The following is a 72,089-nucleotide window of genomic DNA, read 5'->3' on the forward strand; positions in this document are numbered from 1 at the left end:
AGAGCTAAAGAAAGTGTTGTCGACAGCCCCGTTACTCGGATATGCGGATTTAACCTTACCTTTTGTGGTGGAAACGGATGCAAGCGCACACGGACTTGGAGCCGTATTGTCGCAAAATCAAAACAAACAGGTGGTTGTGATCGCATACGCTAGCCGAAGTCTTCGACCAAATGAGCGGACGGCAAAGAATATGAGCAGTTTGAAGTTAGAGTTATTGGCCCTGAAATGGAGTGTCACGGAATAGTTTAGAGATTATCTTCTTGGAAATAAATTCACTGTGATGACAGATAATAATCCGTTCAACAGCGAAGCTCGGTGCGTCTGAGCAGAAGTGGGCATCACAACTTGCGGAGTTCGACTTCGGAATCAAATACAGACCTGGAAAGCAGAATGTGAACGCTGATGTGTTATCTCGTCTATCTAGTGATATTCTTTGTGAGTGCATTCAGGGATCCATAATTCCTCCGGAAATTAAATCAGCACAAAACTCGATTATATTCATTGAATTTTCTGATGTTTCTTTTGTGAATACCTTTCCAACTTATTCTATGGAAGAATTAGCCAAGATGCAGTCAAAAGATAAATTGATTAGCGTGTGTAAAGTGTTTATAGAAACAAATACAGTACCGAAAGCTAGTTTCGCGAGGAGGCAAAGTAAAAGTGTTCAGATTCTTATAAGACAGTTAAGACATATTACAGTGAAAGATGGAGTATTGTACAGGGAGATTAAGGATCCAAAACTTGGAGAACTTACACAGATTCTATTACCAGAGTGTTTAAAGGAATTCGTTTTACAGAGTCTTCATGATGAACTAGGCCACCAATGTATTGAAAGAAGGTTAAACTCCATTCGACTGAGGTGTTACTGGCCCGAAATGTTTGCGGAAATAAAAAAAACTATTGTAAAAAGTGTAATCGTTGCGCAGTTTCGAAGATTCCTCCTCCAGAAGTGCATACCAACATGGAACAATTAACAGCATCTGAACCATTAGAATGTGTAGCAATAGACATTTCTATGTTGGAGAAAGCACAAGGATTGGAGAATGTGTTAGTGATAACGAATATATTCAGTAAATGGACGATCGCTGTACCAACAAGAGATCAGACGGCTCAGACGGTGGCTAAAGTTTTAGTGAATGAACGAACTGTTCTTCAAATTCGGAGTATGTAAGCGTATTCATTCGGACTAGGGGAAATGTTTTGAAGCGGAAATAATAAAACAACTATGCAATCTCTACAAGGTGAAGAAGACGAGAACAACGCCATACCACCCTCAAGGTAACGGCCAGTGCGAGCGTTTCAATAGGACCCTGCATGACTTACTACAGTCGTTACCACCTGCTAGGAAAAGAAGGTGGCCGGAATATATCAGAGAACTTGTGTTTTCTTACAATGTAATACCCCATGCATCTACGGGATACTCACCTTATTTCCTCATGTTTGGAAGACATCCCAACTTACATGTACCTATTTATTTCATGCTCGGAAGAAATACTATTCAGTTCAACGATGTCAATATCGACCGGTGGATAGTACTGCATTCCGAAAAGTTGACGTTTGCGTATAACAAGGCAAAAGAAGAAATCAACAGAAATGCAGACGAACGTAAGAGAAGACACGACACCGGTAGAAGCGAAGAAGATATGGAAATCGGTGATCGAGTGTATGTCAGAAACAGGGGAGTCAAAGGTCGTGATAAGATCCAAGATAAGTGGAAACCGGACGTTTACGTCATAACTGACAAATCGTTCCATTCAGTGTACACGGTTAAAGCGGAAAATGGTGATTCTGGGAAAAGAACTGTAAACAGAGCTGAAATAAAACCGGTTATGTAGTGAAACGTGTGTTTGTGAATACAACAGTGTTCAATTGATGTCGAGTTCTTAATTATTCGATTGTATATTTCTATGTGTATTCATTTTGATACTAGTATTAAATTGTGTAATCTGAGGCCAGATTAATAAAGTTCCGGGGGAGTATGTGATAGTAGAGTAATATGTCTATGTGTATTTATTCGTTTTGTATTTTCTATTTTTCGGTTTGTTCAATAGAATCTGAAAATTATATCAGTCCAAGTTTTACTGCGCAAGTAAATTGATTTCTTCCTATCTGTAATTTCATTGGTTCATAATATTAACCAATTATATTGAAGCTAGGTGTATAAATAAGTTACCTATAATTCTAATTAGGTTAGAGCAGTATACGTTTTAAGAAAATACCATCCAGCTGATATCTGTGGCATCTTATGGTATATAAATTTCATATTAACTTATTTTTTACTTATCAGTGTAAATGTTTAGTCTCTAGTTTTACTTTAATTGCATTGTCAATACTAAAGTGTATATTTGTAATTAAAGTTACAATACTTGGAATGTGTCTGTAAAGTTCAAAGGTTAGCTTTCTTTACAGTACGTACTGTAATTGATTTTTTATGAAACGTATAATATATTTGTGGTAACTTATAGCTAATGTATTTTCTTCCATTTTGTCAGTTTTCTCATATTATGTATTATTTTGTAGGTCAATGCCTCTATATTCAAAATAAAAATAAAGTCATCAGATACACAGTACACGATTTTCATTTTCCTTGACTGCTCGGTTACACATATATTAGAATATTGACACATCTATGTGATCTTCATTTCTTTTACTGTAGATTCCTTGTTTCCTTGAAAATACTTAATTCCGCGATTCAACGGTTTCGTACCAATTAGCGAGAATATAAAATCGCAAACGCCGAATTTTTATCATAACTAGACTTTGAACCGTTCATGCAGGGTTGACATTGCATATGATATCGGATATTTACGAAATAGATTCATCGACACACCGTATTGTTGACATTTACATAACCTTCAATAAAGCTATGAAGTTCACTACACTCTTCTTAGTTAGAATAATCTAACTGTGTCTCGAGACAGACCTTTACCACAGTTAAATGCCTTCAATATACCCGTAATATAGCAGAAAATAGCAGAATCGCTCCAAAACGATTTTGGAGAAGATAACTGAAGTTGCATTTGAAATAACAGTCAAATTATTCATAAAACCCATTTTGATGCTATAAATACCTTTCATCTAAAAATGTAATTATTGAAGAATCCAACACTTTTTCACCAACTTTTTTAACTCGTTTCGAATTTACACACCATGGACATTCGGGTTTTTTGTGAATAGATCTATTCACAAAAAATCGTACGTTTAATCGTAGACGTAAGTTTGGCGTAAGATTTTTTCGTAAGATTTTATTTATTCACTAAATATGGTATGTTAGAGGTTACGTCAAAACAGTCCTATGTTTACGTCTACTACTGGGTTGACGTTAGTCTATAATGGATATGTTTATAGTTGAGTAATGGCAGTTCTAGGGATTACCTTCATTTTGTCATAAGCAAAATTAAGAGAAGAAACTTCTATTTAATAACGCGCTATGGTTTACCATGAAAAGACAGTGCCAGGGCTCCTTTTGTATCCCGTGATGCAAAATATATAACTGGTGGGTGGAATTTATTTTTCTTAATCATATTTGAAGCACAATTAATCACTATTACAAACCCTACACATATAGGAAAAGAGAAATATTACGAGCCATCAAATCCGGGTATATTGAATGAGCATTAGGGAAAACTACGAAAATTATTTGATAATGTAGGCGTTTTCTTCTATTCCTAAAAATGCATTAAATCAGTAAAACGATAGTCATATGCATACACACTGATTATATATCAGTATGTAATGTAACAGCTTACTACATATCATGCACGGATCTAGACGGGGGGAGGGGGGTCCGTCCGTCTGCCCCCCCCCCCCCCCCCTACAAACAAATTCTTTAGTAGTTTTTTTTAAAGTTTAAAACATGAAATAGTTTTCATACAGAAATAAAATTTTCTCACATGCGTCTTACGATAAAAATATTCCTTTTTATAACAAAATTATCCCCAGGGATATAACAACACTATTATAAAACAGGAAAATATTGTATTATTATATATAAGAAATATTTTTAACAACAGGCACATTTGGATTTTTTTTTCTGTCGATAATTGTCTACATACATACATTAGTATAGGCGTATAGAAAGAAAAGAAGCCTATATAAATAGAAAAGAAGTAACTTCGTTATATGGGTTCTCAAAGGCGCTAAAAAGTTCTGCGAATGTAAATGAGCGAAAATACAGCGTGACGTCATTTCTCCACAATGCCGACTGCGCATGAGCATTGTCGGTAACTAAGAACGTAGACGCACTTACGACTGTAACAGACGTACGACAACGTTATTATCTTACGACAACTTTTGTGAATAGCACCATAAACGTAAACGTACGTTTGTCGTAAGTTTAAAGTGTAATCGTAGACGTACGATTTTTCGTGAATAGATCCCCAGAAACGGTGACAGAAATAGCAAATATAGCAGAATTTATAGCAAATTTCCAACGTCTTTGTATAATCGTTTCTGAGATTATCCACGAAAATGTGATATTGTGGAAACATAAACTAAAGAGCCTCCCAAGATTTAGCGTGAATGCAATTAACATACGCAAGATTTTTAAATCTAAAAAAACTAGATGATATCCGGAATTTTTTGAGAAATTTTCGTTGATTATTGGTTAGCGAAGCTTGATTGAGAAAAACTAAAAACAAATTGATATTCTTTAAGTAGCAATGATGTTTAAAATATATAAAAAAGACAGTAATCTTCTGATTTATTAGTATTAAAGGCCAAAAATATGAGTCTATCATTTTAATAAAGTTGTACAGATTCCAAATCGTTAACATCTGTCCAAAATATAATAGCAAGATTTCAAAATCCGCGAGATGTGCTTCTCGCGATTTTACGCCGATAATAATTCCTCGAGTTTAGTTAGGAATTTAGAGTATGCTTTTGCTTGCACCCCACCAATACGTCATTTGAGTTTTTTGGAATCTACAAAATCGATTAGTCGTGTTATCACATAAAAATGTAAATATTAAATAATTAAATAAACTTAGATACATGTAAATCGTACATTTCCAATTATTTTTTTGTTTTCTATTAAATTTTATTAATTTCCAATATACACAAAATCCGCCAAACAATATAACAACCAACATGCATATTTTTACCAGAGTGTTATCATGCATTTCTATATTTCTCAAAACACAGTTAAGTATTTGTTCACATGTATTTAATGTTAATTCTTTCTGTTCATTGTTTTAATGCGGTCGGCCTCGGGTTTAAGTTAATTCAAATGTTTAAGAGAAAGAATAAACAAATAATACATGTGAACAAGTTCGTAACTATTTAATTCAGCTCCAATATCACGCACAAAGCATCTTTTTATATTCATTTTTATCGTTGTCAAAGCACATATAGACAAAGATAAGTGTACGTAATTTTTATTTTCGCTGTTTTGTTATAAACACAATATACTGAATATAGTAGAGAAAATTTAACATAATATGTACCGAAAAGAAATATTAAGACATGATATATCTTTTAAAACATATTAGTTGACATGTGTTAGTTCATGTTCGGACAATTTTTCACAATATTTATTAGAGGGTGAAAGTCTGAGTCTATTGTAATTCTAAAGTATACACTATCGTGTCATCTTCATTTACTCTATAATGAAAAAAAAAACCCAAAAGCTATCTAACTTTGGTTTTGTTTCAAGCAGTTAAAGACATGGCTTACAAACCAAAGGTCATATACATACAAGTATAGTACAAACAATGTTTTGTCAGTTTCATAATAACACCATTTAACTTCAAAGCAAAATCCTCAAAATTGCTAATTACAGCTGGTTTGTCATTGTTGCATACACATAAAACTCAAGAATGCATTGTCTACAAAGGGAAGCCATGAGAAAGTATATCTTTCATTCATGGAACGAATACAAACATGTATTTTAAAAAAGTTCTTGTGAAGTGATTGCTGCAGTCAAATTAAGTACACGTATTAACAAATCATTTACAATGTGTGACGGTCAGACAGCTTCGAATATCGGCGACAGATAGCTCAAATGGTAGAGCACCTGACTAGAGATTCAGGGGGCCGGGGTTTGAATCCCGGTCTGGTCCGTCATTATTTCTCCCATCCCGTTACATTCGGTGCCGTGGCCAACCTCTGGAATTGACAGGTGAACTCCTGCCATCACGGAAGAACCTGAATGATCTTCGAGACGAAGATCATTTAAGGTGGAAGGAATGTGACGGTCAACCGGCTTGAATACTAGTACTGGCGACAGATACCTCAGTTGATAGAGCACCTGACTAGAGATTCAAGGAGCCCGGGTTCGAATCCCGGTCTGGTCCGTCAATACTTTACCTATCCCGTTATACGTGTATACATTGTATACAAACGATGTATTAAGATCACCTAGACGAAGAATTTACGAATTTATCAGGATCCGTTTTCAAAAAGGCGTAAATGTGGGCATAAAGCTGACATGAATTCATAAATACGCATTATTTCCCTTTTATCTCCGACAACCGCCATATTAGTTGTTGCGTGGACCCTGAGGTCCACGCAGAAAATATATAAGCGAGGTTAAACCGGAGGCTATGGGGAAAATTTAGCCTGCGCATGAGCTAGTCTGGTTCCTGTGCGTAATGGGTTGCTCAGGGAACCAGGCTATTACATGAATCAGGATCAGGATTCTATGCTATATGCACACATAAGTTCAAAGGCGCTGTAATTGTAAAGTTGTCGGTAAACAGTAAAGAAACAAAGAATTCCTTTTAAAGAAATGATCGGCATATATGAACTGTCAGTATTATGAAATAAGTTAATGTTATGCCGAAACTACAACAGGCATCAAATAGCATAATTTGCAGTGTTTTGTTGTTTTCCGAAAACTTCCCGATTAAAAAGTTTTAAGCATTTAAGTATGATTGAATAATTATGTGATTGTATATAATAGATGACTGAATAATTCTGTCACTGTATAAAAGTTAAAATCTCAAGAAAATTACATCAAAATATGAAATTAATTTACACATAGCTGTCACTGCATAGTTAACAAAGTAGTGCAAAGCGTAATGTTTGCGCAAATAGTAGAATTCGCCGAATGCCTGATACTATACATGCAGTCTTCATTAATAAAGATCATAATTATTTAAGAGGTATGAACCTAAACTCTGAGATAAAAAGTCAGGGCTATACTTATATAATACAACATACATACAAATTTAGTGGTTAAAAGTAGGCGGCTAGAGTCGGAGGAATCTCAGATAATCTTAAGACTTTCACGTTTTCTTTGGAAACACATGCATATGGTCCACGTATTGCAGTCCTTTTTTTAAAGGACAGCAACTTGTTGATTTCTATTGTTCTGCTCATCGCTACACACCCCCTATATAAGGCCGATAGCACGAGCTATGCTTCATCGCATTCAGGTATTTCATTCACCCGAACACGTTACGTGGGACGAAATTTGTAAAAACGCGTATTGAACAAAAATAGTATGACAACCACTGCACTGGTAAGGAATATCCAATGAACGACGAAACATGACAGACTAAAATCCTGGCACACATATTTCATAAATCCCCGATAATTGTAGAACGTTTTCCTGTGTATGTTATAACATCGCACATGCGCAAACCACACTGTGGCAGATGGAGCAATGTCAAAGACCGCATGGAATATAGAAAGGGGTGTTTTTATGGAAACCGATGGAAACGATGTTACGTTTTTACTTTCTTGTATTTACTATCATCTAGGGATGTCAACGAGTACCCGGTTAACCGGGTACTCGATCGAACGTCCGAGTATCGAATACTAAAATCGGTACTCAGTTACTCGGATCTACTATATTTTTTAATATTTCTAAGTTTATCTAATAATATCGGTTTAAAAACTTAAAATGTCCATTGCACTTGTACATACAGTAATTAGGATTTCTTACGCCTCTAAATATGCTAAATGACCGTTATCGCCTGTGGCAGTGTTTATATAGTAATTATCGTGACCAAGCACCTGTTACCTAGCTTTTCTCACCTTTGGCTGTCTTCTACCCTTATTTTTGGCTTACTTTAATGATTTGTTTTCACTGAACATCGTTGATATAGTCTATTATATAAATAAGATAGCACACAGTAGAGAAATTGAACAGACCTAAAATGCCGACACCGACTTCAAAGGTCTTGAAATACGAAGTGCTCATAATTCTTACAACAGACACAGGATGAATGACCATCTTTAAGTCCTCCTTAAAGATTGCTTAAAGGTGTTTAAAGGTAGCTTAAAGACGATCTTTAAGCCACCTTTAAGCTACCTTTAAGCTATAAGTATTGCTTAAAGGTGGCTTAAAGAAAGCGTAAAAATGGCTTAAAGGCAGCTTAAAGACTATCTTTAAGCCACCTTTAAGGACAACTTATAGGTCCTTAATGTCCAAACAATTCTCTAAGCCACCTTTAAGCCACCTTTAAGCTACCTTTAAGCCACCTTTAAGCCATTAAAAAAAAATTAATTCAATATTGTGCTTAATTTCCAACAAAATGTATTAACTTTATGAAAGAAAAGGTATTAAAACGGTTTTTGTTCTAGAAAGAAAAATGAAAAAGAAAAAAAAAAAACCGGCCACAGCGCGAATTGAACCCGGGACCCTTAATATCCTAGCATCACCATACATCTTCTGCGCCACGGCAACTTACATATATATGAGCGTTTTTATATTCTATATATCAATGGATATTGAATCACTGTATTGAATGTGTTTACTTGAAAAGATTTTGACAAACCATTCAGTTTGTAACAATCAATTATATCTAATTTATAAATTACATGCATGCATGTATTTAGAATGAAATACGGAACTTGGTCTTCAGTGAACAAAAATATATTATACCTAAATGGAAACCGTTAGGTTCACTATAGTAGGCTTTCTTAGTTAATAAATTTAAACCGAGTAGATATACGTTCATCTAATTTATAGCTATAAAAATGTAAGAAAGAAAATGAAATCATTTCTTTTATTAAATGCATTGATACTATTAGGGTATTTGTTCAATTTCCCGCAATTTCCTGGTTTTCATGATCGCGGCGCCGTTCCAATATGTTTAAATATTTACATGTAATTGTATGTACATGTACATGATTTTTAAACTATCAATTCTATAACAAACAAAATTACCAATTACCGGTGACGTATTTACTGCATGTGGCAATTGCAAATGACTTGTAAATACAATTGTATGATGTGCCAGGCCGGGTATATTTGACATATTTACCCTTATACATATATTTAAATAATCAACCCCTATTTATGATCACCGGTACATTAATTAATTAGCCTCAAGATTTTACTCTTACATACATGTATCGTTAATTTGTAGACGTAACATCTTTGAAACCCAGAGCTAGGAAATAATACTTTGAAAATGAATTACAAATGTAAATTAACTTTTATTCACTAGACTTATCGTATACTCGTACATACTAAGATTCAACGCCTTTAGAAACCCTGACGTGCACCTGGGCACACGACACACCTGTTGTGTATATCTTGTATATTCTGTGTTAGTTCCAGGGGTTTTCCTAAGTTGGACAAACAATACACTTTAATTAGATGTACACAAACATGCACCTGGGCACACGACACAACTTCTGTGTATATCTTGTATATTCTGTGTTAGTTCCAGGGGTTTTCTTAAGTTGAACAAACAATAGACTCTAATTAGATATACACAAACGAACAAAACTATGTCTAGACAAACAAAGCAGTAATATCCTGCCCGATATAACAAAGGCAGTTGAGAGTCTTTTCATCTTTAACATGTATCTAGCAGATCTAGAGTTAGAAATAATGAAAATTGGAAAAAAATACAAACCTTAAACCGATTAACAAATTAAATCATGCATTTTTGGTTCATTATCTTTATTTTGTTTAATAACCGGATGAACTGAGAGAGAGAGAGAGAGAGAGAGAGAGAGAGAGAGAGAGAGAGAGAGAGAGAGAGAGAGAGAGAGAGAGAGAGAGATTTTTTTCACCGATTAATTTATAATAGGAAACAAACATACTTTAATTAGTTTTATGCACATAGTAAGATACAGAGACTGCGCTCATACCTACAATAATTTTGAAACCCCCAAAAAATTATAAAGTATTTTATTACGGCAATCTGTGTCCATCAGAGCGGTGCTGATGATAGCGATCTGTGTTTAATGGAGCGACGATTAAAACCGCCTGGAACACCCCCCCCCCTTCCTTGGAAATTATATTATCACTCGGATGACCCCCTCCCATCTCTATAAAAGAGCTTTTGCATTTGATATATGTTTTTATTGTTCAGCTTGATCAATATTGACTTAAAGGCCACTTAAAGACAGTGTAAAGGCAGTGTAAAGAGAGCGTAAATGCCACTTAAAGATGCTTAAAGGTGGCTTAAAGGTAGCTTAAAGAAGTTTGGACATTAAGGACCTATAAGCACTTGCTTAAAGGTGACTTAAAGGCGGCTTAAAGATTGTATAACCTTTAAGCTCCTTTAAGTCACCTTTAAGCCACCTTTAAGGACTTGCTTAAAGATGGTTTTTCGCCCTGTGAGAAACACACTTAAGGGGAAACCTCCCATTAGATCATGTGGTTTTATTTCTACAAAAGTGACCAAGGTTTTACAGTTATCAATGTACTTGTTCATATTTATTTACACTTTTACCGAGTACCCGGGTACTCGATCGGAAAAACGTCCGAGTAACCGAGTACTAAAAATTGACCGATTTGACATCCCTACTATCAACATATATCTAATGTGTTGGATGTAGTGCCACTGGGTCATTAGAAAATATGCAGACGTTATGCACTCTGAATGAACGACACACGTGTTCGATGTGCATGCGAAGTAAAGCATTTTTAACGGTACAAAATAACACGTATTCGTTGGAAATTCTTTAGAAGAATAAATATATTTTGTGTTCTATTGAATGTATATCCTTTCATTTTTACAAACATTTTACTACAATGTGTAGTTTATACATTTAGAAGTCCGTGCATCCTGAATGCCTCGATCGAAAAGCAACCAACCGTTACTTTCTCAACCGGTATATATACGACAGTGGCAGTAGATGACCGACCGAAACTAATATAGCGACCAAATGCTTTTATGAATTCATGTCAGCTTAAAGTTAGTCCGACATTTGCAGCGTACCATATATATCCTGTGTACATTTTCGATATAGCAATGTTGACCAACATCGAGTCGACATTGTGTCCACATCGTGCGTCTTGTTTCCTGTTTACATCGTCGACATCGCAATATTGATCGACATCGGCTCGCATCGTGTCTACATCGCACCTCTTATTTCTTGTTTACATCGTCGACATCGTCGATATCGCAATGTTGATCGACATCGAGTCGATATCATGTAAACATCGTGTGCCTTTTTTTCTGTGTACACCGTCGACATTGCAGTGTTGATCAAAATCGTGTAGACTTCGTGTCTACATAGTACCTCCTATAACTTGTTAACACCGTCGACATCGCCGACATTGCAATGTTGATCGACATCGTGTAGACATTGTGTCTACATCGTACCTCTTACATCCTGTTTAAATCGTCGACATTGTCGATATCGCAATGCTGACCAGTATCGAGTCGACATCGTGTCTATATTGTGTTCCTTCTTTCCTGTTTACATCGCCTACATCGCAATGTTGATCGACATCTGGGGCCTGAAATTTTGAGGGCCACCACATTGTGGTATACCATTACACTGGAAAATATGGTGAAGTGGTCATCTCTAGTTTTTGAAATTCGGTTTTTTCGCAGTTGAAAGTGAACTGCGTTCTAGAGCGCAGTTCGTAATTCAAAATTTCTAATTCATATTTGGGGCCTGAAATTTTCAGGGTCATCGATCTTTTAGTGGTACATGTATATCACTACCACTGTGAATATATGGTAAAGTGGTCATCTAAATTTATGAAATTCGGGTTTTTTCGCAATTGAAAAGTAAACTACGTTCAAGAAAGCAGTTCACAATTCAATATTTATAATTTATATTTTGGGCCTGAAATTTTCAGGGTCATCTACTAGTGGTATGCCATTACCACCCAAAGAATATGGTGATGTGGTCATCTGTAGTTTTTGAGATTTGAGCTTATTTGTAATTGAAAAGTAAACTGCATTCTAGAACACAGTTTGGAATTCAAAATTTATAATTCCTATTAGGGGCCTGACATTTTCATGGTCATCTTCAATGTATGAGTGGTATACCACTACCACCGTGAAGATTTGGTGAAGTGGTCCTCTCTAGTTTTTGAGATTCGGGCTCTCACGTGTAGAACTCTTTTCATTATAATGGGATTTTAAGCATCGGGCTCGAAAACATCGAGGACAATACATGTTCTTTCAAAAATGTTTAAGCAGAAAACAATCTGCAAAATTTAGTCAAATTTCCAGATTTTTTTTTTCAGCATAATTCAATAATAGAGTGAAAAGATGTCGAATATTTTCCGTCAAGAATAATTCATTTCATTTATAATTATGTGTTTAGAACACATTTCTTTCATGACACCAAGAGTAAATAACATCCTTAAAAGGAGCAAAATCACTCATATAAAAGAAATATTCTAGAGTTAATAGAGCTGGAAATATTCAATATAAGCGTAGGTGTATTTTCAGTCAGCAAAATTCTAAAGTTCCAGGGTAGGGGTCCTCGATGTTTACAATCCCAAAAATGAATAGTTAATATTTTCAGGCCCCATATCTTAAAAACTACAGATGATCACATCCCCATATTTTTACAGTGATAATGGTACACCACTAAAAGATGGTCCTATAAATTTAAAGCCCCAAATATGAATGATAAATTTTGCATTGCGAACTGCGAACCATTTGAGTTGCGAATAGTGTTGAATGAGTAGGGCCCGAATCTAAAAATCTAATAACGACCACATTACCATATTTTTACAGTGGTAGTTGTATACCACTAGTAGATGATCTTGAAAATTTCAGGCCCTTAATATGAATTTTAAATTTTTAATTGCAAACTGCGTTCAAGAACGCAGTTCACTTTTCAATTGCGAAAAACCTGTATTTTATGAACTAGAGATGACAACTTCACCATATATTCACAATGGTATACCACTAGTAGATGACTATGAAAACTTTAGGCCCAAAATATGAAATATAAATTTTGAATTACGAACTGCGTTCTAAAACGCAGTTCACTTTTGAAATGCGAATATTGTTGGCGCGAATCTAAAATCCTAATGATGACCACATTACCATATTTCACAGTGGCAGTTGTATATTATTAATAGGAGATGACCTTGAAATTTTCAGGCCCCAAATATGAATACTAGTAAAAAATTTTGAAATGCAAACTGTGTTCTAGAACGCAGTTCACTTTTCAATTTCAAATAAGCCCGAATATCAAAAACGGTTATGTGTTTTCTATCCTACATATTTTAATTTTTTTCGAATTTGAATTTTAAACCTATCATATTGCTCTTACAATTTTATAATTAATCTTCAAAGTTTGCTAAAACAGCATTATCTCAGAAAAAATAGTATTTTTCTGCAGGGGTTTTTTTTTTTGGCCAATAAAAATTTTAAATATTTCGATAGATTTTGTTCAAAGGAATGAATTTAAAGTTTCTTAGTTGGGGGGGGGGGGGGGGGCCTGGACCTGGGATCGAACTTTGCAAAAAACCGACATAAACTTTGAAAACTGATTTCTTTCATATCGGTTAATTTTTTTATAAAAAAAGAGTAAGTCCTGGATAGCTCAGTAGGTTAAAGCACCGACTATGTCACACGTTATGTTTTTGTGCCCTGTTTCACTAAAAGGCGTTCGCCCGGCGTAACTTTACGCCTGGCGTAAATCTGGACTTAAGTCAATTATTTTGACTAAGGACGGTCTACGGTCCGTTTCAATAAAAAGGCGTAAATTAGCGCCCGGTGTTATATAGTACCTTTTCCCCCTAGCCATCTTTCCCCCCGGAAAAATGGCTATATAGCAGTTCTTCCCCCCGGAAAAATTGCTATATAGCAGTTTTTCCCCCACGGAAAGCTGACTATATAGTGGGCTTTCCCCCTTTTTATAGCCAGATTACCCCCACGGAAAACCTACAGTATAGTGGATATTCCCCCATTTTTACTTTCCGGCCATGTTTATTGCGGACCACTCGTGACAATAATTTGCAATAACTGATATGATATTAATTTCTCACAAAAAGGATAATTATGGCATTTATTAATACATAGAATAAAATACATGGTTTTTCAACCCCAAATATGAACTAAGGCATGCGCCTTCATAACATGCATGTGTCATCATCGTTTATTTCACCTGTTCTCATCCCTTTTTGGAACACCTTTTACACGGATTTCGGAATACCTCGAATCTTTTTCATCTAATCGATGCTTATCCACAGTTTTGACTTCGACGTTATGAACACGCGAGAACACATTTGAGTGAAAATACGCTGGTTTGGAAATTTAATTTTCCAATGTATTACCATCAATGTATAAGCTTCTCCCAGAGAACTAACTGACCAATCTTGACTTAATTGTGTAGAGGAAGGGAATAAAAAGTGGAAATGTATTACTCCCTTCGTCCAAAAGGTTATCAATTTTAAATTAATACCGTTAGAATTGACGATCTTAAAAACAAATATATAATTATTTTATTTCTTCTGCTAAATATCAAACGGGAGACAGGATGCAATGATATGTCAGATGAGAAACTGAAATGTTTAGTTTTACTTTGATTGATGGGGTTCTAAATCATAGGTAAGGGGTATTTTAATTATGTATTAAAAGCATATGTGAAGTTAGTGTTTACCATTTCGTTTTAAAGTTACGCATATTCATATTTTTAAGCACATTTCTACGAAACGCGAGATATTATGATTTTAACATTTTAAAAAACAATGAAATGTCTTCACAACCAGAACAATGTCGGTATCTTTCCTGGTTACTTTGGAAAATGTGAAATGGATCCTGAACTAACTTTATGTTTATATTGTCACTCACTATTTGCTAATTTTTTCACTTTTAAGTTTGCAACGTGATTTATAAATATACAATTTTGAAAACGATGCCATATAAATCAAGATGTACGATTCCATTACCTAAAAATTTATACTATTTGTTTCATATTTTTGCAATCAAGATTTACTTGTGTACCATATTATTTCTTCGAACAATTAAACAAGGGTAATTAAAAATACAAAACAAAAAAAAAACCCTCAAAAAACAACCAACACATATATTGTGCTGAGCTGACTTTTTTCTTTTTAAAATATAAGCTTGTTTTTCTAATCAACTAACAAGTAAAAAGGTCGTATATGCGCTTAGGTTGGTTATTTATTTTTGATTTTCGGTTTCTCCTTTTATGAATAAAAGTTCATTGATTTATTTATCTAATTATCTATTATATCATTAGTCATCGTATGAATTGATTAAATGTTTTGAAGAATAATGAATTTTACCCGCGTACCTTTTTAAAAAATTTTGTTTGTAAATTAAAAAAAAAAAAGCAGCAAAATTAAAGTAATTTTCAATCATTTTGATAAAGAAATATGTGAGTGGTTGTGTATTTTTAAATGATGGTTTTACTTTTAAATGACCGTAAAAATATGTTCATGTGGTCATCTATAGTTTTTGAGATATGGGGCCCTAAAAATACATATTCTTTATAATTGGATTTCAAACATCGGGCTCGAAAACAACAAAGGCTCCTACCCTGCATGGGGGCTTAAATTTTCGGTGTCATCTACTAGTGGTATACCACTATCACTGTGAACATATGGTTAATTGGTCATCTCTAGAATTTGAGATTCGGGTCACCACTCATAGAACACTATTCAATCATTATAATGGGGTTTTAAACATCAGGCCCTGAAACATTAAGGGTCCCTACCCTGAGGGCTGACATTTTCAAGTGGTAAACCTTTGCAACTTAAAAAATATGGTGATATGGTCATCTCTAGTTTATGAGACATTGGACCCTAAAGAATATGCACTATAAATATTATAATAAGATTTTACAAATCAGGCTCTGAAACATCGGAAACAAAATTTCTCTAAAACAGAGGTTTAGCCTGGATGAAATTTTCACAAACAGACAAACAGTCTGATAGATTTATCAAGAATTTCTTTAAACATTCTCGTTTAATACAATTTCAGAACACAGAATTATGAATATAAGTGTTTAACTTGTAAAACTTTTTTCAATAAATTACCTAAATTAAATTCTATGTGTAATTCCATTACACACATGTTCAACTTTCAGCATCGTCTATAAAGATGATAAATCGGCAAAACGAAACTTAACCTGTACAGTTGAATGCAAATATACATGTATGCAACATGCAACATGGGAGTGTAGAAACATTGATTTTAATCCTTACTGGATTTCCATAAATATTTTTTATATAATCTGAACCAAAAACGTGCGGGAGAAACCCTACTATGGGGGGAAAAGCTACTATATAGTAGTTTTCCCCCCGGGGGAAAGGCTACTATATAGTAGGTTTTCCGAGGGGGAAAAGCTACTATGGGGGAAAAACTGCTATACAACACCGGCCTAAGTTAAGCCCAAAACCTACGCCTACCCAAGGGTGATAGCCAAACGCTCGGCTGACTCCGTTTATCTCCGAAAAGCAAGAGAGACTCTATGTTTTGTCGGATATTATCGGAGACAGCTGAGCGCCTGGTTGAACGAGACTACATTGAACTCTAGTCAGGTTCCTGAGACCTCTCTGTTTTATTATTATTAATAATAAAAACAGAGGGGTCTCGGGAACCTGACTACATTGAACTCTAGCGTAGGAATACATATGACTTCCAAAAAATACCTGCAATGTTTGTACCATTTAAAATCTTGTATTAATAAATAAGTTTTTTTGAAAAACAATGCTCCAGAATACATTGCATCCGATTTATCGATTATTTTGAAGAACTAAGTGTTGTCAGCGGTGTTGATTTGTGCTTAGGTCCAAACACTGTTTCACGTTCGGTTTGCCCGAGTAAGTCAATAGGAGAGTTTATTAAAATCAACTCCCAAAAAATATAATTGACAAGTTTCAATCTTTCTTTATATCAATATCTATAAGGTATATGCATTTAAAATAGGAAACTTTTTTCACAAGTTTATCAGATATATAAATAACATACAAACATGGTTTATAATACAAACGCGCATAGCAACACACCAAGGACAAAGAAACGGCTATTGTGTGATTTAAAATGCTGTCTACATTATAAATAAATGAGTTTTGTGCATGTATCAAAAATCTTAAAATCATTTAAAACGATTTCAAAATAGGTTTTATCAAGATTGTCAACAGCGCACGTTACTATGGTACATATTCAAAGCTTTTGGTATGGAAATCTGGATAAATAAACCAACAAAAACAAACAAACATACTCATGAGAACAGCTATTTTAACTTTGAATTCTTCCTAGAATATTTCGAAAATTCTATGAAATAGCTTGCATATTTTGGCAAGCTAGTGCTTCGATGACTTTTTTTTATTGTATTTAATTTGCTGAATTCGAATTTTTGTTATTGAGTTGAACCACGAACTTAAATATTAATCGAAGTACATTTTGCATTAAAAGGGTCATTATCCACGATATACGTATCCTTTTGAACTGTGCTTTAAATGTAGGCCCTCAAATAACAATGAAACCACAATTCACATGTTTGCTGGAAGAAATGGATAAGTGTTTGTGACTGATGACCACAATTTACATACATCTGCTCACGTCATTAAATAATGGGAGAAAGGTTTAGGGAAGGGTGTAAATAATACAATATTTATTTTATATTAAATATAACAGAATACTGCTATTTTTAGTTATTTCATATAGACTTTGAAGCTAGGAAAGCGAGTTATTTATTTTTTTCTGCAATGTTATTCGATAAAGTAAATAAAACTATAATTGAGAAATTAATTCAGTTATTTGATTAAATTTAAAACACTTACATCATAAATAATGCAGCAGGAATGTTCAATTTCTTGTGGCAGGTCTGTGCTCTTCAACCAAAATGAACCAGTCCTAAATGATTCCTTTTTGGACATGCAACTGAATTTCTTATACAAGTTTTAACTTAATCTTCATGCACAATCTGACATTTAAAAATCAATTCTGAAGTTTTTTATTTAATTTTAACAATGTACATCTGTCGTTCAAAAGGACCATTTTGTTTATTTCAACACCATTCATTTAACCAAAACACATCTTAAAACCTGTATCTGTATCAGCGGATTACAGGGAAATATACTCAGTACTCATATTGAAGAGACTTCCATAAATTCCTTGAGTTAAAATTTCCCCTTTGAAAATTACACTTTTTACAACCAATTTTGCGATGTCAATTGTTCTTGCAATCCAAAAATTCACCTTTTGCATTATTTTTCATTGACTTGTGTTTGTAAATCATCATTTACTATTCAGCTCAAATGGTCTTAAATATTTAGACATTTATGTTTTTATATATAGATCTGTATATGGCATTTATTATAAGAATAATATCTGTAGATTACTTATATTCACATATGAGTGATTTAAAAATACATCAAAGACAAAGAGTTTATTACCATGTTTTACTACTACAAAAAAAATTTGAAGGCTGTGTGTTGGAACTGACATAATGTTTGAATAATGAAAAGCACTGAAACAGTGAAAGCTGTAATAGAACCTAGTAGAACAAATTCTTCATGAAATATCATAGCACTTTTATCTAGGGGAAAATATCAAACTGATTCCGATATTTGTAACTCTTAGAAGACTATGAGTCAACACTGCATTTAAAGCTAATTCAAAAATATCAAATAATCTCTGTATTTCATAGCAATAAAATCTTCAAATTAAAAATCAAATCGGACTGAAATAAAACCCTTTAGAGTCCCATATAATGAGATGCAACTAAATTGAGATTCCAACAGTTTTTGCAAAAATCACTGTAGTGTATCAAGTTTAAAAAAAAAAAAGAAGTTTGAAAGTGTGCCAAGTTTAATGTATTAGAGGTTTTTGGCTGTTCGCCAAAGTTATTTATAGAGGGAAATGAGAACAAGATGTTTGATTTTAGTTTTATTTGGCGAACAGTGGCCGTGGCAAAGTACTTTGTGGGATGCCAATAACAGAGAGTGTGAAACCACATCAAGCAAACATTTTACGTACAAAATGTTTTAACATTTTACTATCTTCACAGATTAAAATACATGTTTGCTTTGTTATGTTTTGTTATTTATTTTGTTTGCTGCTGGCTTTTACTAAGTTTTTGCAGAATATTACGTTGGAAAGACCTATTAATAAAATGTTCTGGCAGGCAGTAACGTGACGCTTGCGCACACCAAAGCAAGTGAGGCCTACATTAATTTTGTCAAATACCAATTTTTGTTGTTGAGTTGAACCACGATTTTTCATGTTAATTGAAGTGCATTTTCTAGAGGCATATTGAATTAATAAAATCTTTAGTCATAGTTTACGTAATATTGAAACAGTTCTTAAAACTAATTACACGAAAATTTATGCCACCGAATAATATCACGATTCACATGTTCGCAAAAGATTTCAACTTCCTATATTGTGTATGACATACATCTTATTGCATTCAGTTTTAAAATGTTTTTAACAAAGTATGTGAAGGGATTTAGTAACAATCTGATATTAGCAGCGATGAATATGTAGAATATTAATGATATTATCGGTTTAACTACAATAGTTGTTTGAATAATATACCAATCATCACATACATTGTATTTTGAAGGCATAGTGCAAAATCTTCCCTACGTTACAGGGTTCTTTGACACTGTTTTCACAATATAGCTGTATACTAAAGTAAATTTAAACTGTTTCACTATCTGTAAGCGTACGGAATTCTTAATTAAACATGCATCAATGAAATATATATGTTGTTATCAAAATCGGGGTTCACTGTAGAACAAGTGGACGTCTAAAGTATAACAAATCTTTCTCTAATTATATTACATACATTAAAGGAATAAAGAATCGTTTTCCGAGCACTAAGAGGTGAAAGTTTTAGCCGGGGTGTGGTCAAATCCAATGAAACCCGAAGGCTTTTCTGATAGATTTAATCACGCCCCAACCAAAATTATCACCTCATTATATTATTTACAAAATTCACAGCAATTGTGCGATTAAATACTACTATATTGATTATGCAAACCCCGCTTGCACCTAACAATAAGAAGTTCAAATTTGTCGGACTGTACAGTACAAAATCGATTTGTATAGTGTTATCACAGACATGTAATTTTTTTCGTATCTTTGTCTTTGATAAGACTAAAAATCGATATTACATGTACATATACTAGTATAATGTACAGTCCAATGAATCAACAAGTAGTATTCTTAGGGTGCAAACGGAGTTTGCATGATAAAAAGATATGAAAAAATCACATAAATATATGAATATTCTATAATCATATCGTATAATTACTTAAAATTACATAAATCAAATCCATCATTAAGCCCTTTGGGCATTACTGGATTTGTCCACGCGGCGACCAAAATTATCACCTCACAATACTCAAAGAATAGTTCCTTGTATAATTTTTTTTAAAAAATTATAACTTTTTCTCATTAATAAGTAAAACTCTAAAAAGTTGTGAATTCCGCATTTGTTCAATGCATCAGGTTGAAAAGATTTAGCTGGTATTGTTACATGTGTAAATGATAAGAAAATTCAGATATATTTCTTGTATCGCCAGAAAAATTGGTCCAACGGACCAGTGGATTTGCTTCGTTATATTCGTAATTTATTGATAATATCCGTATACGAATTCGTAATAGCGAATTCACTGTATACATGTTTCCTTTCAACTGACTACAATTTTGGCTTATTAGGGCTTAGAATTAAAATACATGTACAATCTCTTGATACCTTTATTAATCGGATTGTGAATTGAAGAATTTATGTGAAAATAAATTTATTCAAACTATTATGATAAATGGTATCTTAAACCTTTTAAACTGTAAAGAAATTCGTTATATAGGTGTTGAATTTCGTTATTATTCACCTCTGCAGGACTCAAAACCACTTCGCTACATGTATATCAGTAAATTCGTTATATCCGAATTCGTTATAACCGTAATATTTTGAAAAGACTTCTGAAGAATTTTACCGGAGGACTAAAAAAACCTCGCATTATCCGAGATTTCGCTATATCCGTGTTCGTACTAAACGAGTTTTACTATATAAGTAATACATGTACCTCTGTATGTCCATATTACTTCTAACTGATATGAAAGTGACATTCCCTTGTGTTTTTATTCAAAATTAATCCATCATCAACAGGGTTTGATAGCTTTTGTTTTATTTTATAACGTTTACAGTGTAAATGAAGATAACATAATGAGTTCGGTTTTTACATTAAACTGAGACTTTCACTCTCTGATAAGTTGTATGAAAAATTTGTAGAAACATGAATCAAGACATGTGTTATCCATGCTAGATATTTTAAAATTTTAACAATTCTTCAAATACTTCTTTTGAATACAGTATGACTAATCAAATTACTGTTTACACACCAAAAGTTGTCGTTAAATCTAATTCTTCATACATACTTGTTTATACAGCAGTGTTGTGTCAGCGTACATACCAACAGCATTGAACTAAAGCATGAAACTCATCAATAATTCAAGTTGAGTTGTCATTGTGGCATACACATAAACATTAAAACCAGAAAGGATACCATTAGCAAAGAACATCTCTCACTATTCAAGGAAAAATTACTCATCTTGAAGATACTTGCATATATGAAGCTGTAATAAAACTTAGTGGAACTATACTTTATGATGTATCATAGCACTTTTACACGGGGGATGTCAAAGTGATCCCTAAATCTGTGAATCTTTAGAGACAATAAATCAACACTGCATTAAAGACTCATTCAATAATACATTGTATCAATACTCCATTTTCAAGCAGCAAACCTACAAACTAAAAACAAAACCAGATCGGACTGAAATAAAACCCCTTTAGAGTCCTATACGATGAAATGCAAGCAACTTAATTGAGATTCATATAGCTTTTGCAAAATCACAGTAGTATAACAAATTCAAAAACACAAACATCTTAAATATATGTATAATGGTTTATATTTACATTCAGTGTATATTTCCCCTTATCTTTGCATTGAAAATATGCGACGTTCAATTTTCTATGAATACACTCTGCTAATCCATGCGCACAAATAAAAACGTCTTCACTTGTTTTAAGTATATATATTTTACTTAATCTTACATTCCCCTTCTAGATGTGGTTAGAAAAAAGGTTCCACACTGGACATCCTTACCACCAAGTGCGGCTTCATGTCAAGATCTACTAAAATTTGGATGTAAAATCAGCTGTTCTGGGAATTGCAAATGTTTCTAGTCCGAATCACTTTGCACAGCTCTTTGCAGCTGCAACTGGTCAGACGATTAGATCATGTAGGTTCAAAAAATAAGCTGTTTTAGACGCATGCGCAGAGTGTTCATATATAGAATGAACCTCTAATTATATCATACAACAAATTCTTTTTCTTAATTTCACAGAAAATTAAAATGTTGCCCAGGTATACATAAAATATCAGGAAAACATTACGAAAAAAGACGCCATTTTGAAATATGAGGCAGCCATCTTTAAAATGACCAACCTTGAATAGCCAACGATATTTCTCATTCAAGTAATGTTCAAGGAACCTTGATGCAAAATTTGGTGCCTGTCTCCACAAGTGAAATACTTTGCCCACTATCCGCTACACTAAATGTGTAAAAACACTACGACCTCGCCCCTTTTTAATCATCAAAATTTACCCTTTAAAACAAAAATATTGTGATATTTATATACAGAGCTCATTCTTCTAGCTTTTTTTTAATCTGCATATAACTCGATGGCTGACTCTCAGATTTAATTTTTTTTTACTATTAGAAATGCCTTACTAAAGCATTGTTAACATCAAAATTAAATTAAAAATGAATTCTGACCAAAATCACGATAAATCCAGACACATTTAATTAATAAAACTTCTGTATCATTAATTATATAAAAAATTTCTCAGCGTAACAATAGCTAATAACTGAACTGAAACCCTTAGATTGAATAACAAATTAAAACTCTAAGCTTTAAAACTTTTGTTTTATTTTGTAACAGAGTAAGATAACATGAGTTTATTCAATAGACTGAGACTTTCACCCTCTGATAATTTTCATGAAAAAATTGTCGAAACATTACTAAAAAATGTCGACCACATCAGATTTAAAAAAAAATAAATATAACATGTCTTTAAGTATTTCTTTTAAACATACATGTAGCATGTCTAAACGGCTGCTTACAATGTACACATCAAAAGCTGTCATTACATCTAATTCTTCCTACATGCATGTATAGTACAAACAATGTCGTATTAGCATACTATAGTCTATCCCAAGTTATTGCTTCCATCACTTTTTGATGATTATTGATAAAAATACACATACCTATGAAAGAAAGTTGAAATCGATGAAAGGGAATATATCTAAGCTATCTTCTTTGAACAATTATCATTTTCCACTCATAAAAGTTCACAGGAACGAAAACAATTTTCTTATGGAGATTTATAATGGGAAATGTTTACATCTTTTCTCCATTCGGAAGTACCGGTACTCGGGATATCTCGTGCAATTTTTCAACGTTATCATCCGGGCTTATTAATGGCTGAAGCAATTCAAAATCCCCGTAGACTTTTCATCTTGGGATGTGTATTAAAACCTGAAGCGGTAGAGGGGGCGTTTCAAACAAATAATTTGGACATTTTTCATATTAGTGGATGGACATAGTTTGAGCACAAAGGTATTTATGATTATCAAAATATCAAAGCAAAAAGTGGTGGAAGCAAATACTCGGGAAAGAGTATAACAGCACTGAACTTCAAAAGCAAAATCATGAAAATTCATCATTAATTCCAGCTTGGTTGTCATTGTGGCATACAAATAAAATTCAAGTATGCGCTGACCCCAATAGAAAGCCATGCGCAAAGTACATTATAAATCTTTCATATTATTCAAGGGAAAAAAACTTATCTTGAAGATATTTGCATAGATTCCTTTTGGAAATTCTTTAAAAAAAAATATCTCTTTCCTCAATACATACTTAAGCTTTAAACAGCATTTTCGTGATGTTATTCAATAGTTCTTGCAATAAAAACCTTTGGCAATATTTTGAAAACTACCAGTATATTTGAATTACAGTCAAGTCGTACCCAACCCGACTCGCACCCAAACCAACTCGTACTCAAATGGTCAGGTCGTACCCAAAACTATGTGGTTCACTCGAGTCCTAGTCCTAGATCTCAGTGTATTTGAATACGGTCAGATCAATATTTATTATAAGAAAATAAAATGAATGGCTTTTATTCGTATGTTGTTATGTTTTGTATATTATCGATAACATTAATATGTGAATTGTAAAACAAATTTAAAAGAATTTGTTATAAAAATCTAGTATACTATAGTTCTGTACTTGAATGCGAACGGATCAAAGAATGATTATGAGCAGGTTAACTATCATCAGTTAAAAATAAAATTAATTGCTTTATGTGATTCCGTTCAACCGATCAACCAATGAGTTTGTCAGCACAAAACTATGATAAACATGCTGCTCATAATTAAGAAACACACATTTTCATCACTTTTGGAAGATCAACATGGTTCGAGACAGGTGTGTTTCCTGCAAGAAAATGGTAAGTAAATCACTATATTAGATGTTGTTTTAATTATAATAATTAAAACATATTTTATAAAAAAATAAAATATAAATAAAAAACATAACATATGAATGAAAACTATTGAATTTTATTTTCCTAGTATAAATATATTTTTCCCGTGGGTACGAGTTGACTAGTGAAGTCGTACTCAAATATTTGGGTACAAGTTGGTTTGGGTGCAATTTATTCTCAATGGGCCTTAATCATCAGATATTATTTTCATTTGGAACTGTATTTGACATTTATCAAGTGCATTTAACCTTGTAGGACAATATTTTTTATGATGCATAATTAGCACTTTTAATCTGGGGGAATGTCAAAATGATCCCTATATCTGTGAATCTTTTAAGACAATAAATCAACATTGAATTAAAAACTCATTCAATATATCAATCAATAACTCAATTTTCAAGCGGCAAATCTATATATTAATATAAAAAATCAGATCTGACTGAAATAAACTCTTTAGAGTCCTACATAATGAAATTCATGTTATAGAGATTCCAACAGTTTCTGCAAAAATCACAGTAGTATAACAATTAAAAGAAAACACAATTAAAGAACAAGTATATCATAAAATGCACCATTCAATCCCAATATACAGTGCACCATATAATGGTGAAAAAGACAGCAGTATTATGCATGGAATGACTGACCCATCAAGTAGATCACTAACGCACACTGAAAGGATTTACATCAAGATGGAGGGCCTCTTTGTTTACATTGATAAACAAAATGTAAATTTAGTTCTTTTTTTATCCAAGGTCACAGTTCACAGTTAAAAAAAATTCTGAGATTGGACACAAGGGTCATCTTTGACCTGGTCTCCTTATCACACTCTAGAAGACATATTCCCCCGCACAGCCGGATGTTTCTTAGGCAGAAATCTTCATTGGATTGTATCTGAGCTCCCCACTCTTTAACCTTCTCCATAGTTCTTGCCAGAGCAGCCTCTTCTCTTTCTTGACCTTCTTCAGAACCCCTCTATTCTCCATGGCTCTTCTAGAGAGGTACGGAAGAACCTCTTCCACCGGTCCGTAAGGTACATACTTGTACACCGAGTACTCAGCCTGACCTGTGGAAGCAAAACAGTAGTCAGTAAAAACAGACAAGGAATAATCAGACATTAGCACACACACATCAAGAGGATTTGCTGTACTATAACTAACAAATATCAGAACTAATTATAAGCTGATTACCATTAAATGTTTGGTAATGTTCTAAAATGGTATTTTGAGATCATGTAGCATGTCATCATATCACTGAACCAAACTTGTTTGTGTGCCGTTATATTTACCTAAAGGAAAACTGATATGGTCACACATGCCAAAAAGTTGTCCGTAACAGATCAGTCTATCTTGTGGTCCAATGCTGTTGTCTTTCATTCTGCAAAGAACAACAACAGCATTTGATAATATTCAACTGTTGTATCTAATTGCCTCTAAATTCAGAACCATTGTCGACCATAAATATCTTATCATAAAGATGAGAAGGTCAGAGCAATAGAACATGGATCTATCAAATAAAAGCATATATAAAGACAGTCCTTCCTCACTTTTCGACACAGAATCTGACAGTGTCTTCGTTGTGACTGGCCACCATCACTGCGATCCGTCCCTTGGGTCTGTGGTTGATCTGGGTCATTATTTCCTCCATTACGCTGTGGTAGCTATGGGTGGTGGAGTTAAAGGTCGGCTGGATCGGATCCTCGTAACCAATGGTGGCTGCTCGCTCTCTCTCCTACAGTATAGAGATAGGCATTAGCACTAACAAGCTATTAACAAGTACCCTGAACAGGGTACTCAACACATACCGGTATACAGTAAAAACCTCTAATACCGAAGTGCCGTTTTAATCATATTGTGCCTTTTCATAAGCAAGTTATTTTATTTAGCAGATATAAGTCGTTCAGTACACTGTATACGATAATTGGCTGGAAAGTTCTATAATGAAAACAATGTTAACATATTTTACGAATCATTTAAGCTCATATTTGGAGTTCATAAATTCTAACTAGTCATTTTTGTATATCCAAAAATGACACAGCTAAAATCAACAACATGATATATTATTAATAAAAAAATTCTGAATCTGTCTTAATTTGTATCTGTCCTTTATCAAATTCTGATATTATTATAAATAACAAGTTAATTGTGAAGATTCTTTAATGCAATTAAAATGGTATCATGAACATCATATTTATCCTTTCATATCATGTATCAACCCCATCATATCATGTGTGCATTCTGTTTTAGTGTGCATGAATCCTATCCTGTAGTTTATCTTGTAAAAATAATGTTGCAGGTACTGTACATACAAAATGTTTACATTTAAAACAAGAAAATGAAAATTTATGAAATTGAATGGCCAATTCAAACAAAATATTTAATAGAAAACAATACATTACTGGGAAGTGATTTAATGATACTTGAATGAAATTTTTTTAAGGATATTTTAAATTTTTAGTAGTTTTATATGATTGTATTAGCTATCAGGTATTGGTATTACAGATACAAGCTATATTGTTGCCTTGATCAGTGCTTTGCCATGCCTTCTATACAATCAAAACTTATCACAAAATTCCACTTACTTGCTCCATATAGGCTCCTCTCACAATTTTGGCTCCAAAATAGAAATCTTCCCGTTTGGATAATTCCAGATCATGTGTGACTGAGGTGAAAGCTTTCTATAAATTTCAAAAAATAAATTCAGTTTCACATACAGTATTGCAATGTGCTTAAAAAACAAAGTGAAATTTTCATTTATATTCAATTTGGTTATATTTAAAAATTAGTATGTAAATACTTTACTAGATTTAGATTATTTAAAGCTTCTATAAAGAAAATTAAAATAGATATTCAATTCCATTTGTAAAGCAAAAACAAATGGGATGTTCACAGAAAGATGCAATGCTTATTTTCATGATCCAGATGTAGATTATCAAAGAAAAAAAAATACCAGAGACATTTAAGGAAATGGTCTTTGTGAGAAATATTTTCAATGATGAGGCTCTCATTAACCTCACGAAAACGTCTAGAATGGGAATGTTAGTTTAGAGTACATCTCTTCTATCTGACCTTGAGATAGCACTGATAGGTGTTAAAGATGACAGATTTCTCTTTGTTGAATTTCCTCATCATTTCAATGGTCAGTCGACTAATGGCGGGCTGAAAGTACGTCTGTTCAGCGTCAACCATCACCCGCACGTTCTTCTTGATGGCATACTACAAAAAAAGACGCTGGATGACACAGAGGTATTCAAGAACATATAAAACAAGAGCAAAACCATCTAATACCTTTTAACAACACTTAACCATCATAAAAACCTCAGTTGATACTTATCTTTTCAAACCATGTTGTTTTTACTTAACATTTAAACTGCGTGTTTATTTGATTTAATTCACTGCTACTAAACATTTATATTGTGTGTTTAATTAATTTAATATCTTTGTAATTCAATGTTTTATGGTACATATGGCATCTGTTGGACCTTCATTCTGTCCAGAATTACCTCTGCTATTTCATTGAGCCTTGACAACATCTGATTGAGCTGTTCCTCCTCCTCGACCTGGAGTGAGGCAACCAATGGCTGTAGTTCTCCAGTCTGAAATAAATAATACTCATAGGTATTATGCAACTATATTTTCATTTTCCAGTGTCTCTGTCTGACAGGGATGGGGTAACTGAAAATGGACCATATATTACAAATTTGATTCTAATTTTATCCTGGACACTGAGACACCGAGATCAACTTTGTAATGTATGGTCCAATACACTTAATCAATGACTATTTTAATATGACAATGACCTGACCGGACCATGGGGATTAAGACTATTAATAGAACATGACCATAACCTGACCTTGACATTAGGAACCACCAGGTGGCGCCCCATCTGTGTGTTCATGTCCAGCAAGTTGTCCCAGTCCAGTAGGTCTACCTCCCTAAAATAAATAGACAAAAAAGATACCGGTAAAGTGGTGAGACAGGGAAATCATCATCATAATCTATGTGTATGAATGATCTGGCTCTTGATGACAGGTGTATGAATGTGATTTCTATTAATGTGTAAATCTATAGACAACACATATGGTCATGTACCATGATTATCTCTCAAATGTAAGTACATGTATTGTTGAGTAATTTAATTCTGGTTGCAATGCCGCATTTGGTTGGCTTAACAAATTCATTGATTTCGTATAATATAGCTTGCCTACATCCCAATACGAATTGTAAAACATAATATTAATTAATCTGCACAATGTAACATTCGATGTTTGCAAATATTAACACATTTTTTTTAAATAATGTGCCTTATTATCTGCACGATTTTAGCAGAAAATTGAATTATAAGGAATGATTTTGATATCTACCTATGTTAAACAATATTTAATGTAACTTGGGTCAGTTTACAACTTCTTTTATAAGTTGCTTTGTGATTTATAAAGAGTGAACAGTCCAGGATTCTTTTATATTTCAAACATAGGTAGATATTAAATTCATTTCTTAAATAATAATAAATATATATAGATGAAAAAAATGTTCTTAGAAATATGAAATAAGAAAATAAGTGAAAAGTTGATACAGACCTTTGGAAAAGGGTGGTATTTGTAGTCTAATAATTGATTATTTTTAAATATCTCTCTGAAATTGAAATACTCTTTAAGATAAACCTATTCACATGATGGCTTCATCATGAATGTCATTTTGCTGAAAAGAAATAGCCAGCATTACACACACAACATGAATAGGTAAGGCTATGATCCCGTCATCCTTATCAGACTCTAGTGATTAGAGCCAGAATATGTGACCACAGAAAACAAAAGAGCATGATTGTGTGAAATCAACTGATAATGAGAAAACAGGTAAGTAGAGAGCTGAAACGTCCATAGAGTAGCTTGTCAACCCAAAATAATCATTAAAAAAATTTATGATATGTACCCTCATCAACAGTTTAAACTGACATACCCATCACAAGTAACGTCCAGCAATGCGAACCATCTCTTTCTGTCGTCACGTGTGACCTGAACACCGAAATCATTTAAGGTCGTCTTAAAATCCTCTTCAGAGAATTTGGTCTTATCCCTGGCGAATTTCTCAAAGAAGTTTCTCCATGATGTGATGACCTCCGAAAGTTCAAGCTGTAAGTGATCAACACAATTGTGTGAGGGATTTGTACACAGTTTCCTTTTTTACTGAATCACTGTATTACACGTACATTATACTGGCAAATTAAGCACGCATTAGTTGACAAATGAACTGACCAGAAACTGTGGTCTTCCCAGGGCTGTCATTTTAATAGCAATGAATCCAGAACCATCCGGCACAGCACCTAAGTTGTTCAAAACACAAGACGTCAAAAAGTGTTATAATCAATAACAGCAGTAGCCCCATGACATTGAACCAGCAAAAGTAATGCTGTCCTTGTGAATACCTATCTTACAACAGAACATCTTAAAAATTAACGTAATCACTGAGAAGTTTAAAAAAAAATTGATGATCATAGTTTTTTTTTCTACTGTACTTATTAAGCTATTAGGCACCAAATTCATTCAGGAAGATAGGACCTGCAGCCAAGAAACTACAAATCCTGGCAAGAGCAACAATTACAGAAAAAGTCATTATTGCCTTCAAAACCAGTTTTAAATCCTTTTCATCTCTCCTTCACTACTCATTTTGACTTTAGTGATTATTTTCACTGTGCTACTGCTGCAAAAAATATGCTAAAACAGCAAACTAAATTGAAAATTTGAGATTTACACACCCAACAGCTGTTTAAAGAACAGATGACACAGAGAACTACTGACCGGCAACAGCGTCAATACAGTCCTTGAAGGTCTGAAGGTTCTCATCACACTTTGCCTCGTCCTCGTAGAAGTATGTCCTGGCACTGACCACCCCCTCTCTTCTGTCCAGAAATTCCTCGTGAGCCTGGAACCGAAGTGCATCCGGAGCTAGAGAATTAGAAAATCAAAATCACATTAAAGCCTCTTGCTAATTACCTGACATTCTTCTACAATTCATTTAATTTCTCCTTCACAACCACATCTTCCATTTCCATTGAACTAATAAAAATCCATATTTTTACATTCAGCATCCAACATCTCTGATAGATATATAAGTTTTAATTCAATTCAACTTCATTCACATTATGTTTTTAAAAAAATCATTTTTTGGATTAAAAAAAATGTTTACATGTATGGTCCTTCATTTAAAATTACGTTCATTTTTACCATTTTAAGGTCAGATGGATTAATTTGGAAATGAATAAATTAAGTACAAGACTGTGCATATTACACACAAGAAGGTCTAGTGCGTTCTTTAAAATGAACATGGTGTACATGTATGATATTTCGTTGATTGGTTTATATACCCTGGTGAACAATATAGTATACAGCAACCCAAGTACAGGACTTCTATTAATTCAATTAATGAATGGAATGAAATTTAATTGCTAGCTGAAAAAACAGATTTGCTGTCTCTTCAATATTAAAAAATTGAATCAGTTCAAACACACACAAATATTCAGCTAAATTTCAAATCTATCACACTGGATGGAAGTGAACACCCGGGTTATTCATTGCCATCTAATGAATTGTGTCTGATGAATATATATAAAGATGAATATATTAACATAAAAGAGATGTCAATTCATAATGAATAATATTGCGTGGCGTAACATCTCACACTTTGTGAACACGGCGATATGTAATGACCACAATCAAGTTAAATCACTCCAGCTTTACAACCTGTTCCACTTACGATTCTTTCGTTTTCTTTTTCTATCCACTGCAATAAAGATGTCGATGTTACATTACGCCTTAGACACAAATACAATATCTGATCCTGCAGGCTTTCTTAAGTTTGTAACTACACAACTGAATCTCCATATTCTCCACTCAATGAACTAAACTTTCAGAAATCAAATGTCTAGCTTTCCTTGAAACCACTAACCATGTTTGACAAGGTAGAAATATCTAAATAGCATGGGTGATTCTAGAATTTTTGGATAATCATGTCCAAAATGATATGTAGAAAAGTGGTCTTAAACCAAGCATAACATGTATCAAGCCTACAAGACTAAAACAGCTAGTCTAACTGAAAATACTGCATCCATTCTAAAAAGAAAAAGAAACCCTCACAAAATATTGCCAGTACATATGTATCATTATAAAACAAATGTACATACACTGTAGGCAAGATCCTAATACACTTTACAACATGAATTATATGAATGTGGTAGAAAGAGGTACATGACTACACACTAGATACTAATAGACTAAGTGATTGAAAATAATTGAAAATTTAAAAAAACCAGTCAGTTGATTCCAGGGAAGTCAGTAGGATGAAAAAAAGTAGAGAAAATATGTGCATGAATACAAAAATATCTAATGATATTATGTCTATTACATCGCTCTTGCAAATGTTTACATCATTCCGAGATTTTTATAGCCAACAGGATATATACTTGTATCCATGGCGATATATTACGTGACAGAGAGTAACTTATATACCGCTGTGATAACAATACCATTGGTCAGATTGTGGAGAAAATCTCTCATTCCATCTGTTTATTAATTGAAATATTAAACAATCAATTGTATACATTTTGTTAAGGGTTGAATACAAAAAATGTGTAACTATGGTTTTAACATCAATTTACCAGAAACTTTTAACAAAAACTTCGCTGCCAGTTTTCTTTTTTTGAATTTAAAAATTCACATAGGTGTTGGCAGAAATAGGTAATTGAGAAATCAACCTTGAATATTGATGAAGGAATTCTTTGACATGAAAGTTTATTTAATAAGATAGAGAATCATTAGTTTTTATCATACATAACTGTCATAAATGAACCACTAAATGAATATTGAAGGAGTAGTTAACAGAGGCCTTGATGGCACCTGTAAAACCCAAGGTGTATATAAATAGGTATGGGAGTGCTATCATTTGTTAGCAAGTATACTTCACTTCCAGTGCACACATCTTACCAGTTCTAGGCTGTGGAACCTGGGGAGCTATATATTATTGACAAAAATTAATCTCAAGGCTGAGCTCCTGTATAATTCAATTCTAAGAAAATTCCACAATGAATATTACTGTTCCTTCAATCAGCTGTGGAAAAAATGCACTAAATACTGTTATTAAGTAAATGGCATACTGTAAAAGTGGTTATTTGCGCTGGTGGTTAGGTACGGGTTTTCTATGATCAAACAATAAGTGTGGGTATAAAATACGCCGATGCATGATTTACCACTATAAAGTTTTGATTTTTTTACCATACGTGCGGGGGCATTTTACATGGTTTTAAGCTTAACGCGTAACTAGTGTAAATTTCCCCTTACACATAAATAACCACTTTTACAGCAGTCTCGAGCAGTCATTTACTGCTATTGGTTCAGCATTCCTGAAAGTCTAACAAACATTTTTTACATGTAAATATACTGTAAGTCTGTGAAGGCTGTAAACAAAGTAATTTGAACATAAAATTATTTCTTGTAAATATTTTGCTCAATTTTAATGTCCCATGACATAATTGTGTTTTAAGAACATGAAGAAAGACAAATACTTTTATGAATCAGTCCACAAACAATCAGGGCGAATGAAGCGAACATAAAACAGAAAGTAAACATTACCCTGTTTACAGAGTTTATTCGAGTTTGGTTAATATTAGATATTAATGAGTCTGTAACTTACATTCATCACTTGGTCCTTGTGCACTAAGAGGTTCTAGATCAGGGGGTGCACAGCTCCTGTTAGAAGAAATATAAACATCAGTTTCAAGGAAGCATGCGCAGATCTAGAAGAGGAGGGGGGGGGTCAGGAGGGTCCGGAACCCCCATCCCCCCTTACAAAATTCATATTTCTTTGAATTACATTATAAAATTACCAAAAATATGCCTCTGACACCCCCTACCCACACCCCTCGCAAACTCAAATAACCATTGTACCCCCCTGGAAAATTTTTCTCGATACGCACATGAACAGTTTTTCCAAGAATTTTTCTCTTGTCAACTTTGAAGTTCAGATCTAAAAATAAGCTTGGTTTTCAATTCAAAATTCCTCTATTTATGCAACATCCCTAAAGATTCCAAATTTTGATCTTCATATCATCCAGTTTTATACATCTTTAATTTTTAGCATTGCTTTTAAGATAAACTTCGAATATCCCCCAAAACAATCCTCAAGAACAATATCTTGTTTTTCCGCCTAGAACTGGATAGAGGCAATTTTATTTCTGGAAGTTTCTGAGTGTTTTTACTGATTGGACAGTACATAAATCAAGATGATATCTTACTTCAACTCTGCCTCTTTTGCTTCTTTGGCAGAGAGGTCCTCCTCTACACTGTAATCCAAAATGGATTTGACACCAAATTTGCGATTGTTATTGACGACTGGGCGGATGGTTATTTGATCCTCACCAGCAACGAAATGGCCATAGAATGTAGCCTTCATGATGTTACAGAAGAGTTTTTTCCCTAATACTTTGCGGCTCCATTTTAAAATCTAGAATAGGCAAAAATGAGTTGCAAAGTTCAATATTCATGAAGTCTTAAAAATCTATTCATTGTTGCAAATATCCCATGATGTATTAATGCCCTCAGGAAATTTCGATTGATAGGTCTTTGATAAATTGCATCAGATTTATGTGGGAATTATGTGGGGACCGTTAGTAGAAATAGATTCGAACTTCAGTCTACAAACCAATGTTCTACCGACTGAACTACAGGGCTGACCGACTAGCTAGAACCGGTAGAAGTTTGGCAGAACTGTACTTATCTTATCACACACTATATAACAACATGTTTCTACTTAAAAAATATTTTTTTGAGTGATTCATGTGGGTTATGAAGATAGCGACAATATAACAACGTTTCTACTTAAACAATAAAATGGTTTTTTTTAAGTGATTCATGTGGGTTATGAAGATAGCCATCATTGCAGAAAAAATTAACATAACCCTTTTGTTTATATTTACATCTTTTTTTAAACTAGTTTATCACTCATAATCAGAATTTATCCAATGTACAGTAAAGAGACTATAGATTGTTGTTAGGTACATCAGTTTCATTAGATAGAAAAAACAGCCATTCTTTTATGTATGGGTAGTTAGGTTACTGAGGGATTTTATTGATCAATGAACTGGTAACAGGTTAGAACTGGATCACGTATATTTCAGTCCTGTTCGTATCTACAGAGCTATGAATGACAATTGATTTTCTTAAGAAAAAGAGAAAATACTATATGGATGTAAATATTTTGATACAATAGCAAGAGAAACAATGTTAATCTTGTAACTTCAAAAACTGTTGCAATTATTCATTCAGATAATATCATCATTAGCTTCTCTGGCATTGGTTTTTTTCTTTCAAAAGTCCATCAATTTTTTATATTAGTGATACACAGGTGGTATAGGACCTTAAGTCATTTATGTTTATCTAAGAGACTGTTCATTGCATACATGTATAACAAATGTATGTAGAGATTTAAGCATGTTTAAGAATTATTTGAATGCAAGAATTATTTAAACTGAACTAGAGCGGAACAAGATTGAAGTATCTACATGCAGCACATGGACCTGAACCATGAATGTATGTTTATATAATGTTCACTGAATTGACCTTCACCGAGTTCAGTGGAATTCAATTTTAAATTGCCATGGTTGACAGATTGTCAAAATATGAATAGGTCATGTAGAAACAATGAATTGAAGAATTCAGGTAAGTTCTTTGGCAAATAGGCCATTCTACACTACATCTATTGGGTAACGTTGGTCTCCTGTAAATTTTCTTAAGTTAACTGGACTCTTTGGATTACATTTAAAGGATTGTTATTGAATAATGCTTGTGAATCAAAAAATTGGTGATGTGCCAAGTCTTGGCGCAAAAATTAAAACCAATATGTAACAATAAAAAAAAAAATAAAAGTTTAGTTTTCATTTCATCATGCCTATAGTATTGACTGTTCTAAAGGGTCTATTAAATCGACATTAATCAATTCGGCAAACAAACGCAGTGATGGCAACTCATAATACGTAATAGCCATTATGTAGTTTAAGGAAGCTGAGGTTACGCAACACATCTCACAATTTTGTTGTTGTTGACAAGAAATGGGATGGAACACATGTTGAACACGAACAGGGCCCTCAGGAGTTCTGGCGTGGTCTTGCTCCTATATGCCTCCTTAGCACTGTTAAATGACAAGTCAAGAACTGGCACTGGATGTTCCCTGGTTGAGTTGTCATGTTCAATGTTTGAAGTCCCTCCCGCGGTCACAGATTCCTGGTTCAGGCGTTGAGTTGAAGTAAACTTACTCCTCCCTAAATGACTAAATTGTAGTTGTACATACTTTCCCTCTAAAATCCGTAAATGGGGAGAACAATTTCGAATTAGTGTAGATCGTAACATTGCCGCCATGCCTCAACATTCGTGTGGTAAACAACAAGGCCCGCAACTCTAAAAACATCCGGATAGAACCAGTGTTGTTTCATTTGGTACGCCTCTAGAATTTAGATCTCGTAGTACGACGAACCCGAGATTTACGGAAAGCACTAAAGGACCAATCAACTGCCTTTAATTTCACACACCTCTTTATCATCCCCTTTCTCACACGATAAAAAAAAAACCCAAAACAAAATCTCTAAAAGTGAATTGTACAATCAACCCAATGTACAATTCAAGTATATAAGACAAGCATAAGTACACAACAAAGACGTATAATATACATTTATGTACTGTAGTGTTTGTAGACTCGTTCCCCGTACGGGCTATCTATTAGCCCGTGACGTCACAACGCGGGGAATCTGCACGGGAACGTACTAAAGACCTGAAATACTAATGCCCTGAAAGACCTGAAAGACCTGAAATTTTATATAAAAGATACTTTTAAAAGATTTTTGTCAAATAAAATTACGTTGTGGTGGTTTAAATCATATTTTCAGGTATATTTGGGTTGAAAAAATATCATAATGACCAGTTATTTACACAAAAATACGAAAGACCTGAAAATTTGAATTGACCTGAAATTTTCAAATGACCTGAAATTTTATATAATTGATGTAAATGATACTTTTTTTAAGATTTTTGTCAAATAAAATTACTTTTTTTGGGGGGGGGGGTTGAATCATATATCCAGATATATATATATATGTTGAAAAATGTCATAATGACCAGTTTTTTACACAGAAATACGAAAGACTTGAAAATTGGAATTGACCTGAAATTTTCAAATGACCTGAAATTTTATATGATTGTTACATTTCTATGTTCTGTGTCAATTTTAATCTATATTATTTACGTTTTATCATATTTCCAAGTATATATGTGTTGAAATCATATCATCATACTGATCAGCTATTTACGTAGGAAGACCTGAACATTTGAATTGACATGAAACTGAATATTGACTGCCCAGAAATTTTATATAATTGATACATTTATGTATTCTGTGTCATTTTAATGTATATTTGTGAGTTTTTATCATATTTCCAGGTATATATGTGTTGAAATATATCATTAAATAGCAACATTATCGGTTAATTACGAAGAAGTGCGATCCCCTTTTAAAGTTTGAATTAACCTGAAAATTTTAGATTACCTGAAAAAAGATACGTTGTTCTGGATCAATTTAAATGACTATGTCTGGCATTTATTATACTCAAGGGTGAAATGTGTTGAAAATCAATTATCAATTGTTATGCAGAAATAAGAAACAAATGAACATATTTGAGATATGACCTGAAAACTTGAGCTGACATGTTGTTTTTTTTTAAATATACTAATGTATGAATAATATGAAATAAATGAGTACTACCAATGTACACATTGATTTGATCAAATGAAGACAATAACCTGAAAAGTGTTCAAACATTTATTTTTTTATTTCAATTCATATCGATGAGTTGTCGTCATCCACGAGATGTCTTTCGTGGACATGTCGCGTCGGTGAGTTTTACTTTCCATAAGTTGATTTTCGATGAGTTGTCGCATTAGGCTAGTTGTCTTTCGATGCGATGTCCGGCACCATTTAAAAACCTCTGATTTTATACTTTTATTATAAATTTTACTCATTATCTAAAGATGGGTCAACATCTGCCCAGGTATAGTATAACATGTACGGATACCTAACGGTGACAACTAAGTACATGTCTTTATTTACTTTCACATGTATATACACCTCCTTTCATATCTGTGTCTGAGTTCCTTCGGGGGCTTCTGGGAGGAGATAATGCGGGACATTTGGGGGAGACTGCAATATAACTGTATATGTTATATGAAGTCTTCACCCATTGCACGTCCTAACTCCCAGCCAGGTATTACTTGAGAAAAGATTTATTATTATAATAAAAAATTATGAAATAAAAAAACACAACTACATCGACACAAAATTTCAGGTCATCCCACAGTTTCAGGTCAATTCAAATTTTCAGGTCAACTCAAATTTTCAGGTCTTTCGTATTCCTGTGTAAATAAATGATCATTATGATATATTTTAACACATATATACCTGGAAATGTGATAATAACTTACAAATAGACATTAAAATTGACACAGAACATAGAAATGTATCAATTATATATAAGTTCAGGTCAGCTCAATTTTTCAGGTCAACTCAAATTTTCAGGTCTTTCGTATTCCTGTGTAAATAAATGATCATTATGATATATTTTAACACATATACCTGAAAATATGTTTACAAACTCACAAACAGACATTAAAATTGACACATAACAGAGAAATGTATCAATTATATAAAATTTCAGGTCATTTGAAAATTTCAGGTCAATTCAAATTTTCAGGCCTTTCGTATTTTTGTGTAAAATACTGGTCATTACGATATTTTTTCAACACAAATATACCTGAAAATATGATTTAAACCACCACAACGTAATTTTATTTGACAAAAATCTTTTAAAAGTATCTTTTATATAAAATTTCAGGTCTTTCAGGTCTTTCAGGGCATTAGTATTTCAGGTCTTTAGTATGTCCCATCTGCACGAGCGAGGATTCTACCGCCTGCAGCCAGCGAGAGAGGACGTAGGACATGTGCTAGACGAGGCGACAGGCAAGTCCAGCGGCAACCCACGGATATCATCAGTGATAGTGACTGAGAAATACTATATTGGCGCCCAACTCGAGGCCCTGGACTTGCCAGTTATTCCGAGAATTTTTTTCCCGTAGAGTAAGCCTGTGCAGTATCATTTTGTTTTGGGAGTTTGAGTAAATCGCGCTGAGGCCGCCATTTTGGGGGCCCTCGCGTGGTCAGCTTTCCCGTTAGTTTTTGTAAACATTGATCCAGTTTTAGCTTTGTTTGTGCTACTTGTTTGATTTCTCATCATGTCATTTGAAGAGGCTCTGTTTGCTTTAGGGTTAGATGAGAGATCGCCCCGATTTATGTCTATGGGTCATGGTAGGGATGAGTTGTCTCGGGGTATAAGGCCCGGATGTGTGTACGGGCCAGATCCCGTAAGTATTGTTAAGCAACCCACATACTTGGACACTACAGGGCATGTTAGGGTAGACTATGTTGAGAGAGCCCCCCACAGTGATTACATAGGTCCTCCCCATGTTTGGGTTGAGTTTCCTGACAGATTTGAGAGGGGGAGGGGTGAAACTATAGATCCTGTTCGTTTGTTGGCCAAGGGTTTAAGCTCGCCAGTTGGTGTTGGGGACTTTGTTCCACCTAGTGACTAGGGGTCCCCATGTCACAATGTTCCCATGTGGCCCGTAACCCTGGGGAAGCACCTACTGTCAGGGATACTACTTTATGCCCACCCGAGCCTCAGGGGCAAACCCCAAATTTGTTGGATTTTGACCCCCTTACTACCCAGGATTCAACCCCCAGTAATCCAATGCCCACCGGGCCTGCACTGTCAGCACGACCCTGATGCCAGTCCTCAGATAGCCAACCTGTCTATTCACAAGGGGTTACACCAGAGTATAGGGATGTAGGTCAGGGGCAGCAGTATGATAGACCAGTTCAGGCAGTTGACTTAAAGCCCCAGGTTCCACCCACCCAGAACCCTATTGTCCCAGATGCCCAGTCTCGGCTCAGTGGTGGCCATCGAGATGATCGGTATTCACCAGGCCAGTTTGTTATGGGCGTGTGTTCGGATCATCGGCCTAGTATTTATCCTATACCAGTACCTGAGGTCCCCTCCCAACCTTGTCATTTTGGGGGTGAAGGAGGGGGGAGAATAGCACATACATATGAGCCCCTCACCACTGAAAGACCTTTTAATGTAAGTCACGCGCGGATTCCCGCAGCGTCTCATTGTCCCTCGGATTACGCGCGGCTTCCCGCAGCGTATATCCACCCCCTGGAATACTTGTGGAGACCAGCAGCAGCCTATGGTTTACCTGGAGATGTGCAGACCCCTGCAGCGCGCACAACCTCCAAGAGTTTGTTGCACCGCCCACCAGCTACAATCCGACAACCTGGAGTAGGCCGAGGTATAAGGATCTGCATTTTGATGGGAGATCCAGCTGGAAGCCATTCCTGCACAAGTTTGTTAGACTGTCACGAAGCCAGTGCTGGACAGAGACTGAGCAACACGACCAGTTCTGCTTCTTCTTGGAAGGAACCGCTAGTGAGTACTACACTCTGTTACTGGAGACCAGCCCTGATTTGCGCTTCGCCAACATCCTGAGGAAGTTTGACAAGCGCTTTGGCTCAGCAGCACCTGTTTTGGCCCACCAGCTCAACTTCCAGTCAGCAGTCCAAAACAGCGGTGAGTCCCTGAGGCAGTGGTCAGACCGAGTACTGACGTTGGCTACTCGCGCCTTCCCCCACCTACCGGATGTTCACACTCGGGCTATACCCCGCCTGTGTTATGGGGCAGAGGACCGGGAGGCAGGCCTGTATGCCCTGGATGGCCAGCCTAAGACCGTCGATGAGGCTGTAGACCGGATGCAGTTCTACCGGCATTCCCGACAGGGCAGACCCCCATGCAATAGCTACCATGCAGTGAGGAGTTTGGTTGTAGGTGAGGAGTCGAGTTACAGAGATGGGAAAGCCGAGAGTCAGATACGGGAGTTGAAAAGCCGAGTGCAGCATCTTGAGAAGACCCTAAAGGAAGTTCTCGATTTGGTCCGGCTTGGGATCCCGTCGACTTGTTTCCCTAGATGGCAACCTGGCCCAAGGACAAGTCAGTGTTCCAGATGCGGAAAGACTGGGCATTTCCGGAAGGAATGTCCTGCTATCCTTAGATGGAGGACGGAAGAAAGCGCTGGAAAGGTTGTAGATCATTCCCTGCGTAGCTGTGGTGCCTGTCAAGGAGTTGCAGATGAAGAGACCAAGACTTGCAGTCAAGCGCCCAGGGGGCAGCTTCGCACTGTGTGCTTACTAACCCAGGATGAGAAGACCAGTTTCAGGAAGCACCCCGCAGAGGACTTGTGTGTTGTGGACAAGGACGCCCCTTGTCCCAACATAAGACGCAGGAGGTAGCGTGGTAGGCGTAGGGTGATACGCAGGAGACCAAACTTGCTGAAGTCCTTCTCCACGGAGCCTGATGTCCCTGAAGAGGAAGTTTGTCCAGTGGACAGCAATTGTCGGCGGCAAGGGTTGAGCAGCAAAGTGGCTCCTACAGAATCCAAGTGCCCTGAGGGCGAGGGCAAGGATGACATAGTGGGAGACTCTTGGCCCCCAACCCAGGGGGCCGTCTCGGATGATCTGTTTGTCATGGCAGCTCGGACTGCCAGTACAGCCAAGCTGAATATACCAGGAAGCAGTCTTGATACAGCGGTGGAGGATGCCCATGTTCCTGCAGCTAGGAACTCCCTTGCTTGGGAGTCGGTTGGAGGAGGACAGGCTTTAGGAGCAGCACCAAACTTGGAGTATCTCCCTTCTGGAGTCCAGACTAGGGTGACAGACGCACGGGAGATCCCGTCGCCATCTGGATTGTGCAGGGCGTGTCTCGTGGATCAGACGTAGTAGAGCTGCCCTCCCTGGACTGGACCCGCAACCTCGAAGAACTACTTGGACTGTCCCCGGATTATCCTTTTTGTGTGTGGAGGCCCTTGTCATTTGGACGGGCCCTGCTCTAGTGACTTAGTATCCCGGCTGTTGCCGGGATTGGTGTTACCGCAGGTGAGACTCAGTTCCCTGGAAGTTATCCCGGCTGTTGCTGGGATGGCGTTCTCACGCCCCCTGTTATTCGGTGGTCCCGTTGGTTCAAGACGTGGACCTACTCACCTCAAGGAAAACGGAGGGGAGTGTAGTGTTTGTGGACTCGTTCCCTGTACGGGCTATCTATTAGCCCGTGACGTCACAACACGGGGAATCTGCACGAGCGAGGATTCTACCGCCTGCAGCCAGCGAGAGAGGACGTAGGACATGTGCTAGACGAGGCGAGAGGCAAGTCCAGCGGGAACCCACGGATATCATCAGTGATAGTGACTGAGAAATACTATAGTACTTTAGATTTAGTAAATTATATTAATCAGGGACGTACATGTACTGTACCGGTACATGTACATGCGTCTTTTAATTAACTAATTTATATTAATTGCTCAAAGTTCCCCCGGATGAAATAAACATTATATATGTGTACTTATCATTTTGCTAAACTTTTCTTATTTTGCCCCCCCCCCCCCCCCCCCCAAAAAAAACCCCGTTTATATCCGCTTTAAATACAAGGTCACTGCGCCGGTTTGTTGTTGTCTGTTCGTGTTTGAAAGTGGTAGTGTGTCATCGAACCCTAGCTGAATATACATGTTATGTTGTGTGGATAAGTGTGTTCCGATTTAAAATAAAACTGTTTGACAAAGAAATAGTTCTCTGGTGTTCAACGAAAATCCCGTCTCTGAAAATAGATGTGGTACTCTAAAAAAGTACAATGAAAACAATTGTCAATGAAATTTATATATATATATATATATATATATATATATATATATATATATATATATATATTACAGCTAACCTTTCCACATGTATATCCCATTTTCTATAATCTCCACAAATCTCGCTGAGATTACAGATTTTCTAAATAAAAGTTTGGCAAACATTAATCTTTGAGAAAATTCATCAAACAAAGTAAGTAAATAAATCCCCTTTGTTTAATTGTGATTAGATTAATGTTATTTTCAATTTACATATCCAAAGTCTATAATGATTTAAATGTGACCTAGAAAAACAAAACCAAATTCCAAATCATGATAATTCCCTTTATCATTATCGTATGATATCGTTTACATACCTAAGCTGTAAAGCGTAACGCTAACCTTTTGTCGCGATTGTATAGTGGTCTTTGAGTCAGATAGAACGAAAACACATCTGAACGCTTTGACTGGTTTATCTAGACTAATTTGAACATAAACATAATTATTGTCACGTTACCATGACGTCATATTATGATGACATCATAATAGCAATGTCTCACAACGTCACATGCACCTTGACGTCATGCAAGATATTTCCCAACATACTCCGGGCCGCAAAATGTACAAAATCACAATTCAAAAAAAATATTAAAAGTTCATAATAGGTCGCGTTGTGTTTGAAAAATTTAATTAGAAAGTCTTTGACTTCTCCTCAACTCTGGCTCTGATTTTCATATTTTGGGAAAGTCAGTACGTTCTTGGACCAATTCTCCAATCTTGAATTCGTTGAATGTAACTCCTGTTCAATTGTGGTAATGTCTCTGATGAATAATGTTTTCTCCAAATTGTTATGGGTATATGGATCCAATTTCCATAGCTGTGTCATCAACGATGGGTTTTGTTTCATGATCTCCTCTAAAGCAGTAACATTCTTTCCCATCTCCAGATTGATCACTCGAAGTTCTAGCTCATCCAGGTAGTGTCTCAAGTCTGCTGTATCTTTGCTTGCCATTTCCTGTGATGTGGTGAAGGTCTCACTGCATGATTCTACGTTGGATTGAATTTTCAGCATTTGTGTTTGAAGCTGGTTGTTCAGATCTTCTAGACTCTTCATCTTCTGTTCTAAATCTGAATTTTCTCTCTGGATTTTCTGGATTTTTTTACTCTTGAAAGATGACTTTCTTCTAAGTTTGAAGTTCTCTCTCTTTAAATGCAAAATCTCTGATTTAAGCTTTTCCACCATATTTTCTTGTTTTTGGTCTTCCTTCTCTTCATTATCGACTGTGTTGAAAGCTGACTTATTTGTCTGATATGTTCTTGTCTCAGCAGTTTCTCTCTTCTGTAGTTTGGTATTCAGTTTGTTTGTCTCCTTGGATGTGGGTACTTTCTCTTCCTCTTTACATCGATCTCCATTTAGCTGTTTTGATAAAAGTAGTTGGATTGATTGCTCTAGTTGATGTGACTCTTTCTCCTTTGTCCTCTCTAAATTTGTGACTGAGCTCTTAGATGATGGCTTCAGGAATCGCAACTTGTAACATATGCTGGTGTGGTGAGTCTTCTTACAAATCCTGCATTTGAAACGTGACTGACAATTATTTACTTTGTGTTTCCCTAAACAATTGAAGCATACTCGTCTTTCTTTTATGATGGATATTCTCATTTCACAATCTTGAATAATATGGCAAGTTGTTGGCGATTGGTTCCCATTGCAGAATAAACATAGCTTCACAATATTTTGTGGCTTGTTAATCTTTTTATGACTTGACCCAACTCCAAAGGTAGCTGCTGGAATGAATTCCTGGCTTGATCTTAGATTGCTAGCTTGTCCAGCATCTTGAATGCATGGCTCTACCTTTATGGCTCTCCTTAGTGACTGTAAATCCCAGATATCATCATCATCTTCTTTTTTGTCCATGGTGTTATGAATCTTGGGTTTTCCTATTTTGTCTTGTGACGTGTCATTGCATTGAGCAAACTCTTGCGCATTTACATTTAAATTGATGAATTTAGATTGATGAACATTCTCTAAAGTTTTGGTAGATGACACGCTCTTTGTCAGTTCTGTTAATCTTAGTCTTAAATGTGACATGTACTCAACTGAATCTCTGTTCTCCATTTGGATCTCTTCCTCACTCGATAATTCTTGTAGGATCTGGCTATTGATTTTCTCTAATATGTCTTGTTTCTCCTCCAGTATCTTGATCATTGCACAATGCTCATCCTCATTGTTGGTCTCAGAAATTCTCCTAAAAAAATTTGTAATAGTTCCTCGATGTCCTGCACGAATCGCCTTCAGTTTGGATACATGCATTTTCTCCTATGGTCACGGCACCAAAATGTCGCGATTGTATAGTGGTCTTTGAGTCAGATAGAACGAAAACACATCTGAACGCTTTGACTGGTTTATCTAGACTAATTTGAACATAAACATAATTATTGTCACGTTACCATGACGTCATATTATGATGACATCATAATAGCAATGTCTCACAACGTCACATGCACCTTGACGTCATGCAAGATATTTCCCAACACCTTTATACAAAACTGAACTGAACCGTATTTGACAACTTTTTATCCTTTAACCTGAAAAAGTAACTGAAATGTATTTGAAAAGTAGTTGAAATTACATGATATTTTTGGTATGTATTTAAATACAATGTACATTCAATTTCTTGTAATTAAAGGCAGTCTTAATTAAAAATGACTTCCAATTACTTTAAAATGCTATTAGTTACACACAATAACGAATATTTGTTTCAATTACCCCATCTATGACCAACTCGACACGTTATTAAACAAACAACTGCTGGCGATGAGATAGTGATGACAGGACACAGTCGGGACAATCATTGATCATAGATATACTTTTTCAGATTAAGCTAAATTTTATTTTTTGTTACCGAACAAAATGATACATATCTAAACACCAACATATATGTTAACTGAGTTTCTCTCTCTCTCTCTCTCTCTCTCTCTCTCTCTCTCGAGAGAGAGAGAGAGAGAGAGAGAGAGAGAGAGAGAGCTATTGCTACACTATGACAGGCTATAGTGATTTGTGGGGTCCATATTCAGCAGGGATTATATTTAATATACAAGATTGAAATCAAATACGCCAGGAATGTGGGAAATGGAAGAGCGGCTTGTGTACAGTTTCCAGCGTTAAAAGCACTTCTGCCAGCCTCAGTGTGACCTAATATTTTAAGATTAACAAGCATTAGTCTCGGTAGAGTTGCATTTGTAAAGGAAGCGGCTAATGAAACCTAAATGATAGGTTTCATAAGCCGCTTCCTTTACAAATGGAATTCTTTTATATATATCAATAGAAAGAACTACTGAGTATAGCCTCTTGCTTACATATGTAACATCATTTCAAATATTCAACCATAGCATCATTGGGAGTAGAGGAGTGGGGTTTATCCTTTTCGCGCAACAAACACATTTTTCTTAAATTTACATACAGAAAATTGAATTATTAAGGAATTACTCCCTCCCACGTTTTTGCAAACATGTAAATGTTGAAGTGAAAAATTAGGATATCGACATTGACATGGAAATTAAATGAAGTTATTAGTATACAGTACACCCCACCACACACACAGACGAGTAGAACTTTTACGATTTTTTGGAGACTTTTTGTTTTTGCTCGCCAAGATTCTGCCCCTTTTCCAAAACGATGCCACGTGCCTGTTAAGAGAGGGGAAATAATTAATGAGTTTTAAAAGATACGAAGGTAACATAAAGTAAGACTGGTTTTATATCTCCACGGTCCTTCGTATGATATATATACCTATTAAAAGGCTTTATAATCAACTTTCGGTTTGGATGTTGAGCAATGTTAAGTCCATGTTTTTACAGTGTAAGTAACTTTAATTTTATTTTACACTTGATTTTGTGTTTGAAAATTCCATGCACCTATATATATATATTAGAACTTAGTTTATTTTGCTGTAAATTTAGGAACCACCTTTAACTCCGATATTTTTTGCGTCTTCTTTTCTAAATACATTAAGAAGTATTGAACACATACAAAGTATCTTTTAGATTACCTCTCTTTGCAAATTCATTCATTTTGCACTTCAATTTTAAATCGAATTCTCGATTTAAATTATAAATGTACAAATGCAACATTGATGATTTTATACATCTTTTTCAAATATGTGTCCAATGTTTACCTGTATGATAAGACAATCAAAAGGTGTAAATAAACAAACGGTCTACGTAATAAATGGCCTATATATAGATAAAAAATGCTTGGTCATAGGGTTTAAAGAGTACATGCGTTACACTTCCTTTTTCGCAGAAAACAAAAATCATTAATAGGTAGCATGGGTTAACACGTTTTTGTTTCTACATGTCTTATTGATCTTGTTTCCTTGCAGCAATATTCATGCAGTAGATGTCATTTTCTCTGTAAAATTCAAATTTTTGAATAGCTAAGTAAATGCTTTATTAGTTATTCAGCTTTCTAAAAGGCTGACGTACAACCGGAGGCGTCTCACAGCTCCACTGTTTGTAACCGAGTTCAAGGTCACACTAAATACTTAAATGAAAACAATTATTAATATATCAATATGTAATGTTGTCCTTTATTTCGTTGTCCTTTTTCTAGCTCACCTGGCTGGCTAGAAGTGTCTACAAACCCTAGTTTATCTCTCTGTGTACATTAATTAAACGTTACACTAACTACTTCATCATATCAATAACATCGCCAATTGATATATCAATATTGAATTTTCATTTCATTCCGTTGTCCTATTTTTAACTTGTCTTTCTTTTTTCAACCAAATTGTTACAATAAATCTCAAAGAAAGACATTATGGCTTATTCAAATTATAGATCGCACTCCATTTTGAAAGTCAAAATGAGAAGTAGTAAATTTATTTGTGCTTAAAGATTCATTTCTCTAAAAGGTACTTGGAGAATGGACCCCATCCTCGTTTCATTTTTGATTTAATTTTTAAAAATCTGAGGCCGATACTCTCTTTCTTCTTATGAGAACATTCTGTTTCGCATGCTATATTATAGAAAGTAAAACCATATCGACTGTATGAACTACAAAATTGATTGACAAATTACACAGGCATTTAGGGCATATTTACTCCACCCCCTTCTATTTTAATTTATTGAAAAAAAATTCGGGGCGAACTCGCACATAACTCATATTTCTGTTTTGTTATCAACAAAAAGTAATTCAATCGTCTTTTTAAACTTGTTTTCAAAATAACGTTTTTGACTGATACTTAAATAGATCCATTTTTATTTAACAGTCGAAAAATGTGATTTAAAAAAAGCTCAAAGAGACGAAATGGATTCAATATCTGTGAAATATCATGCAAACCAGAATGATTTTATGATAAGAAAGTGAGTATCGACCGCAGATTTTTAAAGAGTAGAAGAAAAACAAATATGAAGGGGGGGGGGGTCTCTGCCCCAAGTGCCTGTGGTAAAGTATTGGAGAAAGATTCAGTAAATTAGTTATAACGTTTTATTGGTTCTAAAACCAGACACTTTTGAATCATTAACAATAATGGATCTTGACCTTAACATTGAATTATTTAAAGAAAATATAAGCTTCTTTCATAACTTGGAAAATAAAGTTCCCCCAGATGAGTAATGTAATCCGTGACCCAAATTACCAAATTAAAGTAAAAAAATCAACCCTGGCTATTACTTTCGATTTTAGCAATGCTTAAACAAAGATGAAGTTGGAATTAATGGTAGCCAGTCTGCTGATCTTGATTCCTTTTGTGTTGCTGCAACAAACAGGTAAATATTAGTTAATGTAAAAAAAATATCCGGTCAGTTAGTCAATAAAGTGTTTTAATGCCTACCATATACACAATGATGTTAATTCGCTGATAGCTAGACTAGGTTTCAATTCTAACGACACGAAACCAAACATAACACACTATTTTTCTTTTAACAAAAACATAAAATAATTCATCAGACGTTAAGTGTTCATATTTAACAATTTACCAATAGTTACACTATTAAGAAATGATTAAATCAAAAATACACTTTATAAAAAGGTATTATTTTCCCTTAATTAATAGATAAAACCCTAAAAATATCCATCGGAACTTTAAAAAAAGTATCTGATATCCGTTGACTATGAAATATTAAAGATTTATTTTTTAACGTTTTTAGCTCACCTGAGCTGAAAGCTCAAGTGAGCTATTCTGATCACATTTTGTCCGTCGTCCGTCCGTATGTAAACTTTTTACATTTTGAACTTCTTCTCTAAAACCGCTTGGCCAATTTCAACCAAATTTGGCACAAAGCATCCTTATGGGAAGGCAAATATAAATTGCAGAAATGAAAGACTGATCTTTATTCAAAGCGGAGAAAACTTCGAAACTGTAGAAAAAGGGGGTGCATTTTTAAAAATCTTCTTCTCAAGGACTACTGAGTCAAATTCAGCGTAATTTAGCATAAATCATCCTTATGGGAAGGCGAATATAAATTGCAAAAATAATGATAAGACAGAGAGAATGGGGGTCAATCAGTTTAACTTCGGGCTCGATATTTCATATATCGAAAACCAGTTTAGAGGACCAGTCTATGTTAGAAGCAGACATCTTGAAGTTGAACGGAGATGAATTTAATTTGGTTGTTGTGCAACAGATTACGTGCGAAGGGAATATTTGAAACATCCAAAATAAATGTGAAGTAATTGAGGTGAAATATTTCAATGCGTTGACATTTACATTTGTGACGGTGGTTTTAGCTTGTTTTGATTTTCGTTAGATTACGTGTAGACCGGTAAATCAGACAGCTGAGTGTTTACATATACCTGCGCAAAATATGATGCACTAACAACATATTATAGAATACTATTCATTATGTTGGTACATGTAATTCGATAAAATCTCTACGTAATGGTTGATTAATGCAACATGTTTTATCAAGATGCTCAGCACTTCAATCTAAACGGAGATTATTCTCGCTGCCATGAATATATAAGTATATATATATGATGAAAAATAAATTGAGTTTTTTTCTTTGTTTTAGTGCATTTGTTTCTTGTTTTAATTATTTACTAACCTGAGAGCTTGGAGTTGTAAGCAAGACACAGAGCTTTGCGCACAATACTACTGTATGATTGTACACAAAGCTGAGGTCATGCTTTTGTTTGTTTATATTTTAAATGCAGCTCTGCTGAATAAGAAATACCAAGTTTATAAATCTTAAGTTGAATGTAACAAACTCATGTGAGCAAAATCATTACTCAAACCAAGCTATATATCTTGCTTATAATTCTACGATTAACGCTGAAATTTTGGTTGATCAATAGAAAAGATTTTCTTGCTAAAAAGATGATATGCTGTAACTACTTTCTGGTGCCCTTTCTTCAACGATGAATTGCATAAAATCTACACAAATTTTTGATAGTTTTTCGCACACGAGTAAATGAAAACGACGTCTTTTAAACAGTTTCCATAGTCCTGTCACATTATTATAATGAGGATAAAAGCATTATCGTTGATCTTAAAAAGTTATTGCAACGGAAAATCATCTTTGTTTTTGGACATTTGTCGTTTTTTAATAAAGATGAAAATATTTGGTACAATAAAGCGACATGCCTGTCAATACATTAATATGAATTACAGCTCTTTAACATGTGACAACATTTTTCAGTTAAGTTTATTAATCAGTCAAGTGAGTTAAAATATGAAACGTCATATGAAATGAATTCATGCCCAGTAAACGACAATCGTTTATATTTATAAACTTAATAATGGAGAAGGTCAATTCAATTTTTCAATGTTTTTATTTTGAGGAATTGAGCGCAAACATTCTGGTGCATTGAGGTACACTTTTCTTCTTTCACATATAGGATTTTATTCTAATAAAATACAATAACTAGTAAGTAGTGGAGGGAGAAAATGTACCTTTATGCTCTCATGCATTTAATCGTTTTATAAAGTGAAAGGGGGGGGGGGCTAAAATAAAGGGAACTGGAAGTTAACCGTGAACACCAACTGGAAATTTAGTTATTTATATTGCATATGATCATATGATCTTATTTTCGGTAAAAATGGTATTCCATAAAGGTAAATATGTCAAAGATTAAATATATGCAAAAATAAGTGTAAAATTCGGATATTCATTTTTGGTTAATCTACCGATCGAGGGACCATGGCACAATATCCTTTGAACGCCCATATAAGGCCAGTGTTGCTCAGGTGAGCGATGTGGCCCATTGGGCCTCTTGTTAATGTTTAACATTCTTTTGTACGGCATTTTTAATTCAAGCAAATTTGAGTGTCCTTCGTCAAGTTATTGGCGAAATATAATGCTCACAATTCTTCGTTATGTAAAAAAAAAAGCTCAGGTCATGCTTTTATTCAAATTTCGAACGTTGAAAAGAAATTCAGGTTTATACCTAAAAGGAATATGATAAAGGCTAGAACTGTTTATTTATGTTTTAAACAAATTGGCAGATAGAAAAGTCAAGTTGAAAAAAATTTGAATATGAATCTAAAAAATAATAAGACCCGAGCTCGATCTTTAGATTGACTTGGTTTAATGGATGTAGACTATGCCATCCCTCAAAAGGGAATAGTGTAAGGGCAAACAGCATGTCATGATGGACCTTGTTATCATGATAACAAATGATGAGTGCTAATGCAAGGAATGATTTGTTGTTTTGAATTTTCACTAGAAACGAAGGATTAATTTCAAGCGTTCTTTTTATAGAACCTAAACAATGCGTGATCATCCAGGACAAGATGTCCATTCATACACCTCGTAAGTGTTGCTTGTTTCAATATGTCTTAATCAGTAAAAAGCTTTATTTGAACTTTGATTTTGAATGCCGGTACTGTTCGATAACACCACATTTAATATTCACATAAACGTTATGTTACAAATTAATATTATCTATCCAAAAATGTAACACACAATAAATAGTTTATTTAATGACCACTAAACTTTTTTGTTTTTCTACAGCAATTCCTTCTTTTTTGTTGAAAAACAACAGAACAGAGTGTCAAGTAAACAGAGCAGGTAAATAAAAAAAAACCCGAAATAATTTCTTTAAAAAGTGTAGTTATTCAGCATGTATGAGTATTGGCAGTTGAATCGTAATTTGTTTCTGTAAAATGAGACAGTACGTGTTTGCAAAATGATCAGATAAAAGGAGTTTCAACTAATGTCTATAACAAGGTAGGTAATTTGCGTCTGTTCATTGCTTCGGCTAGGGGAAAGGAAACTTGTTTCAGGGCAGTCTACTTTGAACGAAAATAGAAGCGCGCAAAACGATCATATCCGTTTTATCTTAAAATCTCATTTATGATAACATAGTATCCAATTTCTAATTGTTCACAGTAGTATCCAAAATTGTAACAAGAATTAACAATAAGACTTTTGTTTTCTATTACACAGTTAATCTGTGGAATAAAAGTATATTATATAGGGCTTTATGAAAACATTCTAAAACAGACCACAAAGTCAAAGTAACTTACCATATCAAAGTATACTTCTGCTTTTACTAGACATATCAATATGAGACTGGAATTTACCTGCTGTAAGGATTACCGAATCGCTTATTCCATACTTACTGAGCAAATCTGTTACATGTACGAAAACTGAAATCATGTTAAAAAACCTAAAATCTATGACAAGTAGAAACTAAAATGTGCAGATATTGTCATGATTGTCACAATTTAACATTTTACAAAAGAGTCTTCTTAACGTTTTACAAGGAGAAAGAATGCTGAGATGTGGCAATTCGGATGTGTACATAAAACCAGAATGTGTCTGTTCCTTCCACAACGTGTATGAAGCTGTGTATCACCAATACTCCGCTTGTCCACAAGGCAGGGGATCAGATGTTGTCACGAAATTAAAATGTTGGTAATCTGAAAAATTAAGTTTACAGTTGTTGTGTACTTGTATGTGATTTTTTTAATTATTCATGTACGGCCAACGTGTAAACGATAAACTTGCTGCGTTTTACATTTGCACAGATTTTTATTATCGCTAAATATTATTTGATTTGAATGAAAAAATATGGCTTAACAATCTTACAACTAAATACTTTGTAAGATAAAATATCATTTGAGACATGCGAATATTGAGACAAGCTTGAAACATTCAAACTTAGTATGTTTTAGTTATTGTCTTTAGTGTACTAATAACTTCAGTCTTTAGATTGACATTTTAGGTCGTCTGTTTCAAGCCATGTTTCTCTTGCTTTTCATTTAGGTCCAGATTGCTTTAGATATAGTTTGAATAACAAAGGACCCTGTATCAACGGAGGCAAGCGGTCATGCAAAGGGGATGAAGTGGCTCCAAAAATCGCATGCGAATGTCCTCCGCAATACAAGGGAATGTTTTGTGAGGAAAAAATGGAAAATGTAATTGAATTTGTTTTGTGTTTATATTGTCTATTGCTAATCCCATGGACAAAACATGGATGCAAGCAAAAATATTTACCACATCCTACTTATTACGCAAACTTGCAATTTAGATCACAAGACTCTGTAATAGAATCCCAAAATCTTCGGCTGCTACCTTAAAGACCTGTACGTTAACGAAAAAAGAATGTGTCACATATAGCCGGAACAGGCAGTATGCCTTCAAGTGTAACGAGACTGACACATCTCAGGAAAGAGGAGGTGAGGGAATGTATAAATCATAAACATAAACATCGTTATAATAAATGTATGGCTGTATTGGTCTACTTATAATTTGAAATTTTACAGAACTGCCGTTGTGCATAGACACAGAAGATATCACAATGTCCCCCGCTGTCACTGATGTTACTTACTCGATTGTCCCCGGAGATACAAAGACGGTTCGGGTTGATTCACTAAACATGGTTTCTGCAGCTGAAATACATTCATCTATCCCCGTGCTGACCGTGATTTCACTTACGTTACTATTGTGAAATCTTTTTATTATGTTGGTTTTTATGTAATGATATTTATTATTATACATAAATTCAAAACTCACCACTACTACATGGAACATTAAATGGCCTACACAATCATCACTCTCGTTTATATTCATATGAAGACGTACGGATTGTTTTTTCATGTTAAATGTAAAATATTCTGAAAAAGGTTCTTATATTTGTACTTTGTTATCATATAATATTGTAATTGCTCAAAAAAATATAAGATACACAGTATGTAGGATGCACTTATCAGTACTTTTTCTTCAGACAGATGCTTTCATTTCAAACATTTCACTGTAATGATTAAACATACACATGTTACTGATGTGAAGGTGTCCTAGTACTACTTAAACTAATAATATACATGTATGGCGTGCAGAGTATGTCCAACTTTATATGCAACTATTTTTTATTTGAATAAAATTTTTATGTTAAGGAAACATTGTAGAAATGGCAAAATATACAACGAATTACTGAGTATTGTAGAGTTTAGAATATAGCAAATATCAATGTGTTTTGGAACTGTTTCTTTGTTTGAATTGATTGTTTCAACTTGTTTATTTTTATTAAGTTTATTTACAACAGTGCCAAATTCATGTACGTGATAATTTCCTTTTGTCAAATGTATATTATGTATATACTTGATCATAATAATGCATCTAAGTTGATACCATGTAATTAATACATTTTAAATAATGTATTTACATAATCCTTCCTTTTGTTTTTATATCCTGTAATCATATTCATATCACGCCTGAATTAAGACACTTGTTACCGGTATTTGATCTCAATATATGATCTTAAATGGCTTATTTGTTTTAAACTTAAATATTCTATGATTGTTTGATAATTATTTTTGTTGATTTATGTTTTTCTAAATATTTTACCCTCCTGTCTATCAGTAATTAATCAGTAATTAAACGAGTGTTTTAATGATATATTTTGTTAATGCATTAGAGATACATATTTACATTTGCAAACGTTGAATAGTAAAATTTCACGAAGTTCTTTCAATTTATTCACATAAGATAAAATGTCAAATCCGATCATTCTATGTAGAAACTAAGAGATATTGATCGTTGTTATTAAAAAATAATCAAATTTGAATTTAAGCGTTTCTAGAAAGAAAAAAAAAATAGAAAAGTGTGAACCATTTAACTTTGAGGTTTATACCTGATGACTAGGAGAACATGGTAGTTACTTCAGAGTGGGATTGTTATAAACTTTGAATAGTAAAATATACGAAGTTCTTTCAATTTATTCACATAAGATAAAATGTCAAATCGATCATTCTATGTAGAAACTAAGAAATATTGATCGTTGTTATTTAAGAAATGAACTCAATGTCTACCCAAGATAAACGAGTATAACCTGGGTAAGGGCAGTTTCCGCGAAACGGATTATAAAATAGCTTAAATTGCTCCAACCCAGGTAATACGAGTATAACTTAGGGTAGATATCAAATTAGTTCTTATAATTTAATTTTCTATAATTTACTGTAAAAAAAATGAGTGCGTTTTACTTTTGAAATAATATTAATCTGTTCAAAATTCAAATGTAACGTCTGGCAGATTATTACGTTTTTGACGTTAATGCATTGTGACGTGTCTTGTGACGTGCAAACCAGGTTATAGAAATTTAACTTAATTTTTTGACAAATTAAATGCCGCGTTACAACCAGAATTAAATTATTAAAAAATAATCAAATTTGAATTTAAGCGTTTCTGAAAAGAAGAAAATAGAAAAAGGTTGAACCACTTAACTTGGAGGTCTACACCTGATAAACAAGGAACACTTGTTATATATGTATTTTTTTTACAATTAAAATTCAAATAATAACTACTATGCATTTTATCATAACAAGATATTGTCTTGTAATTACTTGTAATTACGAGATAATTAACTCGTGATAACGAGATCTTTTCTTGTAATAACAAGATACTTAACTCGTTATATAACGTGATTTTGAACTCGTAATAACAAGATCTTCTCTCGTAATATCGAGATATTCTCTTGTAATAACGATATATTTTCTCGTAATAACGAAATAAGTAACTTGTTATAACGACATATTTTCTTGTAATTAATTTGTTCTAGCTCCGCGAATCACGCTGAGATTGCCAATTTTCCAAATAAAAGTTTGGCAAACATTCATCCCCGAGGAAAATTTTCAGACAAAGGGAACTAAATTCGCTTTGTTTAATAAAATTTTACTGTGATAGTGTTGAATTGCGTAAATATTATTTTATGCATTTTTTATTTCAGCTTTACAAATTAACGTTTATCATTACAATAATAAAATCATTCATATTAAAAAGTTGTGTTATACGTGTTATCGTTTAAAGTTAAAAATAGCAAATGGTCAGTTCTATATTTAATTCTGGTTGTTGATTGGCTGGGAGAATTTTTGCGCGGTGCGCGGCAGGTAGTTTTCGAGTGAGGGCTAGTTTTGGCCGAGCTCAGGAAAGGTGGACATTATATGTCTGAGATTATACTTCAAATAAATACGACTTCTGACATGACCTCATACTGTAAGTTCCTTTACTTTTTAATTCACAGTTAAACTCTAATTAAATAGCGTAATATTTTTGATTGTCTATAGTATTTACATAAACACTATTCAGTGAGAATGCTAAGTGTGAAAGCAGATAATGAAATTATTATTTGTTGGTATTTATCAAAAATAGTGTTCTATACGCACACATTATTGTTTAACAGGATCCTGACTTGATTAACAGCATTTGTCATAATTATTTGAAGTGGACGCTGATCCACAATCAGGTATTACAATATTTTGTTACCTAAATAAATCTATTAATTGTTGTTATTATAGAGATGCATATATATGATACATTGTACTTTTTAACTCTAACTATTTAAAGTCAATCATGATCTAAATGTGACAGGAAAAAACCCAACCTCTTTTATTCTTAATCATAACAAATCTCTTTATTATTATCAAATGATAAATGTACATTCAACGCTTCCTTGTTCGGCATCTACTGCCTTCGATATGCGACGAAAAGATAAAGGGTGGATGGAAGTTGTCACTTTTATGTAAATGCGATTTCCATGCACCGCGTGTTTGTGTCAATAATCAAAATATCTCAAAATATTCAAAATATATTTGCAATTATAAACATGTTTGCAGAAACATTTGTGTGACAAAAGTAATAAGTGACAGTATAATTAAAATATCCACTTCAATTAGTTTAAGGTGTCTCAACACACAAATGCATTATTTGATGGATTGATGAAAAATCACTTTTGAGAAATTATTATACAAAAATTACACCTATATCGACTTCCAATTAATTTATATGATTTTTTTGTTGTTTTTATAAAGAAACCGAAACATCGGTTTAGCTGCGAACATGATATCTTAGAGCTAAAAATTTGGTATTAATTAATGAACAATACAATTATCTATATAAATACTTATCAAAGACAGCCATATAAACTTTATGATATTTAAAAAAATAATTTTGAAATAAATAACAAGAATTGTAGATATTTATTAAATCTATTGATAAAAACGCTAGTTAACTGTTACACGTATATGGAATTCCATATTCGGAACGAAATCATATAAAGTTGGAATGTGTCACAATTTTGAAAAAATATCAGGTTGTTTAGCTGTAAAATGAAATTTTACATTTTCGTTTCAATTTTTTTTTTTTTATAAATTTCATTGTTTAGTAAGTACTTTGTGACTCTATGCTATTCTTTGAATTTTATCAATGGATTAAAAGGTATAAAATAATTACAATTTCGATTTTCAGAAATTTTTTAGATAAAAAATTAAATACTTGACCAAACAATCTTTGGCATGTATTTATTCATAATTATATTACACATTTATTGACACCAAGTTTTAAGCTTTAATTATAAAATACCCGTTTGTCCTCAAAACAGTTTTTCCTATTTCACTGAAAAAATACAAAAATACATATAAAATAACCAAAAGCCGATATTGATCTCTGTTTTGTGGAATCACATTTCAAAAAAAAAATCTCTATCAATCCATCAAATAAAATTTTGGTGTGTCAAAGAGCCTTAACTTGTATGTTGATCATTCAAAACCGATGCCTTTTGAATTTGCTCACCAGTGCAAAATTTGGAAGGATTTACCCGAAGTATGAAGCAATTATGTCAACTTCCATCGACCCTTTAGCCTTTCGTCGTATATCTAAGACAGTAGATGCCAATCGAAGGCTGATTTTTATGACGTACAGGTGTTATGCATTGTAGTTGAATCGGTTGTAAGCTTTGGTCGAAAGACGGAGGTGATCGCAGAAAAAATTTACCCATGAATTTCTAGCAAAACTTCCATCTGACGTAGCAGTTTGAAATAAATCCAAGTTAAATGTGTACGTCGTATATTATAAGATATAGGTTATATTATTATTAATTCGAACAGCATTGTACCACCTCACTTAAACGGAGTTAAATGTACAAAAAGTGTAAAACTACTATAAAATGTTATCATTTATATATTTGCCCTCAAAATTTTCTTTTCTTCAATATTGACTAACCAAAAAAGTTTATGTTCATTATCTAAAGCTGAAAAGTTTGAAATATGCTGTTAATTATCTGAAATATTTCTTTTCTTTAAATCGTGAAGATATTTTTCATATCTTATTAAATAAATTTCATTATCTATACAGTTGGAATTTCATCTATTTCATAATATCTAAGCGTATTTAAATATATCACTTACATGTAGTTGAAGGCAGACTCAATTACACATAACTTCAAATTAAAAAATGTTATTATTTACACCCAATTACAACTACTTTTTTCAATTATCCTATCCCTGATCAACACATTATTGAAGAAATAACTGCATGGTGTTGACATAGTGATGACAGGACGCAATCGGTGAATGGCGTTAACCGGTTTCTATTTGAACAAACTTTAACTATAGTAATTTTTTTTAAAATACAGAAGTAACTTGGCACAGGCCAGAAATAGGTTTAGTTAAGATGATAAAATAATCATGTCAAAACTGTTTTAATTTGAAAATGGAAAAGGTTCCTCATGTTCAATTTCTAGTTTTGTAAAATGACTTATTCTGTTGTCTTTTAGTTTAAAGACGGAACAAAATCAGTCTAACGACATCTCTCCCAGGCTCTTTGTCTCGACCTACTTTCATATGACTTATGGGCATTATCCTTGCATCACTAGTATAATTTAGAATCTGGGCGCTGTCTTATATTACATCTAATAGAGCCGAACACTTTAAAACATTTTAACATTTTGTGACCATTTTAAAATTAAACCCTGATTAGAAAAGTAATGTGCTTTAAAGGGGCATGGCCACAATTTAAAGGGGCATGATAAGGATTTTGGTCAAATTGTAGCTAACCCGAGCTGAAAGCTTGTGTGATATTCTGATCACCACATGTCTGTCTTTCTTCTGTCTGTCTGTCCGTAAACTTTTCACACTCTTAACATCTTCTCCAGAATCACTGGGTCAATTTTAACCAAGTTGGTATAAAGCACCCTTAAAGAAAGGGGATTCAAAGTTGTGAAAATAAAGGACCACGTCATTTTCTCAAAGGGAGATAATAAGAAATAATTCAGAATTTTTGAGAAATTTTAAAAAATCTTCTTCTCAAGAACCATTTGACCAGGAAAACTGAAACTTATGCGGGAGCCTACTCAGGTAGTGTAGATCCAAAGTTGTGAAAATCATGACCCCAGGCCAGGGGTAAGGTGGGACCACGATTAGGGTTTGATTTTTTACATAGGAATATATATAGTAAATCTTTAAAATCTTCTTAGAATCAGCCAGGAAAGCTGAATCTTGTGAGGGAGCATCCTTAGGTATGGTAGATTCAAGTTTGTTCTCACTATAATCTCCGGGGTAGGATGTGGTCAAAACGTGGGAGGGGGAGACAAATTTCTGCATCGGATTCAATAGAAAACAATCTTTTAAAAATGTTCAAACGGTTTGCATAAAGAATGTGAGGGTAATAGTTTTGTTATTGTAGGTAGCGTATACTTTGTTTTTAAAATCAAACTAACAATTAGCTTGTTTTTGTTTTAAAAACCATTATTTTTAATGACGTGTCTAGAAAATCAATACTTTTTGCGTCTTATTTTCAAAATAACCTACCAAATAATTAACAGATACTATTTTCACTTTACCCTCCCCAATCCTCTCTGTTAGAGATTGCAAATCAATATTGATGTCAGCACGCATTAAAAAGTTTTTTTTTTTTATGAATTATTGTTTTAATGCACAATTGTATCATTGATTCTATAAATCATAGGCATAGATATCGATTGTGTGTTCAGTGTTTATATATTCGTACTATTGTCCATTGTAAGTATTAAAACACAGCCTTTATATTTAAAAATAGATAACATATATATTAATGCTAGATCATAGAGTGTAAAAAGTAGAGCCACCATTAATCAGTGTTTATACTTCCTTTTTAGCAGAAATCTAAAGTAGAATATAACTTCATAAAAAGTCAAGTATATGCTTCAAATATAAATCAAATGCTATGGTCCACAGTGGTTTAAAATAGCAGCATATGATGAGCCTAGTTTATCTCTGTGTACTGGGATAAAACGTATTACTAACTGCACACGATTGCCGTATATCCATAAACAAGAGTATTGATATATCAATATGTAACTTTCACTTCATAACGTTGTTCAATTTTTAGCTCGTCTTTTAACCAAATATCACATTGAAAGACATTCTGGTTTATTCAAATTGTAGATAGCAATGGAGTAAATACACTTGTGTCTGATGGATCAATTTCTCTTGAAACTTTTTCGCTGGTTACAATTAATTTTAAGAACATGTTCAAAGTCTCACTTTTGGAACATGATTTCAATTTTCAGCAAATGATATATGGTCTAGATCAATTTATATGAATCGCTGTGTATATTTCATTAGAAAACATTTAGATAGACATATAACAGTTTTACATTTTAGTGATTTAAAAAGTTGCTGGTTATAAATGCTTAATATTTATCCCCAACCCCCACAATAAAAGTCTAGAAGAGTTAATAGAACGTTTTACTTTTTAAAATTAAAAGACACATAAACATTGAAATATACATATAATGCGAGTGTCTCTCAATTATAGTTTGACCATTGACCACAACTATATATATGGAGGTTTTTTTGTCAATATAATTTGTGTGTTCAAAAATATTTACTAAACCGTTATTTCTGAAAAGTTATCTAATATTACATGTACTAATGTTCTCCCAAAATTTCGTAGACGGCACACACACACACCTTGAAATCTGTCCAATGAATTTAATAAGACAACTATGTGTTGTTTTTTGTGTTTTTTCTTAACAATTTCTTAAACTTCAAATGCATGCCTGTCTTATTTATTTCTTGAGAAAAAAAATAATTGGTAAAAACTACTTTTGCCAGGCGGCGCCATGCGTGACGTCGAAAATATCCAGTTTTTACGCCATTATCAAACCCTTCACGTTTTCATGAACGTTTACCTTTTATTTCTGACCATTTCTTTGAAAACAACATGTCACTAAAAATACACATTGAATATACATTTCTACGGTTTTTATTTAAAAAAAAAAAAACATGCACTGTACTACTTTTTATGACGTGTGTTTTCCCACAATGTAACTAATGTTAAGAAATTGTATTAATATAAAGGAAAGCGTAGGAAATTATTTTATATAGGTTGCTTTGTTCTTGTTCATGATAGATTTATCAGATATATTTGCAAAATAAAAATGCATATAAAAGTACAAGCTTAACAAATACTAAGTAAAGGATCTTTTTTTTAAAAAGTACTTGGAAAAGAAAGTTTCCCAGATGTGTAGTGTAGTCCACGACCCCCAAAAACCCAAATTATATAGTTTAAATACAGCCTTGATACTTTCGTTTTTAGTATTGGAATCTAAAACAAAAATGGAGTTTGAATTAATGGTAGTCAGTCTCCTGAACTGGTTCCGTTTTGTGTTGCTGCAACAAAAAGGTAAGCATCAGTTTGTCAAAAACATACAGTCAGTTATTTCTATGTTTATTTCGTGTACTGTGATGAAAATACACCAATAATTAGACTCTATCTTTATTTCGAAGGACACGAAAGCAAAACTACCGGTATCATATTTTTCATTTCCTTAAAGCGTCAGGTGTGTTCTTACAGAACAAATTAGCAGGAGTTGCACTTTAATTAAATAAAATGATTAAATCAAATATACTCATTCAATACAGGTAATATTTTCACTTGTGTAATTAATGAAAAAAAAAACCGAAATATTGATCGGAAATTTAATCAAAGTACTGAAGTACTGACAGAAGTTGATTTTATCGATTATCATTTATTTTAAAATCAGCGATATGTAATTTTGCATGGCAAGTAGTATCAGTAATCGAAATATTTCTGAGAAATTGTATGGATTCAGGCAAGATTGAACTCTAGTTTTGTTTAACTAATGCAAACGCTCGACTGTCTCCGTTTATCTCCGACAAGCAAGAGAGACTCTCTGTTTTGTCGGATATTAATGGAGACAGCCGAGCGTCTGGTTGAACGAGACTAGTATATTGAAGTCTAGTGTATGAATACTTACGACTTCAATCAATATCTAAACTGTTTGTACCATTTAAAATCTTACTTTTTTCATGGTATTAATAAATAGGTTTTCTTGAAAATCAATGCTTCAGAATACATTGCATCTGAATTTATCGATTATTTTCAGGAACTAAGTGTTGTCAGTGGTATTGATTTGTGCTTAGGTCCAAACACTGTTTGACTTTCGGTTTGCCCGAGTAAGTGCATAGGAGAGCTGATTAAAATCAACTCCAAAAAAGTGTATCGGACACCCGTACACTGTAACTAGGAAATATTCAAGATTCATATCTATCAAATTAAAGATAGACATTTTATCTTTGTCAAAATTTATTTTTTCGTTTATAATTTTTACAATGTTTTTTAGGGCATTTCTAATATACTTCCAAAATTTAAGTGTCAGTCGTCGAGTGGTAATCGAGAAAAGAACCCACAATTCATAGTTATGTTAAAAATGTCCAGGCCAGGCTTTTGTTTTTGATTTGAATGTTCAAAAAGAAAATTCGAGGTTTAAACCTAAATGAATGTGATAAACGCTAGAGACTGTTTAGTTATGTTTAAAACTAATTAGCATCTATAATAATCAGATAAAAAGATTTTTACCGCTATATCGAACCAATGTAAACAGAAACAAGGCTCTATACCGATCATTGAGATCGATGGTGATTGCATGTGTAACTTAAAGGACAAACAGATCGTACATATCGAACGTACCCAATATCGAACTTGACCTATATATTATCATGATAAACCTGTACACCAAATTTAATTTCAATATGTTCATCCTCTGCGAAGAAAATGAGCGGAAACTGCAAAAAACTAGAATTTTTCTATGTCTAAGGACCATAACTCTGTCGAAAATTGCTAGATTGTACCCAATATCGAACTTGACTTATATATTATCATGATAAACCTGTACACCCAATGTAATTTCAACACGTGCATCCGCTCCGAAGAAAATGAGCGAAAACTGCAAAAAACTAGAATTTTTCTACGTCAAGGGCCATAACTCTGTCGGAAATTGCCCGATTGTGTCCAATATCGAACTTGACCTAGATATTATCATGATAAACCTTTATACCAAATTTAATTTCAATATGTCCATCCTCTGCGAAGAAAATGAGCAGAAACTGCAAAAAATTAAAATTTTCTAAGTCCAAGGGCCATAACTCAAAAATTGCTCGATCGTACCCAATATCGAACTTGACCTCGATATTATCATGATAAACCTTTATACCTTTATACCAAAAATAATTTCAATATGTTCATTCTCTGCAAAGAAAATGAACGGAAACTGTTGGTGGACCGACCGACAGACAGCAGCAAAGCAATATGCCCTCCTTTCTTCGAAGGGGGCATAATAATTGTTAGCGCAAAGAATAGTATGTTGTTTTAATTTTACTCTCTGAAAACGATGTAACTAGCATCAAGCTTTGTTTTTTTTTTTTTATAGAACTTACACAATGCGTGATCGTTCAAGACAAGATGTACATTTCTACACCTCGTAAGTGTTGCTTTTTTTTATTATTAAATATTTAAAAGTTAAACAATCATTTAACATAAGCATTTTACTACAAAAACTAATTTTATTGTAAACAAAAACATTTTTGGGAACAAATTTTGTAATTATTCATAGGATGTATGTGTCAACTTTATATCTCTTTGTAAATCAAGCTGGCATTATAAATGTATAATAAGCATATGTACGCATGCAGGGGGTATATCCATTAACACCCCATGGTCAAGTTACCCAGATTGTTTGATAGTCTGTAATTTGCATTTGCGCACAACAGGGTCACCGAGTGTTAGGTGTAAAGTATGTTTTCACCATAGGTCAATTAACACGTCCAACATCGAATATCTTTATGTAACCGGTGTCGTAATATATCATGTCAGATGTGAATATTATCTCATTATTATTTTTTCTGTTCTGCCTGCTGGACGCAAAATGTTTTCATGAACTTTGTTTGATCTGCCCACCCACATTCATTTAAACATAAGATATAGTATGTAAGACGTCATAATGTTCTCCATATTTTCATATAAACACTGCTTATTTGTGAGGTGGCGGTTTTAACCCCATCTTTGCAAAATAATTGTCATTTATTCAAAGATTGTTTTTATTATTTACTCTGTTGTTTTCATTTTAAAACAATACAAATGTAATTCATTGAATAAACGACCTTTAATGCAATAATTTGTTCAATTTTCTTTGCAAAGAAACTTGGAGTCATTGGATTATGATAATGTACAAGTTTTTCTGGTGTATGGTGGAATTCCTTTATTGGAAAAATTTGGTTGTCAAAAATAATATCTATCCAAAATAAAAAAAGCACAATAAATTATTTATTAGATGACCTCTAGATATATTTCTTCTTCTACAGCAATTCCTACTTTTTTGGCAAAAAACAACACAATAGAGTGTCAAGCAAACAGAGCAGGTAAATTTTAAAAAAAAGGCAAAATAGTTCCTGCAAAAGTGTCGGTATTTAGCATGTATGAATATCTGCACTTTAGTCGTTATTCGTGTCTGTAAACTGAGGCAAATAACGTGTTTGCAAAATGATTCGATAAAAGGGTTTGCAACTAGAATCTATTAAAAAGTAAGTAACATTGGTGTATTATTTAATTGTTTGGGCTAACGGAAAATGCTGCTTTTAGCGCAGTTTATTTTAATGAGAATATAAGCGCACAAACCAATCATATCTGTTTTATGTTCTAATCTCATTTCTGATAAAACAATAGCTAATTTTTAATTTTTACACAGCAGTATCCTTCGAAACATGAATTAACCGAATCGCTTATGAAATGTGATATTTACGGAGCAAATTTCTCACCAAAACTATGCCAAGTAAAGATTTAAAATGTGCAGATATTGTCTTAATTGAACGTTTACAAAATAGATTTTAAAAAAATGTTGTTTAGTGGTAGGAATGCTGAGATGTGGCAAATCGGAAGTGTACATAAAACAGGAATGTGTTTGTTCCTTCCACAACGTGTATGAAGCCACTAAATACCACAGTTACTCCTCTTGTCCACACGGCGAGAAATCAGACGTTGTGACGAAATTAAAATGTTAGTAAACTAAGAATTAAAGCTTGCAGTTTCAGGTATATGATTTTACTGAACTGTGCAAACGATACATTTGTTGCTTTTTGCATATGTGCAGATTTTTGTTGTCGATTAAAAAGGATTGAATAAGCATGCAGCCTATACTTGTAAATGACAAATCAAATATATTATTTGATTTGTCGTAATGAATGAAAAAAGAAGGGTTTAAAAATTCTTATATAAATACTTTTTATATATGATTAAGTAACATAACGTATATGTTTGTCGAGTGGACCTTAAATTATTCAAACTTAACATGTTTTAGTTATGGTACAACACATCAGATTTATTTGGAAATCACTTTTACTGGGTAATCACCTAAAATCTTTCAATATTTCTCTTACTCGCCTGTTTAGGTCCGGATTGTAAAATACACAGTTTGAATAACAAAGGACCATGTATCAACGGAGGCAATCTGACTTGCAATGGGGATGAAGTAGCTCCAGCTATCAAATGTACATGCCCACCGCACTACAAGGGAAATTTTTGCGAGGATAAAATGGAAAATGTAACTGTGTTTATCACTTTAATTTCTTTTTTCTTGTCCACTTGTTCTAATCTTTTTGAAAAACATAAATGCAAACATGATAGTTTCTATATAGCTTTTCTATCGCCATATCCTGTATGTATAAAATTCCAGATCACGAGACTTTGTGATATAATCTCAAACGCTTCGGCTGACACTTTGAAGAATTGTAATGTCACAAAAGAAGACTGTGTCACATACAGCAGGAACAGGCGTTATGCTTTCAAGTGTTACAAAACCGAGACATCTCAGGAAAGAGGAGGTGGGGTGTTTAAATCATAAATAAAAACGTCATATTTGTAAACGTAGGACACCTACCAGATAAGTCATTGTGTGATTTTTTTATTTCACAGGATTGCCATTGTGCGAAGACACAGAGGATATCACGGTGCCTCCTGTTGTCACTGATGTCCCTTACTCGATTGTCCCTACAGATGCAAAGTCGGTTCGGGTGAAATCACGTAATGTAATGTCTGTGGCAGAAATACATTCATCTATACCCGTGCTGACCGTGATTTCACTAACGTTACAATTGTGAGATCTTTTTATTAAGATGGATGTCATGCTGGCCATTATTATTACTTTACTTCAAAAATCACCGCCGTACAAATTATTGGGTGTTTGTTTTTTTTTGAAACGACTCATTTTTCTTTTTTTTTTAAATATTGTAATCGCTCAAAGAAAATATGAGATATGTATAATGATGGATGCACTGAACATCAATTTTTTTTTCATCATACATATTATGTTATTTTGTTAAATATCATCTGTATTGATCGAATGCTTGCATCTCTAAATAACACTTTACAAATATTGGTTAAACGTGTAGGTCTTGTTGATGTTTTGGTTTTTTAAAGCAAGCTAGTACTACTTGTTACAATGTACATGTATAGCATTCGAGTCTATCCACATCCATATGCAAGTATATTTTTATGTCTAGGAAATATCGTACAAATGGCAAAATACAATATGGGGTATTGTAATATTTGAAGCCAGTGTCAATGTGTTAAGAGTTCTTGTTTTTCAAAATTTCAAAGTTTTGTTCCAATTCATTAAGTTCATTCACAACTCTTTATAATGTTCATTCACAACTTATGTATGCGATAATTTGTTATTGTTGTATATACTTAAAGCATCGGTTCTTGGTCATAATAATACATCTAAGTTGATAACATGAAATCATCACTCTCAATATTTTTTTTACTTAATTTTTCTCTTGTTTTTTATTATTTAATCCCATTAATATCACCCCTTCATTAAGGCACTTACTATTGATATCAATGCATTGTCCTAAATGGATTATTTGTTTTTCTTTTTATACTTATTCAGATTTTTTTTTACCAATTTGAGACTGGGGGCTTGGGCCCTTTCAATTGGGAAAACAGCCTTAGAACAGGATAGTTGGGAAAATTCGTAAGTTTTCAGCCTCGGCATCGCATCTGTCGATTCTTCGTTTACTTTCCGGAAGAAAGATGATATTTTTGGTTTGATTCTAGTGGGATTTTTTGATTAAGATTTTTGTACATAATACTTGCTAGTGGGATTTTTTTGGTTAAGATTTTTGTACATAATACTTGCTGTTATGAGATATGATGATTGCAGACTAACTACTACTATTGGTAGTAGTTAAACACGAGGTATTTATTACCGGAACATGCTACAAGACGTACGTAAATTTTTGACAAATGGTACAAATATTTTTTCTAATTAGAATTGGAAATTTTGGGTCCGAAGTTGGGTAAATATCAGGAAATTTCCGATTGGGACTAAAGATACATATTCAATGATACACAGAAATGTTTATAACCATATACTAGAAGAAACATTTATTATGAATAAACCTCCATAAAAAGTAGTCATTGTATCCAACCCTCTGATAAATCTTAACAATAATCCTTAGCTGTTAACAAAGCAGGGTGGTTAAGGCCATTTTACACTAAATTTTATCTCCTTAAGAAAAAAGGGCTATGTATAAAGGTATAGGAAAACATTCACATTATAAAGGAAAAGTATAAGAATGTGTTTTACTAAGTAGTTTATAGCTGAACAAATCATGATCAGTCAAAATTTTAAGGTAGATCTGATGGTTAATTGGTTGACCACCCAGCCTCCTTAAGGTAGATCTGATGGTTAATTGGTTGACCACCCAGCCTCCTTAAGGTAGATCTAATGGTTAGTTTGTTGACCATCTAGCTTTCTTCATGTAGATCTGATGGTTAGTTTGTTGACCACACAGTCTACTTAAGGTAGATCTGATGGATAATTTGTTGAATACCCAGCCTACTCAAATTAGATCTTTTAATGGGTAATTTTGTTTTGTGCTTTAAAAATAAGCGAAATAATAATGTTAAACCAGATTGCAAGGTCGTATAGAGCAGTACCAGTCAGTCTTTTTCAGAATACATGATCACATTTTACATTGTGAAAAAAACAACATCAGATTTGTGACTTATCCGGTTCTAAATATGGGCAAAATATTTTTTCTAACTAAAAGTAATTGAAAAAAATCCTGGCTTAGAAATAAACCTTAAAGGTATTTTTGTTTTTAGTTAGTGACTTACATTACTTTTGTTGATGCATTATTGATGTTCCAAGTTTATGTTTTGTGTGATGAATAAACAGCTACTAAAACCTGCAGTGGTTCTCAATTTCGAGTTTTATATCTCTATTGAACATTATTCCTCTGGATATTTAATTACACATATTAACATGGATAGTTTTAAAAAGGTACAAAGAAATCTCTGTCAATTAAAGATTATTTCGTTTTAATTATTAGCAGCAATTGAAGCAATTTTTAAAATAAACTACAATAAAAGACGGTGGTTCAGTTTCTTTCAAAATGTGCCCAAAATCGAAAGGTTAATAATTTCTCTAGTATATTGCAAATGTGACATAAAAAGGTTGTATCACAATTTCACAAATTTGGCGATATTTAATGGGTATATGATTGTTGGCAAATATGTGAAAATATGAATTTTTTTTATAGATCTAGTAAAATTCATATCTCCACAGAACATTATAACTAAGTTGTGTTTGTTATCTTAAATACCAGTATTACATTTGGTTATAAAAAAATTATTTAGATGCTTTAAAACCTGACTAACTAGATTCATGTGAAGAATATAAATATTATTAATAGAGTGTACAAAATACTTTAAAAACTTTAGATGCTTAAATTTGCAATGCATATATAAATATTAAGCAAGCAAGCGATGATTTTTTTTTATTTTATACATTATAATATCTACAAAAGACACATGGATGGCTCGATGGTCGTGGCTCTATTGATCTTCTTTAGAAGAAGAGCTCTGTATTAAAATATAAGGAAATACCAAAATTTTAAAGGCAAATATAAGGATTTTTTCTTACGAAATGATAGTTTATAGCTAACTAACCATATCTTAAAATTTACGGTAGATCTTATGGTTAATTTGTCGATCACTCAGCCCCCTAAAGTTATATCTTTTAAAGAGTAAATTTTGTTTTGTGCTTTGAAATAAGCGAGATAATAATGTTAAACCGGATTGCAAGGTCGTGTAGAGCAGTACAATATCAAAGTACCACATTTACCACAAAGAAGCATAACTTTAAACATATATGTCATATGATTAACATTATCAACAAATATTTACATTTGCAAATATGTTTCCTTATATGAACCTATAGAAAAGCGAAAACGTTTAATTCTGTTTGAACGTTTTAGTGAAATCACAATAATCATTGCACGCGCTTATTGCTTGTCGCTTGGATTATTGTAAACATATAATCTCGCCAATTTTAACAGTTCTGAACGATTTGTCTTTTTCAAACGTAAATATAAGTTATAAACAGCAATGTTAAAAAGTTCACCGGGATATAAAGTTGGTGGGTACGTGGTCAAATCTACTAAGAAGCCTTTCGGGCTTCACAGGATTTGATCACGTGACCAACCAACTTCATATCCCGGTGAACGTTTTAAATTCCTGTTTATTCTTAAATAAACAATTGTAACTGAGAGATAGGTATTCCAGTAAATGAATCAACACATTCTTCGTGTTGATTATTATTCAATACGTTTCTGATTCAATATCCTATTTAGTTCAATTTTGAGTCATGTGATTTTTTCTTCAACTGAAATTAAACAAAAAAAAAATACTTGGTAAAGAGAACAAATTCTGTGAAGTTAGATGACATATTTGTTAAGTCTTGTCTTTTTTGCATGTCCAAATAACAAAAGTATTTTTTTTTCTAGAAATAAATTGAAACATACAAACGATAAAAAGAAATATCTCGCAGACTAGTTTCATTTTTCCCAAAAATAAATCAAAATTAGAAGACTTTATCAAAACTATCGAAATAAACCTGAACTGTATTTTATGTTTAGATTTTTTAAGTACACGTTGATTTTTCAACACATCATCAGTTTGCATCTTTCATGACATTATAAAACTCATGGCAGTGAAAACTGACAAAGATTTATCTAAGAATATTTTCTTCGTTTTCTTGATGAATATAAGCAAACATGCAAATGTTGAGTCAGAAAATTCTTCTATTGCACCTTGAAACGGTTATCAGTAATTCCATATTAATTATTGGGGTGGACCTCTGGTTAAGTGTTTTCTAAACGATTTTCACAATTATATAGGTAAATCGAAAGTTTTAAGTCATATAGATATACAGTCTTAAAATGTTGACGTTATGGTTTACAATACGTTTCTGTTGAAATGTATTTTACCTTTTGGAGAAACATTTAGGACTCATTAATTTCAAATGCGATTCCCCTGGTTAAAAAAGTAAGCATAAACAAAAAATTGTTAGTACGAGAAAGTGATTTTTTAAAGGTTAAATAAATTAAAAAAGTAAAGACGTAACAAAAGGAGTTTAATTCGTTCATATATTAATGTGTTGTTTTACCAAACATATGTACTAGTTGTCCGCACGTAAGCAGAAAAAATTAACTTTGTATATCAAATTAAAATGACACAGAAATTTCTACAAAAGAAGATAAACCGAAAAAAACATAATGCTTAAAAATTTCATATTGTTTTAACAGAAGTAAATTTGACTTCTTTTTGTCGTATGTAAATGTGAAATCTTTGGAAACCCAAACCAGTTTTAATTTTGAATAGAGAAAATATATCAGTTGTTACGCTATATATACATTATAAATTGAAGTCAAGAACATAATCTTAAAATTGTTTTTTAGTGTCAAAATATTAATACTTATCAAGTGCCATGATATTTTATTCTTGGTCACATGACTAGAATACCACAATGTTATAATACTGATATTTCAGTTTATGAAGTGCAAGATATGACCCGCTGGCCCACATGAGTCCTTATATCTATTTTTCTATTTTACGTAAAAAAACGCTGATATACGACATATTGCTGATTGGTTTCCCTCCGTCGTCGACAGTCTTCGTGCGTTGACAGATGACCATTTTTTTTCTATTAAAAACTCTTTTACAGTGTAACATGTATGGTTAACATAAATAAATATATTTATAAAATATTTTGTAAAAAGGTTGTCGGTTATCTAAGAGAGAAAGAAAGAAAAAGAGAAAAAGACATGCAATCCCATCATGTACATTTTACATAAAACAGCTATGTACAGTAATTTACAAACTTTTTTCCCAATCTTTTTCATAGTCTGAATAATTGCCATTTCTAACAGCATAATCATCTAAATAAGGAATCTTTCAACAATTATTTTACCTAAACTAAAAAATTTAAAACCCAGATGACCATGTTAAACTTGAAAATAGCCAATTCTTTTATATATGGTTTGATCCATCTTTTGGATAAGAGGAATATAACGTGAACATGTCACGCCTTTTGCTCCTCAATTTCCAAATAAAAAGGCCAAAATTGCCAAAACTTTATCATTTTTAAATAAAATCATCTTCTCTACTTCTGCATCTCAAAGAAAATTGCATTGAAAAATTATGTTTAAATAACTTTTTATACCGATTACCAAATATCTAAAGCAAAATATCGAGGATGAAATCACCAGTAGATTCAAAGTAAGACCAACTGTCTTAAGAATAATTCAGACACTAACATTTGACGACTCCTGTGTTTTTCTTGATGATATTTCGAAAATTTTAAGTATCTTTTATTTAAAACTAATACTAAAGACGAATGTAAATTGCAGAAAGTTGTCATTAATAAAAATCACGTGCTGAAAAACAATATTTTTTGGTTTCAGGATAACTGCTTATTGATTCCAATTATTAAGGTCTTCCGTTTCCAACGGAAGACCTTTCTATTATTGTGCGGGAAAGATTATTTAGGGTCTTCCGTTTCCAACGGAAGACCCTATTGTTTTTCTTCGGATTCTTTTTCATTATTATTATTCTTCCTCTGACTTTTTTTGTGGCTTATATCTCAAAAAGTATTTAACCGATTTCCACGAAATTTTCAGAACTTATTTGGTATCGTAAATATTCGAGGTTATTAAAATTTAAACATATATCGTCACTTCCGGT

At 33.5% G+C, this 72,089-nt stretch overlaps 3 protein-coding genes across 6 annotated transcripts; 2 read left to right on the forward strand and 1 right to left on the reverse strand.

Annotated features, from left to right (window-relative positions):
- Positions 1 to 23,064: 23,064 nt before the first annotated feature.
- Positions 23,065 to 36,139, reverse strand: LOC128189243 (proline dehydrogenase 1, mitochondrial-like). Of its 2 annotated transcripts, XM_052860772.1 has the most exons (14): positions 35,769 to 36,139; positions 33,980 to 34,188; positions 33,379 to 33,434; positions 32,673 to 32,699; positions 30,492 to 30,638; positions 29,949 to 30,016; positions 29,653 to 29,825; positions 28,547 to 28,628; positions 28,197 to 28,289; positions 27,763 to 27,909; positions 27,276 to 27,371; positions 26,241 to 26,425; positions 25,983 to 26,071; positions 23,065 to 25,760 (listed from the first exon to the last, which is right to left on the reverse strand). In XM_052860772.1, the coding sequence occupies exons 1-14, from the start codon at positions 36,096 to 36,098 to the stop codon at positions 25,561 to 25,563; spliced, it is 1,902 nt and encodes a 633-aa protein (XP_052716732.1). In that variant the 5' UTR covers positions 36,099 to 36,139; the 3' UTR covers positions 23,065 to 25,560. The 2 variants fall into 2 exon arrangements, with proteins under 2 accessions (XP_052716732.1, XP_052716733.1); XM_052860773.1 differs by lacking the exon at positions 32,673 to 32,699 and having other exon boundaries at positions 35,769 to 36,138.
- Positions 36,140 to 38,724: 2,585 nt separating this feature from the next.
- LOC128189246 (uncharacterized) lies at positions 38,725 to 55,589 on the forward strand. Of its 3 annotated transcripts, none has more exons than XM_052860783.1 (8): positions 38,725 to 38,862; positions 48,190 to 48,272; positions 51,207 to 51,257; positions 51,459 to 51,515; positions 52,214 to 52,360; positions 52,716 to 52,867; positions 52,981 to 53,128; positions 53,216 to 55,589. In XM_052860783.1, the coding sequence occupies exons 2-8, from the start codon at positions 48,206 to 48,208 to the stop codon at positions 53,398 to 53,400; spliced, it is 807 nt and encodes a 268-aa protein (XP_052716743.1). In that variant the 5' UTR covers positions 38,725 to 38,862; positions 48,190 to 48,205; the 3' UTR covers positions 53,401 to 55,589. The 3 variants fall into 3 exon arrangements, with proteins under 3 accessions (XP_052716743.1, XP_052716740.1, XP_052716741.1); XM_052860780.1 differs by lacking the exon at positions 38,725 to 38,862 and adding an exon at positions 46,291 to 46,362 and having other exon boundaries at positions 53,216 to 55,588; XM_052860781.1 differs by lacking the exon at positions 38,725 to 38,862 and adding an exon at positions 47,849 to 47,867.
- Positions 55,590 to 61,315: 5,726 nt separating this feature from the next.
- LOC128189844 (uncharacterized) lies at positions 61,316 to 68,083 on the forward strand. Its single transcript, XM_052861613.1, has 7 exons — positions 61,316 to 61,388; positions 63,436 to 63,486; positions 64,367 to 64,423; positions 64,908 to 65,057; positions 65,450 to 65,601; positions 65,734 to 65,881; positions 65,973 to 68,083. The coding sequence occupies exons 1-7, from the start codon at positions 61,322 to 61,324 to the stop codon at positions 66,155 to 66,157; spliced, it is 810 nt and encodes a 269-aa protein (XP_052717573.1). The 5' UTR covers positions 61,316 to 61,321; the 3' UTR covers positions 66,158 to 68,083.
- Positions 68,084 to 72,089: the final 4,006 nt, after the last annotated feature.

This window comes from Crassostrea angulata, chromosome 6 (genome assembly GCF_025612915.1).
Source record: "Crassostrea angulata isolate pt1a10 chromosome 6, ASM2561291v2, whole genome shotgun sequence".
NCBI lineage: Eukaryota > Metazoa > Mollusca > Bivalvia > Ostreida > Ostreidae > Magallana > Magallana angulata.

Bases quoted from the DNA above. Each gene is read 5' to 3' on its own strand.
- LOC128189246 (XM_052860783.1), top strand. From the start codon at position 48,206: ATGAAGTTGGAATTAATGGTAGCCAGTCTGCTGATCTTGATTCCTTTT. The intron at 52,868-52,980 runs GTAATTGAATTT...CTTGCAATTTAG, and splicing joins GTGAGGAAAAAATGGAAAAT to ATCACAAGACTCTGTAATAG. The intron at 53,129-53,215 runs GTGAGGGAATGT...GAAATTTTACAG, and splicing joins CACATCTCAGGAAAGAGGAG to AACTGCCGTTGTGCATAGAC.
- LOC128189243 (XM_052860772.1), bottom strand. From the start codon at position 36,098: ATGGCGGCAATGTTACGATCTACACTAATTCGAAATTGTTCTCCCCAT. The intron at 30,639-32,672 runs GTAAGATGTGTG...CTAATTCTCTAG, and splicing joins GGTTCCACAGCCTAGAACTG to CTCCGGATGCACTTCGGTTC. The intron at 30,017-30,491 runs GTCAGTAGTTCT...TGAACAACTTAG, and splicing joins CTGTATTGACGCTGTTGCCG to GTGCTGTGCCGGATGGTTCT.
- LOC128189844 (XM_052861613.1), top strand. From the start codon at position 61,322: ATGGAGTTTGAATTAATGGTAGTCAGTCTCCTGAACTGGTTCCGTTTT. The intron at 65,602-65,733 runs GTAACTGTGTTT...ATAAAATTCCAG, and splicing joins GCGAGGATAAAATGGAAAAT to ATCACGAGACTTTGTGATAT. The intron at 65,882-65,972 runs GTGGGGTGTTTA...TTTATTTCACAG, and splicing joins GACATCTCAGGAAAGAGGAG to GATTGCCATTGTGCGAAGAC.